This window comes from Bombus affinis, unplaced genomic scaffold (assembly GCF_024516045.1).
Source record: "Bombus affinis isolate iyBomAffi1 unplaced genomic scaffold, iyBomAffi1.2 ctg00000173.1, whole genome shotgun sequence".
NCBI lineage: Eukaryota > Metazoa > Arthropoda > Insecta > Hymenoptera > Apidae > Bombus > Bombus affinis.
Window position 1 is genome coordinate 160,693 of NW_026108886.1, and position 72,089 is coordinate 232,781.

The following is a 72,089-nucleotide window of genomic DNA, read 5'->3' on the forward strand; positions in this document are numbered from 1 at the left end:
CCAACTCACTAATCTCAAACCAAAAAAGATACAGCATGCTAACCCTAATTAAGAAAGAAACCTCCGACATAGTATTTATCTCAGAAATCAAACTGAACTATAGACATAAAGTTTTTTTTTTCTTTTTATTTATTAGAATATTTACAATCAATTCTCGTTGAGAATTTTCAGTAACATAATTTGGCGTGATACAATGACATGGATTATAATAGCTTTATATTGTTGATTCTAGTAGGACTAAGGATTTAATCTAGTGGGTATTTTCTTTTTAGTCTACGGATCTGGTCCGTCGTGTCCAGTAGTTGGGTGACTAGTGGGTTGTGGTGGTTGTTGACTCTTGTGTTATATCTGCTTCTGGACTTGTGTATTTCATCTTTGACTGTAGGTATCTTGAGGTCTCGGTGGATTGTTTCGCTGGTAACATACCAGGGTGCATTTAATAGGGATCTTAGCGTTTTCGATTGGAAGCGTTGGAGTATTTCAATGTTGGAGTTACTTGCTGTTCCCCATAGTTGGATTCCGTAGGTCCAGACAGGTTTTATTACGGCCTTGTAGAGGGTTATTTTGTTCTGTATGTTTAGTTTGGAGCGTCGGCCCGTGAGCCAATAGAATTTTCTTAGTTTTTCCTTTAGTTGCTTTGTTTTTTCCGAGATATGTTTTTTCCAAGTTAGCCTCCTGTCCAGGGTCATGCCCAGGTATCTAACGGAGTCCTTGCTTGGGATTATTGTGTTGTTAATGGTGACCTGGGGGCAGGTTTGTTTTCGGAGCGTGAAGGTTACATGGGAGGATTTTTTTTCGTTTATTTTAAAACCCCATTTTTGGAACCACTTTTCCATGGAGTCGAGACTTCGCTGGAGAGTGGATGAGGCAATTTCCGGGTCTGCGTGGGTAGCTAATAGTGCTGTGTCGTCGGCAAATGTTGCTATTGTTACCTCGTTTGACATAGATAAGTCGGCAGTGTAGATGGAGAATAGTAGGGGTCCGAGGATACTACCTTGCGGTATGTCGGATTCTATTGGGAATGTTGCGGAAGTGGCGCCTAGACATTTAACTATGAATTGTCTGTTGGTAAGGTAGGATTTTAAGATGGAGTAGTATGGGTGGGGTAGGATTTTTTTAAGCTTGTAGAGTAGCCCTTCATGCCATACTTTATCGAATGCCGGTTGGATGTCTAGGAATACGGCTGAACAGTATTTTTTCTTTTCAAGGGTTTGGCTGATCATCTGGGTTATGCGGTGGATTTGCTCTACAGTTGAGTGTTGTTTTCGGAAGCCGAATTGGTGATCTGGGAGAGTTTTCAATTCTTCTAGGAGTGGAAGGAGACGATTCGTGAGCATCCTCTCGAATAGTTTAGACAGGGTAGGTAAGAGACTGATTGGGCGATAGGAGCTGGCTTCATATATTGGTTTACCGGGTTTAGGGATGAGGGTGATCAGTGAGATTTTCCAAGCCTTGGGAAAGTGTTGAAGGCGGAGGATAGCGTTAAAGATTGATGCGATGAGTGCAATCCCTTTTATCGGAAGTTCCTTGATTGCTTTATTTCCTATTAGGTCGTGACCTGCTGCTTTCTTGGGGTTTAGGCGACTGATTGCTTCTATGATCTCTAAAGAAGTGAAGGGTTCAATAGGAGGGGACATTTGGAAGGGAGTGTGCAGATATTCGGTAACGTCCGCTGCAGCTATGGAGGAATGGAGTTGGAATACTTCAGTCAAGTGTTTGGCAAATAGGTTGGCTTTTTCTATAGGGCTACGCGCCCATCCACCCTGCGGACGGCGGATTGGAGGTATTATTTGTGGGAGGCGCGTGAGTTTCCTGGAGGCCTTCCATAGTGAGTAGTTGGAGTCGGCTGTGGGGGACAAGCTGGCGAGATATTTGTGAAAACGGTCATTATTGTAGTTTTTTATAGTTTAGGATAGTTTTCTAGTTGCGTTGTTTAGTTTGCGTTTGTCCTCCGGTGTTCTATGGGTCTGCCATATGCTTCTTAGTCTACGTTTTTCTGCTATTTTTTTTAATATGTACTGGGGGTATTCGTGATTGCTGATGGACGTTTTTGCCGGTGTGGAGAAGCGGATAGCGTTTGTTATGCTCGTGTTTAGGTATTCCGTGGCTGCTTCGATGTCTTCATTGGTTTTTAGTGAAGTTGAGGCTGAAGTTGTGTGTGTAAAGACTTCTCTAAAGAGCTGCCAGTTGGTGTGTTGGTTATGTATGGAGCCATTACGTGTATTCTCGATGATAGTTGAACTGACTGTTACTATCACGGGGGAATGATCAGAGGAGAGATCAACCGAGGAATTGATTTGGACGTGTCTTGACGAGATATTTTTAGTTATGAGGAAATCAAGGAGATCGGGTATTTTGTTTGTGTCGGTGGGCCAGTGTGTGGGTTCGTATGTGGTAAGGTAGTTGAGCTTGTTGGTTATTATGCTGTTGAGGAGGTTTTTGCCTCTTACTGTAACCAGTCTGCTGCCCCATTGGGTGTGTTTGGCGTTGTAGTCTCCTCCAGCTATGAATCTATTGCCCAGGGTGTCCAGGATGTCGTCAAAGTCTTCTTTGGCGATGGAGTGTCTGGGAGGGCAGTATACAGCTGAAGTGGTGATTGTACCATGACAGTCTTCTATTGCTACGTTTGTTGCTTGGAGGTAGTCTTTCTGGAATGGTGGAAGTTCGTAGTGCTTAATGTTTGATTTGATTATGATTCCGGTGCCGCCGTGGGCCTTTCCGCTGGGGTGTTGGGTATGGTAGAACTTGTATCCGTTTATGTTCAGGTAGTTTTTATCGGTGAAATGGGTTTCGGATATGAGCATCACATCGATTTGCTGTTGTTTTAAGAATAGTTCTAGTTCAAATTTGTGCTGAGCTAGACCGTTGGCGTTCCGCAAAGCTATTCGCATTGGTTTTATTTTGCTTCTGTGCGTATGAATTTGTCCATGAAGAGTGTGAGTAGTGACAGCAAGTTGTTAATTTGCTCTGTTTGCTTCTCGATAAGTTTTTCGAGTCTGGTGAAGTTGTCTGTGTTTTGTGGGGTGGGAATTCTATTTTCTGTGTGTACACTGTGGGTTTTCGAGTTGTTTACGTTTCCTTGTGTCGCCTGCGCGTAGGATACTGATGGTGAGGTGAGTTTTTGGGGTCTAGGTTCTTGTATGGTTATGTCCTTGGGTCTCAGTTTTGGATACTTAATATTATGTAGTGTTTTATATGCTGAGCATCCTTTGTAGTTCGCAGGATGCTCTCCTTGACAGTGGATGCACTTAGCGGGGGTTTCGGGGGATTTAGTGTATTGGTCAGTGGGGTGATTACCTGCACATTTTACGCACCGGAAGTTATGGTTGCAGTATTTCTGCGTGTGGTCGTACCTTTGGCACCTTTTACATTGTACTATTTCTTTCTCTACAAGAGGTGGTTCGAACTTAACTATGGAGTTTATCAGCCGGTTGACGTTGTAGATTTCTTTGTTGTTCCCTTTTTGTTTTAAATCTATGAAGAATAGTAATAGTGGGTTTTTTGAGATTCTATGTTTAATGTTGCTTATGTTTGTTACCTCATGGCCAAGATTTTGAAGTTCGTACTTTAGTTCATCTAGGTCGACTGAGTGGTGGATGTTGCGTAGCACCACACGAAAAGGTCTTTCTTGTTTGAGCTGATATGTATGGAATTTAGCGTTTAACGTTTTTAGCAACTTAGTTAACTTTCTACAGGCGTCTGGGTGGGTCGGCAGAATTTTCACGTGGTTGTTGTTAATTTTTAACTTGTAGTCCTCTTTGCTGATGTCTTTTTCAATGGTCCTTATCATTGACTGTATGTCGATTACGTCGTCAATGAATATTGGTGGAGGAGGGGGAATTTTTTGAGTATGGAGATTATTTACCTTTTCGGTTGTATTCATGGAGTCTTCCGTAGACTCCAGTATTGAGAATCTATTGAAGGTGGTCACCTGGCTGGCTGGTGGTTTAGTTTGACTCTTATTCACATTTGTCTTGGTTGGTTCCAGCTTGCGTTTTTTCGAGTGATGGTCGTTTACCAGGATAGATGTGTTGCCCCCTTGCCACGGGGGAGGAAAAACGGCGGAGTTATAATTTAGCTCCGGAGAGCCTGTTTGGAATGATAGAGCCATCATCGAGCTAGTTAATTCAGTGTGGAAGAACTAGACGAGAGGCTGTTAACCCTTAGCTAGGTTTGTTGGATTTGCTTTCGACAGATGGGCGTCACGTGGAGTTTTGTGAACTTCACAGGGCACTGGACACACGTCTCGGCACTCAGCAGCAACTGGATGGTCACGTGCTGTTTTGTGGACTTCGCAGGACACTGGACACACGTTTGCACGCCTCGGCACTCACCAGCAAACTGTTCACGGTAACGCTGTCGAGGAAAACTATGATGGGTGTGCCTAAGGGCACGAAATCATCGGATTCGTGGAAAAAAGCCTTCGTTCGGAAAGTGAGGGAAATTGGCGTTACTGTTAATTGGTCAATTTCCATGTTGGTGGTTAGGGAAGGGTGCTAGCCGCCCTTAAGAGAGAGTTCGAGAAGAGGAAGCGTCGTTCGTGAGAAAAATAGATTTCTCCTATTTTCTCGTAGTTGGAACGAGGACTGTTTGTCGGTTTGAAGGACTTTAGTTAAACAAATCTTAAGATTTATAGCGAATTTATATTTATTTATAGATATCCTCGGGCTAGCTGAACATGTACTGTGGAGACGCGTCGACATCTGGTAATCATCTTACTCAAAAAATAGAGTCTGCGTGTGGCGAGGCACGGGACAGAAATCGTTGAAATGCTTACCATCGTGCCCCGTCCCAAGTATTTCTTTTAAGGAGAGCTATAGAGTTACTTCATGCCTTTGTTAGACAAAACGTTCATCCCTTGACCGCGATTACGTTCGGCGACTGGTTGTCGCCTCGAGCCCGAGCTCACTATCATAAATCTCAAATAAGTACAGTCGGATCGAATGACAACAGTTTCTTAATTCGGCTATGGTGAAATCTAAATTACAGTACTGGGGGTATTCCCAAAGTTCCGAAGGGAAGGTTCCGGTGTTCTTTCATCTCCGACATATATATGTCGGAGATGGAAAAACACCGGAACCTCTCCTTGGATTCTCGGGAATACCGTAATGTCGTAATTTAGATTAAACAAATGTCGCTCCGATTGTTCGAGGTTTATGATAGTGAGCTTGGGCTCGAGGCGACAACCAGTCGCCGAACGTAGCCGCGGTCAAGGGATGAACGTTTTATCTAACAAAGGCACAGAGTAACTCTATACCTCTCCTTTAAAGAAATAGCCGTAGCGACACGTGGCAGTAAATATTTCAAAGGTTTCTGTTCCGTGGCTCGCCACACGCAGATCCTATCCTTCGGGTAAGATGATCTCCAGATGTCAATATACCTCCGCAGTATGTTTAGCTAACTTGAGGACCCGCAATAAATCTTAAGATTTAGTCAAGCAAAGTTCTTCATTTAGACAAACAGTCCTTGTTGCAACTACGGGACGATAGGAGAAGCCTATCTTCCACGAACGATGCCCCCGTCAACAACCTCCCCTCAAGGGCGGCCAGCATCTCTTTCAAAACGCCGATATGGAGATCGACCAATTAGCAACAGCGCTAATTTCCCTCACCTTTGGAACGAAAGCTTTCTTTGACGAATCCGAGGATCTCATGTCCTTAGACCCACCCATTATAGTTTTCCTCGACGGCATCGTCGAGACGGAGAGTGACTATCCGGTACGATCTCGACGACGATTCAAGTAACTCTCGGATACGTAGTGATGGCCCCATGCATTAACATTGAGTACAACTTAGACGCTAAAGAAGAGTAGAGTTCGTCATCCCGTTGACCGTGGATTCGTTATTGAGCCTAAGATCATTGTCATTAGCTTCTCGAGTATCAAATTATCGCGATTACTTGTCCAATTCCAACATGGTCATGTTTGCACTAGTAAATATCTCCTCTATTGCATAGTGATCACGTCTAGTGTCAATAGGGATTCGTTTACGCCCTTAACCCTAACTCTAATCGTAACGCCAACCCGACATCAGAAGTGGGATCAGTGCCGATTATAACAGTGCTAGAACTTACGACCATCGTGCGCGAGTAACCCAGTCGCTAGTGCAAAATCGAGTGTGAAACCTAACAAGTTTTCGCTACCACGTTTTAACCCTTAAAATCGCACGTTCCGACCCCGCTGCACGGGGCGTAACTGTTAACCTGATTATGAAAGAAAACCATAATTTCAATAACGAGTGGCGAGTCGACTTCTACGTACTGGAAGCATCATCGGGTAGATCAAGTCATCTGGGTGAGTCGTTTCCATTTTTACTCCGATTCGGGAGCCGAGCGTTCACTAATTAAAGAGTCCGTGACCTCGAGATTTCTGGCAAAAGAATGACTGACATATTAGTAATGCGAGGAGCAGGAAATACTTGTATTAAACATACGCCTCCCATTTGTTCATCGTGTGTATTAATGATTTTTACATCGAAGATAATTTCTCATGTCCTTGCTGATAGTTATCTAAAATATGATATCGCGATTAGTTGTGGAACTCTAAGTCTGGGTTTTGACGTAACATTACACAAAATAGCCTCGCTATGTGTAAAACAAAAATAATTAATGTCTGTAAGGAAACCACTGCAAACGAGATCGTCGTTAATGAAGCTGACATTGATGTACATGGTAATAATAAAAGTCGATCAATTTCTCTTCTCGACAAATTCAAAGATTCATTCGTTACGGATTCCCTACGTATTCGCGTAAATACAGGCCGGTTAGAAATACGATTAATTGATCCTAACATCACCGTACGAGGAAGTCCTTATAGATTTAGCGAGGAGGACCGAAGAGCGGTACGTGAGAAAATAAGCGTTTTAATTAAAGCAAAGATCATAAGGCCTAGTAATTCGCCATTCGCGAGCCCTACGTAACTCGTGAAGAAGAACACGGCTCAGATAGATTATGAGTGGATCCCCGAGAACTAAATCAAAGTACCGTCGCGGATCGGTACCCTTTACTCCTTATTGCGGATCAAGTCGCGAGATTGCAAGAGGCGAGATATTTTATTAGCCTGGATATGGCCAGCGGGTTTCACCAAATTCCTACTTATCCTAATTCAGCGGAGTATACAGCGTTCGTTACTCCCGACAGACAATATGAGTAGATAACGATGCCGTTTGAACTGAAAAATTGCGCCGTCCGTCTTTCGGAGGGCCATTCGCAAGGCCCTAGGCGACCTCGCTCATTCGTACGTTGTTATTTATTTCGATAACGTTCTAATTATTGCCGACTCGATAGATCAAGCTTTAGGAAGATTGAACACCGTATTAGATACCCTCGTAAAAGCAGGATTCTCTGTTAACATTGCGAACTGTTCTTTTCTAAAGACATCGGTGCTCTGTTTGAGATATGTAATTCATAACGAAGAAGTTCGTCCGAACCCGGGTAAAATACACACCTTAAGCTTTTTCCTGTGCCAACAGCCGTCACACAGTTCAGGCAGTTCATAGGGTTAGCTTCGTACTTCCGAAAGTTCATCCCTAAATTCTCACAGGTAATGAAACCCCTGTATGCGCTCATCTCGAATAACAGAAATATAACTTGGACAGATAGGCACGAGAAAATAAGACAACAGGCAGTTTCCGCCCTGACCGACGCGCCGGTGTTAATGATATTCGATCCCAATTACCCGATAGAACTACATACTGACGCTAGCTCGGAGAGAGTTACGGGGCGATTTTGACGCATCAAGTCGAAGGTAAAGGCAAAGTAATAGAGTATTACAGTAAAAGAACTACCCTCGCAGAATCTAGGTATAATTCCTACGAACTAGAGACGTTAGCAGTCGTAAACGCAGTCGAGCGTTTCCGTCACTATCTACATGGGCGGGAATTTCTTGTCGTCACGGATTGCGACTCGTCGAAAGCGTCGAGTAACAAAGTACATTTAAATGACAGGGACCATCGGTGATGGGCCTACTTGCAGACTTTTGTTTTTTTGACATTATGTATCTGGAAAGTAAACGGACAGCCCACGTAGATTTCTTCTCGCGAAACCCCGTAGATTTAGACCACCGTAAAATTGATAAAATTGCGGAGAAAGAAATCAATCTGGCCGAAATATCGGAATACTGGCGATTAGCCGAACAACGTCGTGATTCTCAAACCTTGGGAATCGTCAAGAAATTGCAAAACGATGAGCTCGCGGAAGACATCGCGAATACATACGAATTACGGTCCGGTACTCTTTACCGTAGGATACAAAGAAAAGGCAGGACTCTCTGTTTACCTATAGTCCTAAGAGGTTTTAGATAGTCTGTTATTAACTATGTGCACCAGTCAATTATGCACTTAGGTTGGGAGAAAACGCTCGAGAGACTGTACGAGTATTACTGGTTCGAAGGGATGGCGAAGTACGTTCGCCGATTCATTGAGAACTGTCATGCTTGTCAAGTTTCGAAAGCTAGTTCAGGTAAGATACAAGCCGAACTACATCCTATACCTAAGACCAGCATACCCTGGCATACGGTCCACATGGACATAACAGGCAAGTTGAGTGGTAAAAGCGATTCAAAGGAGTACGTCATTGTTTTGATCGATGTGTTCACTAAATTCGTGTACCTGCATCGTACTCGTAAGATAGATTTCCGTAACACCATTAAAGCGCTTAAACCCGCTATATTTTATTCGGAAGTCCCTGCCGGATAATAGCAGATCAGGAAAGATGTTCTAAAGGTAATGAATTTCGAGAATTCTGCGAAAGCAAACGAATTAAAGTTCACCCGACAGCGACCGATGATAGAGCCAATAGACAGGTAGAGCGTGTTATGCGTACATTGAAAATACGTTCACGACAGTAGAAACGACCGGGCGGCCGTGGCAAGACGCGATTGGGGAAATACAGCTAGCGTTGAACTGCACCACCAACCGCGTGACTAATTCGAGCCCTTTACAACTACTAATCGGTAGAACAGCGAGACCGTACGACCTATTACTACCTGACAATATCGAAGAAAAGGAAGTCGATATCCCTGATGTAAGACAGCAGGCTGTATAGAACATAGAGAGTAAAGCCCAGTACAACAAAGAAAGTTTTGATAGAAACAAAGCTAAAGTGGTTAGGTTTAACCTCGGCGATTTCGTACTACGCAAAAAATGAGAAAAGAAACCAAACCAAGCTAGAGCCAAAATTCAAGGGTCCATTCGTAATAACCGAGATTTTGGAACGAGATAGATATATTTTAAAAACGCTAGACGGCAAACGATCGTATAAAAACAGTCACGACAGATTAAGAAAAATGCCGGACAGTCGCGTTCCCGCTGAGTTGGACGTCGGTAGTGACGGCAATAACAGTGACCACGACGACATGAGCACCTCGATCTCGGAAGATCCTTAGCACAAAGACCGTAGCACCTTACGGAGTACGTTATGAAGCTTGGTAAATGGGCAAGTGATGTGTTCACGCGCACCATGAGCTATAGAGTTATGAAGTTTGGTAAATGGGCAAGTGATGTGTTCACGCGCACCATGAGCTATAGAGTTATGAAGCTTGGTAAATGGGCAAGTGATGTGTTCACGCGCACCATGAGCTATAGAGTTATGAAGCTTGGTAAAGGGGCAAGTGATGTGTTCACGCGCACCATGAGCTATAGTGTTATGAAGCTCGACTAAGGGGCAAGTGATGTGTTCACGCGCACCATGAGCTATAGTGTTACGAAGTTTGGTGCGGTCGTGCGATCTAGAAAAACGAGATCCATTGGGGTGCGAAATCGAGACTGGTCCATTTCGCCGTTATGACCCGACTGATAACCCACAGGATGCAACTAGCACTTCCAATACTAATTACAACGTTACTAATTCATGTGCTCTTCTATTCCTTTTGTTGTCAAACCTCCGAACAAAATTTTGTTGTTACACCGGACCCTCAGCTTATTTAGACATTAAGTTAAATTGTAGACATGCTAATTGTACCGAACCTAATGTTAGAAAGACTCAATCTTGTAGCTGCACCCGAGGACGTGTGATAGTCAGAATGGCCGTGTCGGAGATGGAAAAACACCGGAACCTCTCCTTGGATTCTCGGGAATACCGTAATGTCGTAATTTAGATTAAACAAATGTCGCTCCGATTGTTCGAGGTTTATGATAGTGAGCTTGGGCTCGAGGCGACAACCAGTCGCCGAACGTAGCCGCGGTCAAGGGATGAACGTTTTATCTAACAAAGGCACAGAGTAACTCTATACCTCTCCTTTAAAGAAATAGCCGTAGCGACACGTGGCAGTAAATATTTCAAAGGTTTCTGTTCCGTGGCTCGCCACACGCAGATCCTATCCTTCGGGTAAGATGATCTCCAGATGTCAATATACCTCCGCAGTATGTTTAGCTAACTTGAGGACCCGCAATAAATCTTAAGATTTAGTCAAGCAAAGTTCTTCATTTAGACAAACAGTCCTTGTTGCAACTACGGGACGATAGGAGAAGCCTATCTTCCACGAACGATGCCCCCGTCAACAACCTCCCCTCAAGGGCGGCCAGCATCTCTTTCAAAACGCCGATATGGAGATCGACCAATTAGCAACAGCGCTAATTTCCCTCACCTTTGGAACGAAAGCTTTCTTTGACGAATCCGAGGATCTCATGTCCTTAGACCCACCCATTATAGTTTTCCTCGACGGCATCGTCGAGACGGAGAGTGACTATCCGGTACGATCTCGACGACGATTCAAGTAACTCTCGGATACGTAGTGATGGCCCCATGCATTAACATTGAGTACAACTTAGACGCTAAAGAAGAGTAGAGTTCGTCATCCCGTTGACCGTGGATTCGTTATTGAGCCTAAGATCATTGTCATTAGCTTCTCGAGTATCAAATTATCGCGATTACTTGTCCAATTCCAACATGGTCATGTTTGCACTAGTAAATATCTCCTCTATTGCATAGTGATCACGTCTAGTGTCAATAGGGATTCGTTTACGCCCTTAACCCTAACTCTAATCGTAACGCCAACCCGACATATATATATAATTCTATATTATGCCTACTGATTGATATGAATTTCTTTCGGTCTCGAATGCGTTAAAACGGAGCGCAAAGAAGTCGAAATTACTTATTGTAATTGGTAAAACATCGTGAAAGGCAGACAGATACAAGAAAGAAGTTAAACTATAAATTATATTTGCGACATTGTTATGTTTTTGCTTTCTTTAAGCCTTTCATCGAGACAGCCGATCTATAAATATTAATCGACCAATTTCTCTAAGCTTGTAACTTCAAATTAATGTTTATATATATAAAGAGTTACGTATTAATCTATCTAAATATTTAAAAAGATGTTTAATGTTATAAATGATGGATATTAAAGATGTTCAAAAGAATGTAGTCTTCGCGTGTTCTTTATCATATCCCTGATCAAAGACATTCCAATATTATTACAATATCCAATTACATATTGATACACAAGATATACAGATTATTATTTATAACATTTTGGTTTTCTTAATTGAGTTATTCATTTAGTACAAATGATAAGTAATTAGTAATAATTCATAAAAAAACGGTATTGTAGTAGAAATATTATAAGAAAACATATTCTGTTTCAGTGTAGAGTTACTCCTTTTTATAGACAGTGTCGTACAAATCCGTACGTCTTTGAGAAAATGTAAAAACATACGAAGTAATAAGTAATGCTTGCTAATAAATTCAGCAAATACAGAGGGAGCTGGCAAAATCGATGAACCAACGAGACTAAAAGTTAATTACATCATGGATTTCTCGCTTTTAATGTTAAGCTGGAAATTACCGATATCGGTGACCACCATATTTTCCTGAGTTTCCAAATCATAAAGGATTTTCCCCCAGGGATTTGTCAACTGTGTATGTCCCCATGCGACATAACTTGCTGAAGGAACACGAGCCGGTGATATACAGGCGACGTATAATTGATTGTCATTCGCTCTGGAACAGTTCGCTGTTGAGTGTCGAAGCGTGCAGACGTGTCTCTAGTGCCCAGTGAAGTTCGAAAGTAACACGTGTCACCCAACCGTCGAAAGTGAACACAGCGTGCTCTTACCCTCCCAAGTGTTTCCTATCCGCCAGGCAGAAGAAAAGCCTACGCACCTAACCCCAACCCGAACCTTGCCTCATAGCCTCACGACTAGTTATTCATATTGAAATAGCTAGCTCAATGATGGCCCAGCAAACACGACCAGGCTCGCCTGTGCAAACTCACAACTACCCCGCGCTACTCCCCCCCCCCCGTGGCAGAAGTGCAGCAGATCCCACCGTGCCAACGACGCCAATAAGGCGAAAAAACGCAAAATTGAACCAAACTCGAACGAACAGCCAACAACACAAATTAACACTCATAATAGGTTCGCAATATTGGAATCCTCAAACGACGCCATGGAAATCGCAGGCCCGCCAACAAACCACCACGCACGGAGAAGCCCCCCTCCCCCACCAATATTTGTTAATGATGTCATTGACACCCAGACTATGATCAAGTCCTTAGAGAGAGATATCTCCAAGGAGGACTACAACCTGAAGATAACCAACAATCGAGTCAAAATCCTGCCGACGAACCCAGAAGCCTACAGGAGGCTTACCAAGATACTTAGGGCCCTGAACGCCAATTTCCACACCTATCAACTCAAAGAAGAAAGACCTTTCCGGGTGGTGCTACGAAACATCCACCACTCTGCAGACATCGACGAGCTAAAAATAGAACTATCGAAACTCGGCCACGAAGTCATCAATGTCAGCAACATAAGGCATAAAGTCTCGAAAAACCCGTTATCCCTATTTTTTATCGGTTTAAAACAGAAACCCAACAATAAGGAATCTACATCAGTCGCCTAATGAACGCTATAGTAAAATTCGAACCACCGCAAATCAAAAAGGAGATAGTGCAATGCAAAAGGTGCCAAAGATACGGGCACACGCAGAAATACTGCAACCATACCTTCCGCTGCGTCAAATGTGCAGGTACACACCCCACCGACCAGTGCAGTAAATCACCGGAAACCCCAGCGAAGTGCATCCACTGTCAAGGTGACCATCCTGCCAACTACAAAGGCTGCTCAGCCTACAAAACACTGTACTCAAACAAGTACCCCAAACTTAGAACAAAAGAGGTAACCTACCAAACACCCAGCGCACCGAAATTCATCTTTACCCCAATCCCCCCAACCAATCAAACACCCAGCCCTACCAAATTCACCACTCCCTCAACCTCCTATGCCCAAGCGGTACAAGGCACTCAAAATATACCAAATAGCCATAGGGATCCTCCTCAAAATAGTGCCCCCAACTCACCTGATACAGACAACGTCTCTAGGCTTGAAAAGCTAATAGAGAAACAATCAGAGCAAATAAACAATTTGCTATCGCTACTAACACTCATTATGGATAAATTAATACGCCCCGACGCAAAATAAAACCAAGACGCATAGCTCTGTGGAATGCCAACGGTCTAGCGCAACGCAAACTTGAACTAGAACTCTTCCTAAAACACCAGCAAATCGACATAATGCTCATATCTGAAACCCACTTCACCGACAAAAACTACCTGAACATAAACGGATACAAGTTCTACCATACCCAACACACTAGCGGAAAGGCCCACGGCGGCACCGGAATCATAATCAAATCAAACATTAAGCACTACGAACTTCCACCATTCCAGAAAGACTACCTCCAAGCATGGTCTTGAAGACTGTCATGGTACAATCACCACTTCAGCAGTATACTGCCCTCCCAGACACTCCATCGCCAAAGAAGACTTTGACGACATCCTGGACACCCTGGGCAATAGATTCATAGCTGGAGGAGACTACAACGCCAAACACACCCAATGGGGCAGCAGACTGGTTACAGTAAGAGGCAAAAACCTCCTCAACAGCATAATAACCAACAAGCTCAACTACCTTACCACATACGAACCCACAAACTGGCCCACCGACACAAACAAAATACCCGATCTCCTTGATTTCCTCATAACTAAAAATATCTCGTCAAGACACGTCCAAATCAATTCCTCGGTTGATCTCTCCTCTGATCATTCCCCCGTGATAGTAACAGTCAGTTCAACTATCATCGAGAATACACGTAATGGCTCCATACATAACCAACACACCAACTGGCAGCTCTTTAGAGAAGTCTTTACACACACAACTTCAGCCTCAACTTCACTAAAAACCAATGAAGACATCGAAGCAGCCACGGAATACCTAAACACGAGCATAACAAACGCTATCCGCTTCTCCACACCGGCAAAAACGCCCATCAGCAACCACGAATACCCCCAGTACATATTTAAAAAAATAGCAGAAAAACGTAGACTAAGAAGCATATGGCAGACCCATAGAACACCGGAGGACAAACGCAAACTAAACAACGCAACTAGAAAAATATCCAAAACTATAAAAAACTACAATAATGACCGTTTTCACAAATATCTCGTCAGCTTGTCCCCCACAGCCGACTCCAACTACTCACTATGGAAAGCCTCCAGGAAACTCACGCGCCTCCCACAAATAATACCTCCAATCCGCCGTCCGCAGGGTGGATGGGCGCGTAGCCCTATAGAAAAAGCCAACCTATTTGCCAAACACTTGACTGAAGTATTCCAACCCCATTCCTCCATAGCTGCAGCGGACGTTACCGAATATCTGCACACTCCCTTCCAAATGTCCCCTCCTATTGAACCCTTCACTTCTTCAGAGATCATACAAGCAATCAATCGCCTAAACCCCAAGAAAGCAGCAGGTTACGACCTAATAGGCAATAAAGCAATCAAGGAACTTCCCATAAAAGGGATTGCACTCATCGCATCAATCTTTAACGCTATCCTCCGCATTGAACACTTTCCTCAGGCGTGGAAAATCTCACTGATCACCCTCATCCCTAAACTCGGTAAACCAATATATGAAACCAGCTCCTATCGCCCAATCAGTCTTTTACCTACCTTGTCTAAATTATTCGAGAGGATGCTCACGAATCGTCTCCTTCCACTCCTAGAAGAATTGAAAACACTCCCAGATCACCAATTCGGCTTCCGAAAACAACACTCAACAGTAGAGCAAATCCAGCGCATAACCCACATGATCAGCCAAATCCTTGAAAAGAAAAAATACTGCTCAGCGGTATTCCTAGACATCCAACAGGCATTCGACAAAGTATGGCATCAAGGGCTACTCTACAAGCTCAAAAAGATCCTACCCCATCCATACTACTCCATCTTAAAATCCTACCTAACCAACAGACAATTCATAGTTAAATGTCTAGGCGCCACTTCCGCAACATTCCCAATAGAATCCGGCATACCCCAAGGTAGTGTCCTCGGACCCCTACTGTTCTCCATCTACACTGCCGACTTACCTATATCAAACGAGGTAACAATAGCAACATTTGCCGACGACACAGCACTATTAGCTACCCACGCAGACCCGGAAATTGCCTCATCCACTCTCCAGCGAAGTCTCGACTCCATGGAAAAGTGGTTCCAAAAATGGGGTTTTAAAATAAACGAAAAAAAATCCTCCCATGTAACCTTCACGCTCCGAAAACAAACCTGCCCCCAGGTCACCATTAACAACACAATAATCCCAAGCAAGGACTCCGTTAGATACCTGGGCATGACCCTGGACAGGAGGCTAACTTGGAAAAAACATATCTCGGAAAAAACAAAGCAACTAAAGGAAAAACTAAGAAAATTCTATTGGCTCACGGGCCGACGCTCCAAACTAAACATACAGAACAAAATAACCCTCTACAAGGCCGTAATAAAACCTGTCTGGACCTACGGAATCCAACTATGGGGAACAGCAAGTAACTCCAACATTGAAATACTCCAACGCTTCCAATCGAAAACGCTAAGATCCCTATCAAATGCACCCTGGTATGTTACCAACGAAACAATCCACCGTGACCTCAAGATACCTACAGTCAAAGATGAAATACACAAGTCCAGAAGCAGATATAACACAAGAGTCAACAACCACCACAACCCACTAGTCACCCAACTACTGGACACGACGGACCAGATCCGCAGACTAAAAAGAAAATACCCTCTAGTTTAAATCCTTAGTTTCTACTAGAACCAACAATATAAAACTATTATGGTCCATGTCATTGTATCACGCCAAATTAAATTAATTACTGAAAATTCTCAACGAGAACTGATTGTAAATATTCTAATAAAAAAAAAAATCTCAAAAAAATTCGATGAAAATTCTCATGAAACATCAATTGAAGCAATTAAACGCAACAGAGAATGGGTATAATCATATAATTCCTCCCCATTTCAAAATTCATTCATATACATCGATTTTTGTTTTCATATTTGTTTTATATGTGAAGAATACGTATTTATTGGCATAAAAGTATTTCTGTTTCAATTCCTGATCATTTTAGATCGAAACTTCCAAATATCGTTGATTAAAAATTTTTTAATTTTTAAAATGAAAGGCACTAATTATAGGACAAAAAGTTGTTTCAATTATTTGAACATTCTGCTTCCTTCCTACAATAACATATTTTATTTTAAATTAAAACAAGAATCAATACTATTGTGTATAAGTTTAATGGAGTGACACAGGTGATTTGTAACTAACACTGTAGCTAACATAGTTTCTGCAATATACCCTTTAATCGAGTAGAAACAAGGGGATTTTAGAAATTTCTATTAACCGACAGTATTGTCAACAAGTTTTAACAATGACTGAAGGTTGCAAAATTAAATATAAAATGATTTATTAATAGCATATGCAGTGTTAAATTTGTAAATAAGCAGTTTATCTTTTAAGGATAACAAAGACACCAGAAAATAAAGATAATATTCTAATTATATTGCAAACTAACGAATAATGTAAAGAATTTATTTTTGTTATCTATATCACAGATTTTAGGTAAAATATTAATTTACTTATTACTAGGAGATTGAATTTGAAATATAATTATAATTTATAAGGGACACCTTTAAACTAGCAGATATTTGGTAGCAGTTCTCTAGCCTTTGTACAATATAACACAGTTCAGTTTAATTGAGTTTAATACCTTTGACCAGCCAGTTTCCAATTTCATTTATGACATAATCTCCTGACAATTTCATACCCTTCTAAAGAAACACGACTTTCTATTATTGTTTTACAATCGCGGAATATGATCAGTGTTTCAATTAAGCTCCACTGTTTTAATTTCCCGTCTACGCACGATGTGGGTACACCGTTTTTTTGTTGTTTTTAGATACAAGTGACGAGAAATTATGAAATGATATTTTAAATTTAAACTGATTTCATTCATTGATTTATTGTAGCGACAATGGTAACTTGTTTAAATAAAGAATTTATAAATAAAATATTTAAGGTCTAAAATAATAAATAAACACATGTGAAAACATTAAAGCTGTTATCCTTATTCATGGTCTTGTTGGAACGTGTTTAACGAGCGTAACGTAGGCGTGAAAACGAAAACGTTGAGACTCTTGTGGCGTAAAAAGACTGAATTCCTCATAAAAATACAAGAAACGAATACAAGAAACGTGCACATAGTTTATTCTCGACCTTGGATACATAAAACCAAAAAAAAAAAAAGAAAAGAAAAAGAAAAAGGAACAAAAATTTTTATTGGTTATTTACCGAAACTCATTGTATCATTTTTATTACTCTATATAAAACGGAGAATCATATACTGACGAATGTTATTTCGAATTTCTAACTTCAGAACGATAATTACATATTTGAAATTACCAATAAGTGGTAGTAGCATTAAAAATATTGAATATTCAACGAGATGAAATATAGGTAAGGTAGTTAAAAGAAAAAAGATTGAAACGTTCGATGTAAAACGATGAAATTAAATGATTGGATTTGAAAACTTGATTCGGTTTAATAATTCGATGAAAAAAGTATTCATCCTATGAAAAAAGAATTCATGTTCCTGTCGATATATCAACGACGTGCGCCGTTACTTCCCACTGCTCTGCAATTCAAATGCAATACTCGAATATACATGGCGAAAGAAATGGAAATTGAGCAATTTAAGGGAACGAATTACTCTCGCATCCACGTAACTTCAAAATGTATCACGTGTCGGTGTTTGCGAAACGAAATTCGTCGTTGTCCAACTAACACGCTTGCAGATGCTACGTTCACTTTGTTGCATATAGGGCTTAAATATATGAACAAATAGAACGACGCAACTGTCACTAGCGTAATTTTTAAAGTGAATTAATGCATAATCTCGTCATCTACGTTTGACCATGATTATGGCAGTGATCATTGTTATATACGAATCTTCGTGCAATATATGTGAAAATTCGTGGTTGTCCAATTAACACGCTTGCTGATGCTACGTTCACTTTGTTGCATATAGGGCTTAAATATATGAACAAATAGTACTGCGCAAGTGTCACTAGCGTAATCTGAAAGTGTTAAAGTGAATCAATACATAACTTCGTCATCTATGTTTGACCATGACTACGGTAGTGGTCATTGATATATGTGAAGCTTCGTGGAGTAGATGTGAAAATTCGTCGTTGTCCAGTTAACACGCTTGCAGATGCTCCGTTCACTTTGTTCCATATAAGGCTCAAATATGTGAACAAATTGAATGGAGCAACTGTCATTAGCGTAATTTTAACGCGTTAAAATAAATTAATGTATAATTTCGTCATTTACGTTTGATCTACGTTTTTTCATCTACGTCATCTACGGCACCTACGCGAATCTTATCGATTACGTCTTTGGCAGTGTTCGTTGCTATAAATGAAACTTAATAGTTGTTGAAACCGCTCGAAAGTCGTGTTCCTAAATCATTCCCTCGTCTCGTATCGTGTTTATCAAATGGAAAAGGAGATTGTGTTTTAATGAAATCGCTTGTTACTATCAATCTTGCTGTGTCACTCGCATAGGAGAAGAAAGTGAGGAAGGAGAAAAAAATTAAGGTAAGGTCATCAATGAGCAAAATGTTTAATGTACATTAAAATTGAGTCCGCTGCAACCCTCGTGACTTTTAAAATTCCATACGTATATTGTTATACGTAACATTGCCATATTAAATATATTCGATCAAATATTCAATCTCGTTCCCTGAAAGCTGTTCCTGGATATCTGGTTGGATACTTTACGCACGGAAATAGAGAGTGTTAACAGTAACAAACCCTCTATGTAGTGTTTTTGCTTTGCTCTTTTGAACAGGTAGATGACATTTTGCTTCGAAAAACGGATATATATACCACGGATATGCACATACAGAGTATGTGTATCGATATACACATTGATATACACCTTTGTACAAAGTGTCAAAAAAGTATTTATCGCGGTATTTTTTTCAAGCCATTCTACACCTTCGATTTGATGAAAATTGGTTAAATAAGTGTAGCGCAAAATTGATCTTGACCACAATTTTCAGTGTCAAATTGTTTTTCTATTGCATCATATAGTGCTCATTAGAAAGGAAAGTTCCGTTGTTTTAGAAAAAATGTTTGAAATTTCATTAATACTTAGACTGATTTTATTCATATTTTAAGGTCAAATATGGAATACAATAACATCAATACTAATATCTACTTTTTTGTGCGAATTACTTTACATTTCAATCTTCCTTGATACGCCGTGACAAGCAAAAGTGTAAACACAGCCCGTTGATTTTATGTAGAAAGCGAATGTCGAAGGTATAATGAGAAAATAGCATTATTTGACCATTCCACAAAATAATTTACCTAAATAGTAGTTAATTCTATTGGATATAATAAACGTGAAGTAGTACTAGTGGACGAAATACCTATGTTGAAACCTTGATTCGACGAGTATAATTAATGTGCAAAACTGTAAACATGGTTTGAGATGTCCATTTTTGTAAAATGTTTTGTACATTATTAATGCTAATGAAAATTAACTATTACATTTCGTTAATAATAACTTGTAGTTACTGTTACCTAATCTTTACCGATCACTTGAAAAATTAGTCTTTTACATTTATGTGTTTACTTTTTTCGCTCGTCGCAGTACATGTTTAAGTCAGATATGAAATATTTGGCGTATTCCAGCGGCTTTGATTAAATCTAAGATGTTGGACCATTGTCAAAATGAAATTACTTAGCATCATATATAGCCTGGCAAGGCTCGAACGTTTTATCTTCCTGTAGATTTTCTTTGCTTTTAGACTTTCCTTCCATTTCTCTGAATTGGTATCTTCTGTACACTATTTATAAAAGAAGAATAAATTACATGTTACATCCAAGTTACCAATCCAAATAATTTTAAGTAAGAAAAGAGATCTAATGCAGCAGTTTCCACTTAAATATAGATCCGACGATTATTTACGAACAAATAGTATAAATCTTTTAGCAATATGAAATTCGCAATATTTATTCAAATATTTATATTTATAGTACGCCATTAGCAAAGAAGACATGTTTGCGTGCGTTATCGATTTTACGCTTTTGCCACGCAAACATGGAAATTGCGATTCGAAATTGAATTTGCACTGGAAACGGTTGACGTTACGACATCAATAACATATTTCAAAAACACTGACGATATCATACGGAATCAGAGAGATTCTATGAGAAGTTAAACGCATAATCATCCTATTGTAAATAATAGGAACAGAAAGTACACAAGGAATAATACAGAATCATCCTATCATCCTATCCTATTATACAGGATTGCTTTGATTCGAGCTCAAACATAGGGAAATCTGAAAGAATTTTTCGCAGAATTTCCTTCCCCTTTGAATTAGCTTTTATACAGAACGACTTTAACCTTTTCAAGGAAATACCTATAGAGTGTGACGATCTATGATTTTAAATAGAGAGGTGTATCTGAAAAGAGGTGGATGTAAAACGTTGCATATAAAACGTAGATCAAATCTTTATTCAAGGTGTGGCGGCACTCGACAAGCCGAAAAATCAGCAGTACCCCGGCAGCAGTTCGTTCGTGAGCGCCGAGGCGTGCAGACGTGCCCGGCAAAGTCCACAAAATAGCAAGTACCATCCAGTTGCTGCTGAGTGCCGAGACGTGCAGACGTGTGTCCAGTGCCCTGTGAAGTTCACAAAACTCCACGTGACGCCCAGCTGACGAAAGCAAATCCAACTAACCTAGCCAGGGGTTAACAGCCTCTCGACTAGTTCTTTCACACTGAACTAACTAGCTCGATGATGGCTCTATCATTTCCAACAGGCTCCCCGGAGCAAAATTATAACACCGCCATGTTTCCTCCCCCGTGGCAAGAGGGCAACGCAACTATCCTGGTAAATGACCACCACACGAAAAAACGAAAGCTCGAACCGACCAAGACAAATGTAAACAAGATTCAAACCAAACCATCAGCCAGCCAAGTGACTACCTACAATAGATTCTCAATTCTGGAGTCCACGGAAGACTCCATGATTACAACCGAAGAGGTAAATAATCTCCATACTCAAAGAATTCCCCCTCCCCCACCGATATTCATTAACGACGTAATCGACATACAGTCAATGATTAAAACTATCGAAAAAGACATCAGCAAAGAAGACTACAAGCTAAAGATTAACAACAACCAAGTGAAAATACTGCCGTCCCACCCAGACGCCTATAGAAAGTTAACCAAGCTATTAAAAACGTTAAACGCCAAATTCCACACATACCAGCTCAAGCAAGAAAGACCATTTCGAGTGGTGCTACGCAATATCCATCACTCAGTCGATCTAGACGAACTAAAATGCGAACTGTCAAATCACGGCCACGAAGTAACTAACATCAGTAACATTAGGCATAGAATCACAAAAAACCCACTATCCTTATTTTTTATAGACCTAAAACAAAAAACAAACAATAAAGAAATCTACAATATCAATCGGCTGATGAACTCCATAGTTAAGTTCGAGCCACCTCTTGTAAAGAAAGAAATAATACAATGCAAGAGGTGCCAAAGGTACGGCCACACGCAGAAATACTGCAATCACAACTTCCGGTGCGTAAAATGTGCAGGTAATCACCCCACTGACCAATGCACTAAATCCCCGGAAACCCCCGCCAAGTGTATCCACTGTCAAGGAGAGCATCCTGCGAACTACAAAGGATGCTCAGCCTACAAATCGCTACATAATATAAAGTATCCAAAACTGAGACCCAAGGACATAAACATACAAGAACCTAAACCCCAAAAACTCACCACACCAACAGTATCCTATGCGCAGGCAACGCAAGGAAACGCATACAACTCGAAAACACACAGTGTACACACAGAAAATAGAATTCCCACCCCACCAAGCACTGACAACTTTACCAGACTCGAAAAACTTATCGAGAAGCAAACTGAGCAAATTAACAACTTGCTGTCACTACTCACACGCTTCATGGACAAATTCATAAGCACAGAAGCAAAATAAAACCAATGCGAATAGCTCTGTGGAACGCCAACGGTCTAGCTCAGCACAAAGCCGAACTAGAACTATTCTTAAAACAACAGCAAATCGATGTGATGCTCATATCCGAAACCCACTTCACCGACAAAAACTACCTCAAAATACACGGCTACAACTTCTACCACACCCAACACCCCAGCGGAAAGGCTCACGGCGGCACCGGAATCATAATCAAGTCAAACATCAAGCACTACGAACTTCAACCATTCCAGAAAGACTACCTCCAAGCAACAAACGTAGCAATAGAAGACTGTCATGGTACAATCACCACCTCAGCTGTATACTGCCCTCCCAGACACTCCATCGCCAAAGAAGACTTTGACCACTTCCTGGACACCCTGGGCAGCAAATTCATAGCCGGAGGAGACTACAACGCTAAACACACCCAATGGGGCAGCAGACTGGTTACAGTAAGAGGCAAAAACCTCCTCAACAGCATATTAACCAACAACCTCAACTACCTTACCACGTACGAACCCACACACTGGCCCACCGACACAAACAAAATACCCGATCTCCTTGATTTCTTCATAACTAAAAATATCTCGTCAAGACACGTCCAAATCAATTCCTCGGCTGATCTCTCCTCTGATCATTCCCCCGTGATAGTAACAGTCAGTTCAACTATCATCGAGAATACACCTAATGGCTCCATTCATAACGAACACACCAACTGGCAGCTCTTTAGAGAAGTCTTTACCCACACAACTTCAGCCTCAACCTCACTAAAAACCAATGATGAAATCGAAGTAGCCACGGAATACCTAAATGCGAGCATAATAAACGCTATCCGCGTCTCCACACCGGCAAAAACGTCCACCAGCAACCACGAATACCCCCAGTACATACTAAAAAAAATAGCAGAAAAACGTAGACTAAGAAGGATATGGCAGACCCATAGAACACCGGAGGACAAACGCAAACTAAACAACGCAACTAGAAAACTATCCAAAACCATAAAGAACTACAATAATGACCGTTTTCACAAATATCTCGCCAGCTTGTCCCCCACAGCCGACTCAAACTACTCACTATGGAAAGCCTCCAGGAAACTCACGCGCCCCCCACAAATAATACCTCCAATCCGCCGCCCGCAGGGTGGATGGGCGCGTAGCCCTATAGAAAAAGCCAACCTATTTGCCAAACATTTGACTGAAGTATTCCAACCCCATTCCTCCATAGCCGCAGCGGACGTCACCGAATACCTGCACACTCCCTTCCAAATGTCCCCTCCTATTCGACCTTTCACTTCTGCAGAGATCATAGAAGCAATCAGTCGCCTAAACCCCAAGAAAGCAGCAGGTCACGACCAAATAGGAAATAAAGCAATCAAGGAACTTCCCATAAAAGGGATTGCACTCATCGCATCAATCTTTAACGCCATCCTCCGCCTTGAACACTTTCCTAAGGCGTGGAAAATCTCACTAATCACCCTCATCCCCAAACCCGGTAAACCAATATATGAAACCAGCTCCTATCGCCCAATCAGTCTCTTACCTACCCTGTCTAAACTATTCGAGAGGATGCTCACGAATCGTCTCCTTCCACTCTTAGAAGAATTGAAGACTCTCCCAGATCACCAATTCGGCTTCCGAAAACAACACTCAACAGTAGAGCAAATCCACCGCATAACCCACATAATCAGCCAAACCCTTGAAAAGAAAAAATACTGCTCAGCCGTATTCCTAGACATCCAACAGGCATTCGATAAAGTATGGCATGAAGGGCTACTCTACAAGCTTAAAAAAATCCTACCCCACCCATACTACTCCATCTTAAAATCCTACCTAACCAACAGACAATTCATAGTTAAATGTCTAGGCGCCACTTCCGCAACATTCCCAATAAAATCCGGCATACCGCAAGGTAGTGTCCTCGGACCCCTACTATTCTCCATCTACACTGCCGACTTACCCATATCAAACGAGGTAACAATAGCAACATTTGCCGACGACACAGCACTATTAGCTACCCACGCAGACCCAGCAATTGCCTCATCCACTCTCCAGCGAAGTCTCGACTCCATGGAAAAGTGGTTCCAAAAATGGGGTTTTAAAATAAACGAAAAAAAATCCTCCCATGTAACCTTCACGCTCCGAAAACAAACCTGTCCCCAGGTCACCATTAACAACACAATAATCCCAAGCAAGGACTCCGTAAGATACCTGGGCATGACCCTGGACAGGAGGCTAACTTGGGAAAAACATATCTCCGAAAAAACAAAGCAACTAAAGGAAAAACTAAGAAAATTCTATTGGCTCACGGGCCGACGCTCCAAACTAAACATACAGAACAAAATAACCCTCTACAAGGCCGTAATAAAACCTGTCTGGACCTACGGAATCCAACTATGGGGAACAGCAAGTAACTCCAACATTGAAATACTCCAACGCTTCCAATCGAAAACGCTAAGATCCCTATTAAATGCACCCTGGTATGTTACGAACGAAACAATCCACCGAGACCTCAAGATACCTACAGTCAAAGATGAAATACACAAGTTCAGAAGCAGATATAGCACAAGAGTCAACAACCACCACAACCCACTAGTCACCCAACTACTGGACACGACGGACCAGATCCGCAGACTAAAAAGAAAATACCCACTAGATTAAACCATTAGTCCTACTAAAATCAACAATATAAAACTATTATAATCCATGTCATTGTATCACGCCAAACTAAGTTACTGAAAATTCTCAACGAGAATTGATTGTAAATATTCTACTAAATAAAAAAAAAAAAAAAAAAAAAGTACCCCGGCAGCGACATCTACAGCCCCCAGTGACAATTACAGCGGAACAGGCCTACTAACTACTACAAGTATAACTCACAACACGGCCACCTCAAACGATTTTTCTCTTCGCAGAGAATCAGGATTTCAAGATCGATCGAATATGTATGCACTTGATTTACACGTGAAGTTGTCATTAAAAATATTGTTGCGTTTAAAAAGATAAATATTCATTTAAATTTAATGAAATTGTTAGTCCAATTGTTTTAAGCTTAAAGATATGTAGGTGTCACATTTATATATTGAAAACCTGGGAGCGGCATTAATTAACAAACCTAGTCACGCGCACACGTACTTTAAAACCATGCTTGAAAATCGATATTCCCTGAAACAATGCATCGTTCTGCGCTTCCAATTTATTTTCGCACGAAGAATCAGTCCATTCATCGTTGCCGTCACCATCGCTACTGTAATCTATATTACTCGAATAAATTCTATATCTTGATTGGAAAATCGCATATTTTAACGAACTTTCTGTGTTTTTTTTTTTCTATGATTTTAATTGGCAATTTCCGAAATTGAACTATAGCTTGAGAATAATCCGATAATATTTGAGGGTATATATACATACATCATGTTTTTGATGGGTTTTGTAGTAAAATAATTGTAGAAAAAGCAAACTTTTTAAGAAAAAATTACCATATTCGAGTAATAAATTATAGAAAATTACCAATGTAATTTAAAACTTCAAAAGAAGAATCTATTACATGTAATAAAGAGAAGGACTTGTTCACGAACGGTAATTCAACAAATACATGCGTTGCAGAAACATAGTTTTGCAAGGGAGAAGAATCTCTCTAGGAACTCGACGATGTCACGTCAAGAGAAAATTCAATAAAGTGATTACTAACCGTATTACCAGCGGCAATTGTGTGTCGGCAATTCGTAAATAAGTTAGTCGTCTATTTGGAGAAACGTCGCTGGCAATATCGTCACATTTTAATTACGTCAGCGCTATCAATTGGTCTTGGAAGAAAATTTACCATTATGTACTTTTGCCCACGGCGTCGTTCCAACAAATGAATCCGAGTTTTGAATCGCTTACTCTTATATCACGAATTTGTAACGGTGTTTCTTCAAACTTTAAACGATTGTAATGAATGCCTTTGCGTACAAAGACTGATACCAGGTTTGACTAGAAGCTTCAGCTAATTAGTGCCCCAGTTAATTTGGATGTTCACTACCACGCCACTTATGAAGTGGCTTCGTGTCCGAGCGGATTTCCTCCACGTAAAAAAAAAAGAAAAAGAAAAAGGAAAAAAAAAGAAAAAGAGATAGGAAAAAGAGAAAAAGAAAAAGGAAAAAAAGAAAAAGAGAAAGGAAAAAAGAAAAAGAAAAAGAAAAAGAAAAAGAAAAAAAAAGTTAATTTGGATGTTCACTACCACGCCACTTAAGAAGTGGCTTCGTGTTCGAGCGGATTTCCCCCACGTAAAAAAAACAAGAAAAAGAAAAAGAAAAAAAAAGAAAAAGAGAAAGGAAAAAAAGAAAAAGAAAAAGAAAAAAAACTGTTAATTTGGATGTCCACTACCACGCCACTTAAGAAGTGGCTTCGTGTCCCAGCGAGTTTTCCCCACGTAAAAAAAAAAAAAAGAAAAAGAAAAAGAGAAAGGGAAAAGAGAAAAAGAAAATGGAAAAAAATAGAAAAAGAGAAAGGAAAAAAAAGAAAAAGAAAAAAACAGTTAATTTGGATGTTCACTACTACGCCACTTAAGAAGTGGCTTCGTGTCCGAGCGAATTTTCCCCACGTAAAAAAAAAGAAAAAGAAAAAGGAAAAAAAAAGAAAAAGAAAAAGGGAAAAAAAGAAAAAGAGAAAGCAAAAAAAAGAAAAAGAAAAAGGGAAAAAAAGAAAAAGAAAAAAAAAGTTAATAAATAATAAATACATTTGTTAAACTGAGCAGGTTTTATTTGAACTTGCCTATAATTATTCGCCTACAATTATTTTTATCGACGAGATTGACTGAATAGGCACAAATAAAGGAGTAAACTGTACATTGTCTGAACCTGCAAAGAGATTCAGATCAGAACTTCTTTCTAGATTGGATGGATTAGTATCTAACGAAAATTCTAATGTAGTTCTTTTGGCTGCAACTAATTGCCCTTGCTATGTATATCACGCTATTTCAATGTTTTCTAAGTAGAAAATATCTTAATATCATAATTATTCATTATCTTAATCTTAATTATTGTGTTGTGCGGAATATTCCTTTGTTATTATTAATATAACAGAACAATAATATTTATTGTAAATATATTATTAGGGACATTGATGCAGCTTTACGCAGATGCCTTGAAAAGAAAATATACGTATCATTACCAAATGAAGTTACTCGACTTGGTATGTTCAAATTATACCTTAGCAACCAGTTATTAGAGAATATGGATGTTGTAAACCACATAATAAAATCTACTGAAAAATATTCTTGCGTGGATATAAAATTGCTTTGTAAGCAAGCATGGCTGCTCGAAATAAGTCCAATATGGGAAAAACTTGAAAAAAAAAAAAAAAAAAAGAAACATCTGTTACGACTTTGAAATATGAATTAAAGAATTATGAAATAATAGCAAAATTGTTAAAAAACAATGTCACCTACAGTTACGGATGTGGATAGATATGAAGCGTGGAATAAATATGTATGCCATAAGAACATATTTTAAAAAATATAAATGCTTATCATATAAAAATATAAAAATATAAAAATATAAAAATATAAAAATATAAAAATATAAAAATATAAATGGTTATAAATTATTAATATAATTATCGTTCGAAAAATTGTTCGTGTGCGTGCATTTATGTGTTCGCACGGGCTATAAACAAGTTTGAAATGTTCGTTCTACATATATACGTGGTATACATCTTCCCTTATAATATATAATATGTGTAATCTGAGTGGTAATATCTCCACGTATTACATATGTGTTAGTGTATTTTATCGATAATCTGTCTTTTATTTCCTCTTATCTTATTAACGCATGTATGGGCGCGTATATGCGCCGGGCGAAAGCTATGGTTATATATGGGATTGTTAACAAATAAAAATTAATCTAGGTGTTATTAAAGAAATTTGTTTCACCTTCTAAACTTTTTGATGATTGGTTTACTTTGAATATTTTGCATATTTTTGCATATCATGAGCATTTTGTACATTTCTATACATTCAAACTTTCTATGAATATAAAATGATCCGCACTACTATCTACTTCATAGTATACTCTATACGTTTAAAATGCTCCATTAGAAGCTTAAATCTATCAAAATACAGCTCCTAGGGAAATGTGAATTTTCACATGAACACATAATATCGATTTTCTCATTGAAACGTATAGGCAGGTATATACTAGCATAAGCCACTTTCGGCATTTGGCCGTATGATGCAGCACTAGCTCTGTAACATAGAAAACCATAGGCGTCAGTTCTTCTTATTTCCTCTTTGATATATGTTTACTTTAATGTCACTTATTCAGACGCTTGATACATTGTCGGAATGAAATTTTAGTAATGTGCAAGTAATTTTGAGTAGATTAATAAAGTATAATAAGATATCAGATTCATGTACGTAGATTCAAGTGACATCAATCTTTATGTCTAGTATATACATGTGTATTGATCTATAAGTCAGTGTTAAAATAACAAATAAATGGCAGAAGAAGGAAAGAAGATTTCCTTCGGTTTTGCGAAATCTATTAAGAAACCTGTGTTAAAAAATGCTATTCCACAAGAAAAAAAGAAAGTTGATTACATTGAATGCCTTGATGAGAAAGGTATTAAAGTAATAGGGTGAGTTCAAAAAGTAAAATTTATAATCAAGAAACATATAACCTCAACCTAACCTATAAAAATCACCAATAGCGGAATATATATATTTGAAAACAATTTTTTTATTTCAATGAGGAAGAAAAAAAAGATGAACCTCTAATTATTCCATTACTAGGTTCAAAAACCTGGCATGATAGAATTCTTAATAAAATAGATGCAGACATTTTCCTTCCGAAGGCAGATAAGGAAAAGGTAGGAGACGCTAGTGTTAACGAGGCAAAATCAAAGCTATCTAATGGAAAAACATCGCCAATAATATCAATAAAGAAAGAGCCAGTTGAAGATAGTGAAAATAAAGTTGTTACTTTAGAAGAGCAAGCGACTAAAGAAATCATTGGGGAACTTAAGTCAAAGAATAAATATGAAACTAAAACAAATGATTTAACTTTACCTTTAGTAGAAGATGAATCATTAAGAGGCAAAGAACAGGTACGTTATCAACATATTGATGTGCAATGCACAGATGTATTACATTTGCATATTATAAATATCGTTTTGTATTTTTCAGTCTACGTTAGAAGATTATGAAAAAATTCCTATTGATGCTTTTGGTGTAGCAATGTTAAGGGGAATGGGATGGCAACCAGGAAAGGGAATTGGTTGAAATGAAAAGTATGAATTTTACTCTGGATTAAATTAATTATATGTATTTAATACATCACTTATTGGAAAGTAAACAGAGAACATCATTTTTTATTTCACAATCGTTTATTCTAACTATTACAGATTAGTAGCAGCTGTCATACCAGAATTACGACCAAAAGGTATGGGTCTTGGAGCAGACAAAGTAGCATTGCAGAAGAAAAATACAGATTTCAAAAAAGAAGAGGAAGAAGTTAAAATCGAGAAAGGAACATTTGTGAAAATTATAGCTGGAGAACAAAGTAATAATTATGGTCAAATAGAAGGATTCGATGATGATGCAGGAAGGCTCATAATAAAACTAGCTCTTGGTGGAAATATAATATCTGTAAATGAATTTATGGTACAGCCAGTGACTAAATCAGAATATTCTAAGAACTCAAAAGTTCAAAGTTAATATGAAGTGTTAGTTTTTCATTAAGGGACATTTAAGAAAATAAATTTGAATTGACATATACATATAAAGACATAATCGGACATGTAGAAAAACTAATTCAAGAGTACCTGTAAGTGTGTTGTTGCATGCAATTTTTTAAAGGTCCCTTCTATCTTTATATAAAATATGATAAATGTAGAGGTTTTAGATTTCAGTATTTTATGGGGTTAATTTCAGATACAAAAAAGTATGAGGAATATAAGGACAAGGAATCCAAGGGACTCAAGCAAAAGATGGATAGAAAAAGATCAATGTCCCCTGACCCCGAAGACGGTGAAGAACAAAAGTAGTAATAAAAGAAAGAAAATCGGAAGTACGATGCACAATAAGAACAAGTATGATAAAGTGGGGGATAAAAAATCAGAAAGACGAAAAAGACGCTCCGAATCTAATGATGACAGCGATAGTGATTCTGAAAAGAAGAGACGGAGAGAAAGAAGTAACTCTAATAGTAATGATTCTTATAAATTAAAAAGATTGAAGAAGTCAAAGAAACGTAAGAAGTACGATTGCTCGTCTGAAAGATCAAGTAAAAAACGAGACGACGAGAAAGATCAAGATCTCGATCATTTAGTAGGCAGTAATATTTTCCAGGAACGTATTCGGTCATTTTACTTTCAAGATAAATTGTACAATTTTATTTATACAGATTTTATAATAAAGTGTATTTTTACAAAAGTATATTTCTTTTCTTACCCTTAACTGAAAATTACATTTAATTATAATATGTAATAATGTTTACAATTACATCAAAGTTAATGTCCTAAACTTTATCAATAATTATTAAAAATCCCCGCGTATTGCTTACGTAATGTTGATATCGAGTAATACCATACATAACCTCAAAGAACATTATGATACTTACGAACATCGTTAAACAAGTAGTGCGAACGATGTCGAGTAAGTATTCACTATGTATAAAGTATTTATAAATAAAAAGTATGGGAAATATATAACCGAGTGTATTTAACTTTTCCAACATTTTAGCATTTCGCTTGGCGTTGGTACAACTTCAAGTAAATGAAGTAAAAAGCAAAAATGTAGAGCGGGCAGTTTCCTACATTTCAAGCGCGAAAGAGCATAATGCTGATATTATCGCTCTTCCTGAATGCTTTAATTCACCATATGGAATACGTAATAATTTGTTTCTTTTTCTAATAATTTATTATATGTATAACAACTATATAGAAAAAAGTAAAAGTAGACAAATTACCTTAACGTTCATACTTCCATAAAGATTGTGAATTGACTCGAGAATATAGAATTTCCCCATTTTTATGATTATCGTGATTTTTGTATAAATATATTTTTTAAGATACTAATAATTAGGTACTTATAAACTAGTATTATCAATTATTTTGTATTTATAATTCCACCTATAATAGTTAAAAATTAAAGTTAGTTAAAATCTAACTTTATGTTTCAAAAAGTACTAGCAAAGTCGTTAAGTAACAAGTCACTGGTACTGACCCAAATAGCATGATTGTAATTAAACATTTCTAAATATTCATTTTTCATCTTGAACCTGTAGAAACAATTTATTATATGTACTATTATCTAAGTAATTATATATTTAAGTAAATCTAAATATAAAATTTAGTTATTTTAATAATTTAAAAAATAAAAAATTGACAAACATTTCAACCTAATTTATGGTTGGAACAAAGGACAGTTATTTTTCATTAATTGAAATATTGCAATGCAGAATAGTTTCCAAAATACGCCGAGAGTATTCCTGATGAAACGGTGAAACGAGCGTTGCTTTATCGAAGGCAGCTAAGGAAAACAGCATTTATGTAGTTGGTGGTACGATACCTGAAATAGAGGGCGATAAATTGTACAATACCTGTACTATTTGGGGTCCCGATGGAACTTTGATAGCAAAACACCGGAAGGTAAATAATATACCTCCATGTGGCTTTGAAATTGAAAATATTGGGGTGGAGAAAGTGACTCTATCTAGGAATAATTTAGGAATATGCATATGTACATACGTGTACTATAACCAATTCTATAATTTAAAAAATATGTTATAGGTTTATAAAATACGTTTTGATACGAGAAACATACATTTTTGTCGTAATATAATATATAAATTTTTGTACAATATATTTGTTTTGTAATATAAATTTTTCACATAGGAAAAAACTTAGTTTTTCTTAAAAAATATTCCTTCTCAAATATTATTAAATGATAAAACTTTTTAATAAAAGAAAGTGATAAAAACGCTGTCAGTTATTAAATAAAAAACAATTAAAGTTTAGAAGTTCGTAACATTGATGTTAAATTACAAAAGTTACAGCAATAGAGTTAGCAACTATATTTTTATGTTATTAGGTACATCTATTCGACATCGACATTCCCAACAAGATTACTTTCCGAGAGAGTGATTCACTCAGTCCTGGTAATTCCCTAACAATGTTTGATGTGAAGGGCTGCAAAATAGGTATTGGCATTTGCTATGATATCAGATTCGAGGAAATGGCACGCATTTATCGGAACAAAGGTACAGTAGCTTAATCGAACAATACTTAACTAGCATGAAAGTAACTATCTTTCTTAAATATATTCTATATAAAATATAATCAATATAATCTGTAACTCTGTATAAAAAGGAGCTTAATTTAAAAAACCAGTATATTCGCTGAAAATGAAATAAATAAAAGAATTAGAAGCACGACAAGAGGACTGTTCTCGCATATTCATAAATTATGGAATATGGACTGTGCAGCTACAAAGTTAACTAAAATTCAGTGGTCTCGTATTTCCCGTTTCTCTGTGTTAGGTTGCCAAATGCTGATATATCCGGCGGCATTCAATATGACCACTGGACCACTGCACTGGTCATTACTTCAGCGTTCCAGAGCGAATGACAATCAATTATACGTCGCCTGTATATCACCGGCTCGTGTTCCTTCAGCAAGTTATGTCGCATGGGGACATACACAGTTGACAAATCCCTGGGGGAAAATCCTTTATGATTTGGAAACTCAGGAAAATATGGTGGTCACCGATATCGGTAATTTCCAGCTTAACATTAAAAGCGAGAAATCCATGATGTAATTAACTTTTAGTCTCGTTGGTTCATCGATTTTGCCGGCTCCCTCTGTATTTGCTGAATTTATTAGCAAGCATTACTTATTACTTCGTATGTTTTTCTTTTCTCTCAGATTTGAAAGTTGTTGAGGAAGTAAGGGCTCAGATACCTACATTTTCTCAAAGACGTACGGATTTGTACGACACTGTCTATAAAAAGGAGTAACTCTACACTGAAACAGAAAATGTTTTCTTATAATATTTCTACTACAATACCGTTTTTTTTTTTTTTTTTTTTTTTTTTATGACTTATTACTAATTACTTATCATTTGTACTAAATGAATAACTCAATTAAGAAAACCAAAATGTTATAAATAATAATCTGTATATCTTGTGTATCAATATGTAATTGGATATTGTAATAATATTGGAATGTCTTTGATCAGGGATATGATAAAGAACACGCGAAGACTACGTTCTTTTGAACATCTTTAATATCCATCATTTATAACATTAAACATCTTTTTAAATATTTAGATAGATTAATACGTAACTCTTTATATATATAAACATTAATTTGAAGTTACAAGCTTAGAGAAATTGGTCGATTAATATTTATAGATCGGCTGTCTTGATGAAAGGCTTAAAGAAAGCAAAAACATAACAATGTCGCAAATATAATTTATAGTTTAACTTCTTTCTTGTATCTGTCTGCCTTTCACGATGTTTTACCAATTACAATAAGTAATTTCGACTTCTTTGCGCTCCGTTTTAACGCATTCGAGACCGAAAGAAATTCATATCAATCAGTAGGCATAATATATATAACTGTACATAATATATTATAGTATAACATAGTATATAATTTTATATTTTAAAAACATGAGGCATAAAATTTAAGATTGTCATCGACTTAAAATTAAAATATGAAAAGAATATTCCAGAGAGAGAAAAGCACAGTATCATTCTAACAAAACATTCAGATCGTACTGACACCCAGGAATCGTATTACAATAAAATCTCGGTCTCGAATGAATTAACACGAACGATTAACATGAAACACACTTGCGGCTTAAACACCTTCGATATCGAGGAAATTCAAACTTTACAAATAAAAGCAGCCTGTTCCTCTTTCCACCACAGACTCTCATACCATATCCGCTCTTATCCAGGCTTTTACTTGAAATCTCTGTCTATTTACAATTTAAATTTACCCGGACCACTCGTTGAGTCGGCAGCCCTTTATAAATATATAATGAACCCAGAACATATACCTGTGCCCCTAGCTGGTATCAGCTCTAGTAACGTTCATACCGGAACTTTCATACGACGCCAATTTGTCACGCGTGAACATCGATTCTTTCAGGGGTCACGGCTTTATGGGATTATATCCTTTAAAGTAATTAAAGTGATACTAATGATACAGAATTTTTTACAAATATTTAATATGTCCATAAAATAGGAAGTTTCGTGCTCTCTTATTTTATATTAATTATAAATTAGTAAGTTTTACATTTGTTATCTATAGATTTAATAAATTATTAAAATTCCATGAAGACATATTCTGGAACACATTAGAAGATTTTGCTGTAATTTACAACGGATGCTCCGAGTACGAACAGGCAGTAAACGAACAAATAGAAATTCAGGCTATTGTGGTAGTATAGCTCACGTGGGATTTTAAGCTCGAATTGGACTTAAACGTTACGATCGTCGTGAATAATTACGATATATACCCTGTACGACGAGCAGAGAATCTTAAATTATTAACGGCAATTCCTTTGTGCAACGTGCAATTTTATTAACGGCCTGTAACGAATGAACGGCTCGTTTTGAATAAAGTTTACATTTAGAAAGTAAACACAGAAACACATTTTAAGAAACTAAGATATCGAGTTCTACTTGTAAACATCAAGTGCTCTTCGTTTGAGAAGATTACGAGTCTCTTCTTCGATAACGACATTAATTAAGAAGTTTCGATACCGTTTATGACATTAAGATCTCATTAGTAAAGTTATATCATTAAAATCTTACTGTTCCTAGAGAATATAATATAGTTAAAACTTCCAGAGGATCAACAGGTAAAGAAATTGTTGATAAAAGCATTGTTAGTGACAACTGACTGTAATCGATATCTGCTGGGTGAAGTTGTGTGTTCTGAGAATCTGTGTTAATGCAAGGATTCTGTTACAAATCATCAACTAAAGAGCCAGCGGGCACGTCCGACCGATCGATCGATACCACGAACCTCGAATGAATTAACGCTCAAGGTGGAACGGATTTAATAGATCGAGTGTTAGTGTAATTTGACACTTTGTTTACACTTGCTTTATGCAAACAAAGTTTGATGTTCTGAACTCGATGGTTATAAGATCTTATTGAAACTCCAGTATTTCACCCGCACGGTACGACACTTTGTTGATGATTGTCCTTGTATGTTGTTGATACTCCCCATCAGCCGTTAAATTTTGTTCGTCTATCGTACTTTTCTAGCCAGAGGTTTTCCCTGATGTTTTTCCCTACTGTCTAAGTCATCAGGTTTGCAGCTCGGGGAGGACAGATAATTCGGAATTTCCCAAAGGAAGGAGAGGTGCCGTCCGAGCCATAAAGGGACGGTCACTCAAAATGCCGAATAGATTCATTTAAATAATTATGAGAAACAAGTAAGTTTTGTAAGCACAAGTTTTCAAATGTTATAGTTTGAATCTGTTCTTATAATTTTAAAAAGACCTTACAGCCAGGATCTCTAAAAAATTCGATGAAAATTCTCATGAGACATCAATTGAAACAATTAAACGCAACAGAGAATGGGTATAATCATATAATTCCTCCCCATTTCAAAATTCATTCATATACATCGATTTTTGTTTTCATATTTGTTTTATGTGTGAAGAATATGTATTTATTGGCATCAAAATATTTTCTGTTTCAATTCCTGGTCATTTTAGATCGAAACTTCCAAATATCGTTGATTAAAAATTTTTTAATTTTTAAAATGAAAGGCACTAGTTATAGGACAAAAAGTTGTTTCAATTATTTGAACATTCTGCTTCATTCCTACAATAACATATTTTATTTTCAATGAAAACAAGAAACAATACTATTGTGTATAAGTTTAACGGAGTGACACAGGTGATTTGTAGCTAACACTGTAGCTAACATAGTTTCTGCAATATACCCTTTAATCGAATAGAAACAAGGGGATTTTAGAAATTTCTATTAACCGACAGTATTGTCAACAAGTTTTAACAATGACTGAAGGTTGCAAAATTAAATATAAAATGATTTATTAATAGCATATGCAGTGTTAAATTTGTAAATAAGCAGTTTATCTTTTAAGAATAACAAAGACACCAGAAAATAAAAATAAAGAATATTCTAATTATATTGCAAACTAACGAATAATGTAAAGAATTTATTTTTGTTATCTATATCACAGATTTTAGGTAAAATATTAATTTACTTATTATTAGGAGATTGAATTTGAAATATAATTATAATTTATAAGGGACACCTTTAAACTAGCAGATATTTGGTAGCAGTTCTCTAGCCTTTGTACAATATAACACAGTTCAGTTTAATTGAGTTTAATACCTTTGACCAGCCAGTTTCCAATTTCATTTATGGCATAATCTCCTGACAATTTCATACCCTTCGAAAGAAACACGATTTTCTATTATTGTTTTACAATCGCGGAATATGATCAGTGTTTCAATTAAGCTCCACTGTTTTAATTTCCCGTCTACGCACGATGTGGGTACACCGTTTTTTTGTTGTTTTTAGATACAAGTGACGAGAAATTATGAAATGATATTTTAAATTTAAACTGATTTCATTCATTGATTTATTGTAGCGACAATGGTAACTTGTTTAAATAAAGATTTTATAAATAAAATATTTAAGGTCTAAAATAATAAATTAACACATGTGAAAACATTAAAGCTGTTACCCTTATTCATGGTCTTGTTGGAACGTGTTTAACGAGCGTAACGTAGGCGTGAAAACGAAAACGTTGAGACTCTTGTGGCGTAAAAAGACTGAATTCCTCATAAAAATACAAGAAACGAATACAAGAAACGTGCACATAGTTTATTCTCGACCTTGGATACATAGAACCAAAAAAAAAAAAAAGAAAAAAAAAATGGGTTTTCTGAAACTTTCGTTTCTCGTGATGAGTACTTTATGATGCAATAAAAAATTTTGTCTGAAAATTATACTCAAGATCAATTTCATGATCCATTTTCTCTAACAGATCTCCATCTTCCACAGCTATAACAAATAATTTTTTCACACTCTATACATTTAACATCGATTATAATTCTGATAATTGAAACACCGAACATCAATGTGTTTATTCACTACGCTAACACAGATAACAATTAACAACTTTGACAACTTCCTGGACACCCTGGGCAATAGATTCATAGCTGGATTCCTCGGCTGATCTCTCCTCTGATCATTCCCCCGTGATAGTAACATAAATGTCCCCTCCTATTGAACCCTTCACTTGTGCAGAGATCATAGAAGCAATCAGTCGCCTAAACCCCAAGAAAGCAGCAGGTCACCACCTAATAGGAAATAAAGCAATCAAGTAACTTCCGATAAAAGGGATTGCACTGGAAAAAAACAAGAGATTAAGAAAAAATTCTGAAAGAGACACAAATCAGTAGTATTATTTTATATTACGTTGCGAATTACTTTTCAAAGTAATTCGCAAGTAAGTAATTTCAAAGTATTTCAAAATATAGAATAAAAAAAATTAAAATATTACAATTACCATCAATAAGCTCAGCGTCCACATATGACTATGTGACACATAGTGATTGACGCTTCCAGATATGGGACTATGGTTCTGAAGTGAACCATTTCTGGGTGAGTCATCGACGGTAGTGACATTAAATTCGATCGGATCTTCTGTGGGGTTTAGGCATTCGATGTTGCAACATCTGCGTTCAAAGCGGAACTTCTTGCACTTCTGTAATAAAAAGAAATCGATTAATTGTACGGATCAATCGTCACTAGACTATTTGAAAATTCAGGTTATTCAAAGAATGAAAGAAGAAGGAATTGCTCCAATTCCACCATTGCTTTAGCAAAACTAGTATTTGAGAACCATTAGTCAAATATATTATAACACTAATACTAATACTAACGGTTTCACCGTCGAAAAGTGGATCTTTCTAGCATGTCTACGCAAATGAAGGTTGGAGGGGGGAGGGGGAGGGGGGAACTGTACATGCGCCAAACACCTTTACGTTCGTAATTTTTCACACAAATTTACAACTGTAGGGAAAAAATTATCTCTGATGTTTCAGATGTTAGAAATTGACAATATCGCATAACGGAATGCTGTGTTCTAGATATTCTATTTTTGTTACGAAAGTGGTACAAACGAAGTCCACTTAAGAATAGTACAACAAAATCGGTTGACGTTAGGTTATCATGCAGATATCGCGGCTTTTGCTTTGGAAAGCACGCAACTGCCAGTCTCGTCGTCCCTTGTAAACGAGAGAAAGATATTGTAATTGGTCGGGATTAACATAAAACTCGTCGCATGCGATCAGATGGCCTGAATGTTTAAAAAACGAGAGTAGAGTGCGTGCTACGTGGTTCTAACAGTTTAGGCGGAAACTAATTATTGTAACCGGAGCCGAGATATGTAGCGATATTACTTTCCTCGACAAAGCGTATAAGGTGAGGAAAGAATCGCGATAAGGTAGAACAAGAGACAGGAATTCTTTACGTAAAGCAGATCTGTCAACTAGATAGAGATCCTACAGCTATAACTACAGTGAATCCGTACTCTGGCGAATTGTCGTTTCACAAATAAAGCTTCTGAAAAACGGAATTCATAGAATATAACTGCTATTGTAAGAATCTATATATCTGATTTTGCTGCCGTATTTGTCAGAACGTTTGTTTATCAAAAAAACGCATCCTCTGTAATCTTCTGTAGTTTAACAAGGCACAGTTAATAAAAGAGATAGAGCGTTAAACGGTGACGATTTAATCACAGTTAAATAGATATTGGTCTCTTTAGTTAAAATGCCCTATGATTTATTTGCATCATTTTTTTTCCATGCAATTTAAAATATTTAAATAAACAATATTTACCAAATATTCAAATATTTAAAGAAACAGTAGTCCATACAATATAATTTTATTTGATGGTTATTTGATATTTAATATTTTGGTTTACATACAAAATTGAAATTATACTTTGCTTGAGGACAAAAATTCTAATTGCATTCCTAACATATACCAATAATTATTGATCGAAATAGAAAGAACTGCAGGACTAGGAAGATTACTTAGCATCTTATATAGCCTGGCAAGGCTCGAACGTTTCATCTTCCTGTAGATTTTCTTTGCTTTTAGACTTTCCTTCCATTTCTCTGAATTGGTATCTTCTGTACACTATTTATAAAAGAAGAATAAATTACATGTTACATCCAAGTTACCAATCCAAATAATTTTAAGTAAGAAAAGAGATCTAATGCAGCAGTTTCCACTTAAATATAGATCCGACGATTATTTACGAACAAATAGTATAAATCTTTTAGCAATATGAAATTCGCAATATTTATTCAAATATTTATATTTATAGTACGCCATTAGCAAAGAAGACATGTTTGCGTGCGTTATCGATTTTACGCTTTTGCCACGCAAACATGGAAATTGCGATTCGAAATTGAATTTGCACTGGAAACGGTTGACGTTACGACATCAATAACATATTTCAAAAACACTGACGATATCATACGGAATCAGAGAGATTCTATGAGAAGTTAAACGCATAATCATCCTATTGTAAATAACAGGAACAGAAAGTACACAAGGAATAATACAGAATCATCCTATCATCCTATCCTATTATACAGGATTGCTTTGATTCGAGCTCAAACATAGGGAAATCTGAAAGAATTTTTCGCAGAATTTCCTTCCCCTTTGAATTAGCTTTTATACAGAACGACTTTAACCTTTTCAAGGAAATACCTATAGAGTGTGACGATCTATGATTTTAAATAGAGAGGTATATCTGAAAAGAGGTGGATGTAAAACGTAGCATATAAAACGTAGATCAAATCTTTATTCAAGGATTTTTTCTCTTCGCAGAGAATCAGGTTTTCAAGAACGATCGAATATGTATGCACTTGATTTACACGTGAAGTTGTCATTAAAAATATTGTTGCGTTTAAAAAGATAAATATTCATTTAAATTTAATGAAATTGTTAGTCCAATTGTTTTAAGCTTAAAGATATGTAGGTGTCACATTTATATATTGAAAACCTGGGAGCGGCATTAATTAACAAACCTAGTCACGCGCACACGTACTTTAAAACCATGCTTGAAAATCGATATTCCCTGAAACAATGCATCGTTCTGCGCTTCCAATTTATTTTCGCACGAAGAATCAGTCCATTCATCGTTGCCGTCACCATCGCTACTGTAATCTATATTACTCGAATAAATTCTATATCTTGATTGGAAAATCGCATATTTTAACGAACTTTCTGTGTTTTTTTTTTTTTTCTATGATTTTAATTGGCAATTTCCGAAATTGAACTATAGCTTGAGAATAAACCGATAATATTTGAGGGTATATATACATACATCATGTTTTTGATGGGTTTTGTAGTAAAATAATTGTAGAAAAAGCAAACTTTTTAAGAAAAAATTACCATATTCGAGTAATAAATTATAGAAAATTACCAATGTAATTCAGCTAATTAGTGCCCCAGTTAATTTCGATGTTCACTACCACGCCACTTAAGAAGTGGTTTCGTGTCCGAGCGGATTTCCCCCACGTAAAGAAAAAAAGAAAAAGAAAAAGGAAAAAAAAAAGAAAAAGAGAAAGGAAGAAAAAGAAAAAGAAAAAGGAAAAAAAAAGAAAAAGAGAAAGAAAAAGAAAACGAAAAAGAAAAAAAAAGTTAATTTGGATGTTATAAAATGTTATATAACCAAGAACTTATCTTCTACTTGGTAGTCGCATAAGAGAAGACCGAGCCATTGAATCGCTCAAATAGATTAGCTGATTCGCTTAACGTAATTTTACTTCCGATGACGTAAACAAGAGCAGAAAGTACACAAGTAATAATACAGAAATGTCAAATGTACAGAAGAATAAATTTCGTTAAATCATTAGCACGTAACATTTCCTTATAATTCCATTTGTGTATAGCAAAATAGCTTGTGTGCTTTCATGAATTATAATTGATATTTAGAAGCTTTCATGTAGGTAGATATATAACTCGTGTTAATTAGTAATTTAACAATACATCATGACAACATATCATTTTCGTTTCTTCGTTTATCTCGTTATGCGCGTAAACGAATGTGTAAATAAAGACATATAATCAACGATAACATGTAGTGGCAAACATGATAATTATCGACAAAGGAGAATATTGGTGAAATGATTGTGGGTGATTTCACTCGGTGTATCGGTACATAAACTTTGATAGACATTGCCGGTGGATTCGCTGTCGGTGAAATCGTGTCGATGAAATAATTGTCAGTGATTTAAAGATAACCCAATTTATTGATCTCCCCTTCATAGAGTTGTACGTCTCTCTATAAAACATATTCTACCTGGAAGGGCTGAAACATTTAGCTTAGTCACACTAAACTGGACTGGACTGCAAGTAAGAAGATTGAAATGCAAAATTCACGTGTGAGCGCAACGATTTAGATGGAAAGTTCGATAAGGCGATTATGTATATTAACCCGAAAGAAAGCTCATGGCTTTGCAACGCGTTACACGCAACACGGAATTTCCCTCGCTGAAATAATCCTATTACAACGATACGATTTTCCTTAACAGATCTCGCAATGTAATTCTCCCTCTACAACTTTTTATTAGGTTTGAAACACGAGAGTTTCGAAGCTCTGCAAAGTCTCGCGAATCTAGAAGTCGAGTTTCAACGTATTTTCGCTTCTTATTTTATAGCTGTTAATAGTTATTATCTCACTCTGCACGTACATCAAACGAGTACTTATGTAAATCCAAAGGAAACGGAAACAACCGAGAATAATTGAGGATAATTCGAATACGTACCGATTAGTAAAGTGTTTGGCAAAGAAAAAAAAAGGAAAATTGTATCGGAGAAATAGGGGAAAAACGGTGGCGTACATCAAGCAATCTTTATGGCTGTAATACATTTATTATTCATTTATGTTCATTTTCTATCGCGTAACAGACGTTGAAATAACGAGCATATAAATCTTGTATCGCTCGACCTGACTTTTCCCGATGGAAAAATATTCACCAGCCTGGGATCGTGCATCGCTAATTACTCCGTTCTACTTTTCGAACGCGTTTCCATCCATACAGGAAAGCAAGAAGGCAAACCCTATCGCACAGTCATGAAGAGATGCAAAAGCAAGAAACCAACCAACGACATGCCGATCGACATGGTGGAAGCAGTCCTACAGAGGCTATTCACCATGGGACACGGACCCTCCCATTACGAGGGCCGCGAAGAGGCAGAGACCGAAGAAGAAGGAGACATCAGCTTCAGCGTCGTCATCGGCGAAGGCGATGTCGTCGATGCCGCCGGAAGAATGAACACCAAGAAGGCTGCAGGAGTCGATGGAAGACTCCTGGACTGCTGGAAGCAGGAGCTGGAAGCAAGCTGGAACCAGACTGCTGGAAGACGGCCAGAGTAATACTGCTAAGGAAGCCGGGAAAGGATCCCAGTCTCCCTAACGCGTACCGGCCGATAAGCATACTCCCAGCCATGAGCAAGATCTGGGAAAAATGCTTTAAGAAGATCATCGAGAGATGCATCGGAACGGACCCGTTCCATCGGAGGCGGTATGGGTTCAGAAAGAAGAATTAGCTTAGCGAATACCGATAAGAACAGGAAGAAGCTGAAACGGGCACAACGAACGGCCCTGTGCATAACAACGACGGCATATCGTACCGTCTCCCACGCGGCACTTTGCGTGTTGACCGGAAATCTCCCGATCTACATAAAGATAAAGATGCTCGGAGAGACTTACGAGTGGAACAAGATCCATAAGACCAAGATCGGCGCGAATGACGGCAACGAGCTGAAGGGGGAACTGGAGGCGCAAGGAAATTAATACCGAGTGCGCTGCTATTTACCAAAAAGAAGATGGACATCGATCATCACAGCATGCAGCTGTTAACCGGGCATGGGAGTGTGGCGGCACTCGACACTAACTAGTGTCGGACGACGGCAGCGACATCTACAGCCCCCAGTGACAATTACAGCGGACCAGGCCCAACTACCACAGCTATCACGCACGTCCAATAAATATATAACGCACACACGGCCACCTCTACAGGAGTTTCGGTGTCTATAGAAAGAGGATTGGCAAGAGCAGCGACAGCAACTGTCTCGACTGTGGAGACCCTAACGACGATGCAGAGCACGCCCTCTTCACGTGCCCGAGGTGAACGGACAGAAGGATTGAGCTGGAGAACGCTCTTGGCGAGAAGATAGACGTGGACAATCTGATCGCCACGGTGACCGCCAAGAACGAGAGCTGGGATAAATTCAGGCAATTTCGCAAGACCGTCATGTCTCACAGGAGGGTGACAGCGAAGGCCTTGAAGGAGACAAGGAGGAGAACGAGAGCAACAACAACTACGCGGAGCAGTGAAGGCAGAGATACAAGACAACAAAGAACCACAGAAGGAGATCAGCCCAGTATTCTGAACTAGCTGAGAAGATGACGAGAGCAATACTGAATATACAGAATAGCTGCCCGACGAAGAAGATACAACGGGGCATGAAAGGACAACCCTGATGACTGCCGACAGGTTTTACCGGGGTTGTCTGTCCTCAAAGCAAAGGAAAAAGGAGGAGGGGTTTTTAGTGGGTATGGCAACAACATCCGCCCGAGTCCCACATAACCCAGTGATGCGGATCACTGGGTATGCGTAACAGCATTTTCCCCTCCTCACGCAAAAAAAAAAAAAAAGAAAAAAAACTATACACTCTATCAATTTTAAGTTGATAATTTCGTTATTATATAATTTTTCTTAGTCTAAACTGAATCCAGGAAGAAGAACTTTCATCCAATTACATACTTCATTAATTCATGAATTGTATTCGTTACCGTACGTACAAAAAGAAAGTTGACTGATATAAAAATTCAAAGGATAGAACTTCTAAGCTCGCGATTGGAAACAGATTCAGTTCAATGGTTTAATTTGCCATTTAATTGAATTCTCTGGCAATTTCAGCGAACTGTGGGCTTTAAAAGTGTCCCGCATTCAAACGCAAGACTTCTCCTCCACCTTTCTCTTTCTTTCAATTCCAACCTCAAGTAATTGACCTATTAATTCGACGATATATTTACATGCTCGCAAGGGATTCAAACAACTTCGTTGCGTTAAATTCGCAATTATAACCAACAGGAATGTCTCAATCAATGTGCAGCTCGAAACAAATAATAGATAATTAACTTTTCAATATAACGATTGATATGTTTGATGAAGAAAAATGTATGAATTTTTAAAAACGTCTCCTAGTACATTTAGCATTTTTATAGTAAAAACTTAGAACACACACGCACACATATACTATTCCATGAAATGATTTACACAGCTATGAGTCTAATCCTATCATATTATAAAGGGATGAACGAACTTTTCCTAATAAATATAACTTTATACAAAATCTTGTTTAAAAAAATTAGTTTTTTATTCTCATTAAATTAATTTAATATCAGAATATATAATTTTAGTCGTTATCAAAATTTTATGTCAAATGCGTTCATAGATATATATATAAATAAATGTCTAATCCTATGTATTTATTTCAACTGAAATCTTAACTTAAATATTTATTAACAATATTCTGACGAATATGCAATGAAAGATAAAAACAAGTTTATTTTTCCTATAGAATGTCTCATGCTTCTTACTCATTTTATGTTTCTCGTTGTCAGTGCGTAACTACTTATCAGCCGCATGAATGCTAAGTTTTACTACTGAGAAACGAAGAGACATATAGATGCAAATATACGCTATCTCGCGTGAAAAAACATCAGATACATTAACCAGAAGGAATATCCGATACATATAAAATTCATAGCGTAGTTATTTATACATACGGAATATTTCTTTCTGTATGAAATATTCTTTCTTCTGAATTCTTATTATAAATGTATGTCCATTTCCTACCTTAAAATGTCTCTCCTTTGAAAAACTCCATTTAAATATAACGATCAACAAAATATTACCAATAAAAATATTGAAACGAGATGCTGAAAGAACCTTTTAATGAAGTACAAATGATTATTTCAACTTTAATTCTGTTAAATTTGAATTGAATCATTTATAAACCGAACAGGTGTATAAAATTTTATTGCGTAAAAATCGTGAAGCTGAAAATTAGGAACGAATAACGAATGAGTAACCTAGTTTCATTAAAAGGTACGTGTACGCCGATCCGTGTAACAACTTCGACACTCCAATTATTATAAAGCATGTATCCTTCAGAGATTTTTTGCGCGAACGCAAGATACCTTTTACACGTGCAACTGAATAAGTGGAACGTGATTTTCGATATTTCTTCTTGTAGAACTTGTAACAACGTAACTGTTTCACGAATATTTTCCCTGACACTTTTACAACGATGCGTAGAAATCTCCTTTTATAATTAATAATTTCAGCATTTCTCTGAACAGTTTCGTTGCGATTAAAAAATATACAAAGCTTACGACGTGCTTGTTTAAAAATATTTATATGGAACAAGATTTCGAATTTGTCGCATCAATCGCGATCTCAGCAGGTGTAAATTAATTCGTTCTAATGAACGAATAAATTAAACGACTCGTGACAAAAATTATCCCTGTCCATGTTTGTCTTTCTAAAACTAATTCAAGGCGAGTTAAATGAATCGCTGTGTACCCTATTCGCGCAGCATGTGTTTTAACGACCAGCATGCAAGCGTTAACGGTGTACTTTAGTTTCTCATGGTTGTGTTAAGCTGGTTGCTCTTAGAATGAGCATATACTTACCGCAGGAATTGAACAGCGGAGACGCCCGCAAGATGTTGACTTCGAATTGTAACATATGCAGTGTATGCAAATCCAAGGTCCCGGCACATACATCTGTCCATGTAAGACAGATCGTCCTTCGAAATCAGTACAGTTTCCTCCTAAATGCACTGAAAACGATTACCAGCGTCAATATCTTTGTCACTCGACAATCGTACGCGCAGTTACGCTAACCGTTTTAACGCCACGCAGCGTGATCACTCTATTCGCGTACCGTGGTAAATTGTGCCACGATGTATGGTCACGATCATTAATTCGCAACGCGCTCAAGCGTGCTCGTCGCGAGTCATATCAGAGTTTCCTCTCGTAATTACTCGTTTTTCAAATAATCATAAACCAAATAAAAAAAAAAACCAATATAAAAAATTACCTCTTGAATCGGAAAACCAAATCCTGCATTATAGAATGTTATCACACAAACGAAACGCAGAGCATAAATATTTCGCAAACTTTTGAGTGTTTGTTGTAACGCTTCCAGTATAACCGATGAAATGAAGCGCGAGCACGTCGAACGGTATATTTCGATGAAAAAAACAGGATGAAAAAGGGCAGCGCGATCGCGTCGATCGGTACTACTCGCAAATAAATAAACGAAGCGCTATCGCGCTGCACAGCACAAACCGATACGGAGTCTTGAAACATCCGACACTAAAACGGTTAATAACATTACGAAAACGACCGTACCAGGAAATTTTTGTTCAACGGATCCGCATTGCGGCTATCACGATGCTCCTTCGTTGCATCGATGCTTCATCGATGAGATTAAAGCACCGTTGAAATAGGTTATTCGATTTCTTACATGGGCAAAAAGTTTTTATATCGTGTTTGCTGTTTTACTTCGCAAGTGTGCTTTACAGTATACGTTAGAACTCCAAGTCGAGCTATCCGAGTTAAAGTCTCTTGAAACTTAAAACGGCACTTAAAGGATATAGGTATAATAGAAGGTTCGTTTAAAATTCAAAAGTGTATATACGTACATATACATTTGAATAAAAATAGCGGATAATCTCAAGTAAAAAAGTAGGTTCGTGTTAGTAAAATGGTTTCAAAATACTTGTCAAAAGTCAAACGACTTGACTAATTAAGAATGGATGTAAGAGATTGAAAGCAAAGGGCATCTAAGAGTATCAATTAAGTAACAAACTCACGGTGACAAAGAGGTTTTCACTCGCTCGAATTCAAATAAATCGGTTAATTTGAGCGAAACTTTAGGTGCACGAGAAGCGACACGCGTCCTCAAGGACTACGAAGGTTCTACTCGAACGAATGAAAACTTTTCTCTGGCCCGGTGTGTATACACAAGACGTGCGAATTTAAAGTGCAGATTGTATTAATTGAAATAATTGGTTGGTTTGATCAAATTAATCGTTTTAAGCTGAAATGACGAAGGTCATCCAAGTAATTGATGTCCACTGTAATTATTTGTTAATCGCGCGTGGAATCGGAACGATTCGACCTCGTTCCAACGCGAATCGTTACTAAGGCAGAGACGGCAATTAATAATTGTCGCGTCATTTGTTCGATCGTGTTCACAAATTCAAATACGGCTGAGTGGCGAAAACCATTTATAACACGTCCCGTACCGCGTAGGTCGTATACATATCTCAGGATGAATTTTTCGTACTTCGCCGCATATATTCTCCATGTCAGACATACCATAAAATATTTCGTGCAATCGCGTATTCCTGTCTAATGTCAGGAATTCTCTTTCCATAGGTCTGCGTTTTCCATATTATCTATTTTGCTTATCAGTAAACATTCTTACAATTTGTGATTAATACTGTACGTACAAGAACGTTAAGTTTTTGACGTTGTAATATTTCACATGAAATAATAATGGCTGTATATCGACTAACTTATTAATTAATTAAATTCGTGTATATCAAGTTTCCTATCATTTAATACTTTCGTGTAACTACAGAGATTTGATACTATGAAATGAAATATAAAACTTGGTAAAAAAACGCGCTTCGTTAGGAAATGAGGGTAATGATGCAAATATTTTTTGTAGCCATTATATAGAATTTCGATGGTATAATTAATCAGTATCAACTTACCAGCCCCTGACGGGAAGAAAGTGACGAAAATAACCTGCAAGCAGATGAGAATTGCAAGTATTTTCGAGTACAGGTCCTTCATGGTTGTAAAAGATCAGGGGATGTTGTCGCTCTAGAATAGGCGAAAATCAGCTGTTTCAATAACTGCTTTGTGGGCACTGGAGTGCGTAGACCAGAAATATCTGCGACAAAAATCAGAATACATTTGTTTTCACATGATTCGATCAATTTTGTGTAGGACTAAGCTGATTGAACCTAACACGGGATAATTGTCCAACTTACGACCTTAACAAGCCCGCTTGATTCTCTATAAGTGCTTGAAATTGATGCTTGTATTCTTTCCAGATTAACAAGCTTTGCCCCCCCCCCAACCCCCTCCCTCTCTATTTCCTTAGATCGAGTTAGACTGCCACAACATATTATCTTTCTTCTTTTCTTTTCTTTTTTTTCGATCTTTTAAAGCCTTAAATCGCTGGTTATTATAGTGTATACATTCAATTACTCTGTAAGTCGTAAGTACATGTTTTACGTTATTTTTTATTTTCCAGCTAAATTCCACAAAAACAAGAAATATACTTCCAACGTGTTTTCACGTGTCTCTAGCAAAGATCTGAAAAACAAGTTGCGGCGCAATTTAAAACGACAAATAGCACCGTGTGTCTCGTTGTGGCAACGCACGCTTCGTCAGCTTTTTAAAAGCGCTCTCTGTCTGCTTTTTTCTCTCTTCACCGCCTATTCGTTTTTTCTTAACGAGTGAAACCGTTTTTACGAGGACGGGAGCACAGAAATGACGTACTGGCAATTCTGTTTCGTGATGACACAAGCAGCCCGGTTTCAGTGAATTAAACCTGGCCCCAAGCTTCCAATTATCTCTCCCTTCCTTTCCTTTATTTTTCCCTTCTATATCGAGTTTCAGGTTTTCTAAATTTCCATTACAATCAACTATGGCTTTTCTCTATTTTATATGTTAGCCGATGATTCATGGCAAAAACGTCGGCTGTAAAAATATTTGGAGTTGCAACAGCAACAAGTGTGTTTTCTCAAACAGAAAATATTGGAAGCGTACTCGTTGGCAAAACAGTTCACGCATAGTTCGTCCTCTGCTTGTTATTTGTTTCAATACCGTTAGCAAATAAATTCATGAAACATAGTGGTGTCGCATAAATTGAAAATAAAAGCTTTGCGTATACTTGGCAGTTGAACTTTGGCTATTATACGTATGTTATATATGTAGTATCGTGGACAAAAGGCCTAAGATATCTGCCGAACCATAAACAATGCCGCGAGAGCCGCGGCATCGTCGGGTACATCAATGTGTCGTCGGTTCTTTTTAAGTGGATAGTTTCGTGGAAAGGGCCTGCGTGACTCTGGCCACGGGCGTTTCGGGACACGTGTCCGATAGGACGGGAAAAGACAAAGAGACGCTAAAGGCAGTGTTAGTTGAGAAGCCGGAGAAGACGGATGCAAAAGGTGTGCAGAGTGTGACTTGAGAAGCGAGAGCGAGCGAGTGTAGAAGCGGAAGAGTGTGAATCGGGAAGTCGGAAGCCGTCTATGAGAATAAGACGTACGACAGCATCGTAATCATTTCGTTGCTTCGAACATTATTTATTAAATCAAAACATCATTACTTGTCCTTTCCTCTAAGACCCATTAAGATACTACATATATATATATATATATATATAGAAGATTGCTTAGAATTTGGAGCTTAATAACATATGTCAAAATCATTGACATTAAAGAAGGTGAACCTTACTTACGAAATTTCCTTCCGTCAAATGATACATAAAAATTGAAAAAAATAATATACATAGTTTTGACTTTCTTCCGCATTATAATTTGAATCACTCGATTTATTCGACTAAAGATAATCAAGCAATAACCTCACTTTACACGTATTCTCATCACGTGAAATAGATCACATCAGGGATTTTCAAAAGTCGATGGAATATTAATGGCGATTAATTATTTATGGATGTATTCTGCACGGTTAAAGCAATCGCCTAGTGAATTATCGAGTTCCAGGAATATGAGCGGTAAACAGGATTGCAGCTATAAATGACTCTCTAACGTGTATATTAGAGATGAATTTGATCATTTATCCTCATAATATGAAATACGCTTTCAAGTGGAAATCATAATTAACAATTTCTGGCAGCGAAAAGTAAATAAATCGATACGTTTAAATCAATATTAGAATTTCTTAATATTTTTATCAAATATTTTTATCAAATATTTTAACATCGTAGAAGTGTCGTTGGAGAGAAATATTAGGTTGTTCCAAAAGTTTCTTTCGGTTTATAAAGAAATGATAGATGTACGATATTTTTTGCATTATATTATTTTATTCAATTATGTGCGATCCACCTTTCTCCAATTTAATATAAAATAACATAAAACAAAAAATGCTGTGTATCTATCATTTCTCTATAAAACGAAAGAAAATTTTGCGAAAATATAATAGAAATTTAGCTTTAACACAATATAAAAATGGATTGTTATGCCCCTAGGAGATAAGAACAATATGATTAATATTAATAATGAATACGTTAACGTAACGAAAAGCAGCTTTTGCAGAAGGCTATAACCTGAAAATGTTTACTAAAGAATGATAACATGAATTTTCTTAAGTACCCCATTTGATACTTAATCTGCTTTGTAAATACTGTACGTCCTAACTTTGAAAGAATGCAATTTTAGCCAGAATGTTTCAAATTACCTAGCCGTATTGTTTCCTTGTAATGTAATTTATATTTACATTATCTCGCGTAATTCTTTCCACTTTATTGACTTCTAAACGTTAATGTAATATAATTTTTATAATATAATTTTAATCGAAGTTATTTAAAATTTGTAGTATCTCATCCCTACTAGAATAATATTAACAAATGTGCAGAGCTCAAGTCGAATAACACCGGCTCAGATAAATGATCATCAAACTTACTTTTGTTATCGTCGATGTCAGTGATTTTGAACCAGCCAACGTCCATGGCAATCAATATTATTTAGCCGGTCTTAACGCAATGTAAAAAGCAAAAAAAAGAGGAAGGAAGGAACAGGGAAGCAAAGAGATAAAACGAATTTTTCATTTTCTCGAAACTAGATCGAGTTTCAAGCTGCTCGTAAAAGAGTCTGTAGCCAATCCGACTAAATTCGACGAACCGCGCTTGAAAATTCCCAGAGAACTGTGATAACCATCGAAATCTGTACAATTTGTCGATTCATCGCTTGATTAAAAAATGGAACAAAATGAGGCTGATCAGCCGGCCTTTCAACTTCTAATGATCCCTATCGTTTTACCCTAGGTTGAATGCTACGATATAAGCCGAAACAGCTATAAGTAGGGTTCACGTGATTGCCGCCATCTATTATTCACGCGTTACACATTCGCCAGACAGACGCGTCTAACGGTTGACATTGTTTTCTACCCTCAGTTCCAACGCAATTACGTTGCTACGTGCAATCAAGTCTCGAGTGAAGCTAATGATAAGTTGTTGTTCGATCCTACACAATTACTAAAATTATTCAAATTAAACTAATTTAGTCTAAAAAAACAAGTAATTTCGTTATATATTTCCTTTCATAATAAGCCATGGTTGGAATATAGTAGCTGACGAAAATATTCGTATATTTGTAGAAACATTTTAGGGCTGTATTATGCATAACGGCACTATAGAATTAATACTGTAACAGAATTCTACTATCATGGTTATGCTGGTAATATTCGAAACAAATCTGAAAATCTATGTAGATGTTGTAAGATATTCAGTACGAGTACTGTGCATTACTGGTATGTACATAATCACGACGAGATAAGGAAGGTACTGTTCTCTATTGCTCATCGCTACCCGTTGCTAGTAGCAACGTACTATGCATATATATCTCGTAAAGATTTTAAATGTAGCCAACGAGACCATTTTTAATATTTGACTATCGTGACCCATTACAGTTTCATCACTTTCGATTAATTGAACACGACCCGCACCTTAAGACTAAAATACACAATATAAGTATGGCACAGAAAATCTTTTAAAATTTACGGACGACTATTTATGGTATTTAAAGGCAGCAAAGATAATAATTAGCTGCGGATTTTCCTCGAATCGTAGCATACAATATGGAATCTGATTATTAAAAATTACAGTGGAAATACAGTGGATTTCCATAAGATATTCGTGCTTGTGGCATTTTGGAAATAAATTCTTAACCCAAATGGACGACCTCGATACTCGAGAAATTTTGTGAAGCTGACGTCAATGGCGATATGTACTGTTGTTGTGCTATCATTTCATAGTAAGCTGTATTGATTGCACTTCTATTCACGGAATTGATTTATTCCACACAAAAGTTGACAACAATAATCGAAAAAAGAAAAATATATTACCGCCTTTCACATCAGCATACACAAGCACATAGGATTTCACACGAATATACACACTTGTAAATTCGACGAAACGATCAAATTTAATTATTTTTCGATTTTTCGGGCATCAAGTACTACATCAAACGTTACACATCAAACGTTAAAATACGGCGAGCATACAAAATGTACAAACCACTCTAAATTAATTAACTTTGAACGTTATTGATTAATTAAAACAAACCACTGTTGCGTTGAGTTTTACATTTTAAAAAGTTGTTATCCGTTTTTGCTTTGTTTAAAACTAAAAACAGGACTACGTTCATTGTAAGTCGTAAATATCCCTTTTATTTATTTAAACAAACAGATATTTAAACAAACAACTTATAAATATATAATTTATTTACGTATATTTGTAATATCTGTTTTATAAATTTGTACAACCATTTATCCATTTATCTATTTTATTTGCATATAATTTTTATAGACTTTTTTTTCCTTTTTCTTATTTTTTTTTTTTTTTTTATTTAAGAACGAAAAATTGTGATTCTATTTTAAGACATGTCAGACTGAAGCGATACGCGATATATATTTCTATTCGGATTTCACCGTCGTCGTAATCGATGCTATTGGAAACGTTTCACGATAGACGTCTTACAAGCGCTTGCAATGTCCGTCATGTGTAAGGCTCTACCACTGAATCGCGGCTGCCATTTAGTGATTAAGGTCGATCACTTAGAGACGTTAATCCGCCATAATGGTGAGCAATACATCGAAGCCATTATTGAAAGCATAGTTACGCGTTAATTTCATCGATCTTATTCACAAATAGAAGTGTACAAATTATAGGATTTCCAAATATTTAGTTTAGTTAAAAGGAGATATGAAAATGACAGGTATATTCAAAGGATAAAACAGAACCGTACGATTGTAAAGTTTCAAATCATTATAACTATTTAAATTTGAAAAATCTTACTATATTTATACAATATATTTTTATTAAGAATGGAAGAAATTTCGAAAAATCCGCCAACACTTTTTACTATCGTCTTGAAGCACACCATATGTTAAGCTTCTTCGTCGTTACAAATTTTATCGCGGATGTAACGAACGTTTCGTACATGTAGCACGCACGCGTCAACGCCTACATTTGGATTTTAAATATATGTTTTATGCATTAAATGTATTTGTACTTTCTTGCGCAATTTCTTTTAATTTGTTACGATATGGAGGGTTTAATTACGTTTAAGATATCTATCTGAATCCTTTAAATTCAATGTTCTTTAAAACATTACGTTACGTAAAATAATCGTTTTTCCACTTTATTGTATCATAAAATAGTTACTTAAATTCATATTACTTAAAGAATCTTCCTACAGAAAGAATAAAAAAGAATAAAATCCTATATGTTAAATTTTACGTGGTTGATGGAATACATAGCGATGACGAGAACTAACTACAGACAACAAGAAACTATTAGCGAAGGCAACTGGTGACTATGAATGTCGTCTTTATAATATGTGGCGACTAAGGAGAACAACTACCAACTACGGATAACAAGTAACAACCAACTGTCTCGTTTCTAAGGGGCAACTAACTTGCAATTATCCTCCTTTGATGGTTCCTGTAGCGTGATATACGTCTTGAACGTAGTTAAAGAATATGGTCGCTGCTGAATGGCGATTTGACAGCAAGGCGATCCCGCCAGTTCAAAGCTTGACATTGCAAGCTACCGAAGACCATTAATCTTGTTATCGAATATCTAGCTTTCAGAAGAACCCTTGTGATATGATATGACGTCATGACATTTTTATGACGAAGATGAACAAACACCGACCTCTAACGAAACAAATTTTTATTAAGTGCCGTATGTGGGTTGCAGGCCGGCCAACCAAGGAAATTTATCGAATGTATAAAGTAAAATATATACGAATATATTGGATATATCATAAAATGCCCGCGTTATATCGTCTAAAGAAAGCTAAATTTAAGGAATTAAAAAATTGAAATACCAATTATAAGAGAGTTAATTAAATTCAAACCTATCGATGGTCTCATAAAGACCTATATTTCCTGGAAATTGATATCTTTCGAATTCTAAATTCTCCTTAGAAAGTATCATAGAGAAAATATGAAACTTGAAAAGTACATCACGCTGATGCCTCGATAAACCGTCGTGTCGATAAATCCATGTGTCCGAGCGATGAATTTTCCCCAAACAACAAAAAACTGAAGGGAAATCTTCTTTGAAGGACGTGACAAAAGGTAGGGGAAGCGGGAACAATGATCACGCGATAAACTGATGGTGTACGTATAGAACGTGTACGTATAGAACGTTGCGAGAGAATTATCGAGAAACAAAAAAAGAAAAAAATAATCGTTGGCCGGCGCGACTATACGCTGTCGACGGGCAAACAGCGACTGAGACTAACTGAAACGAACTCTGTCGCAGTACGAGCACGGGCTGCGTTCGCGGGTCGATCGAACACGTTCTGCGCCTCTCCTCGGCACCGGCGTCAAAGCCACCCCCGATGGCTGCAACGCACTGGTGCACTTGGTGGTCCTTCCTTTTTCGTGTGATATTATACCAGCATCTGTGATGCCATTTCAAAGACCGCAATCAAAGCATTAAATGCCAGATTAAAGCGACGCGATAATATTACCCCAATATTCGTCCGTAAATGTTACCGTATAGATGTTTAATGCTTTATTATGCTTCGATAAAGCAATAACACAGAAATAATTGCATTATTATGCTTCGAATAATTTACTATCACATGAATCGTTCCACAAGAAAACATATGTTTCACTTTTCCCCGTAGTATGATTGTAATTTATAACAAATATTTATAATTTATAATTTAAAATATTTATAATTCACTGAAAGTATCTTCCTGTCACGATTATAGGCGTAAAATGTCAAATTAAAAGTACCAAATTAAAAACATATGGTATCCCGAAACCAAACGTACGACATGGCGAATCACGATGATACGATAAAAATTGATCTATGTCTTGATTTATTCAAACAGAACGAACTTACTCGAACTTTTCCAGAATAAACGATTTATCCGATAATATCCGTCACTAGCTTCTCTTCCTTCAACGGTAACAACTGACACCGAAAGCTCGAGAGACCCGAACGGTGAGACGTACCCAGAAGCAATGCAGTTACCTGGGCAAAGAGTCCCAAAGACCAAGGACGTAGGAAATTTCGAGAAACGGAAATGGAAACTGGAGTGGCGCGTCAATCAGCACTGACGGAAACTAATAAAAATGGAAAAAACCAAACTAATTCGTTTCACAAATTATTAAAACGATATTATTGAAAATTTCACTCGATTTTCTCACTGCACACGTCAATATTTGTCGAAATATCAATATTAAAAAGTTAATAAAAAAAAATATCCTCTTTCTTCATACCTGTCTTTCTCCCGGGCGGCGAAGGAATACTAGAATGTTCGAGAACAACGGATACTTTTTGATTTTATCTCAATATCAATTTCAATCTTTTTAAACGAAATATAATCTGAACGATGAAACGTTTGATCAAATAATGTTCTTCGTTCGATGCTAAAGGAAATTGAGAAGAAACATCGAAAATTCGTTAATAAAACGAATTTCTTTGTTTCTGTTAAATAATAAACTTGATATACGTATTGGTTTTTAAAATCAATATAGCTAACCAATGGGCACACTTTTAACAAGGGTGATGGAACATACCAAAAATCTTTCAAGATGGTCTTGGCAACGGAAGAGTCGAAAATATGACAATTATGAATGAAAAATTCTAATATTTTACAGCTGGCAACGATAAACAACTCCAGATATTCTCCTAATTAATTTACAACAAATTCGCGTATATGATCGATAGCTGACGTCACTGTGTCCCACAGCCCTTGTAAAACGATAAGAATTTCCTGGAAAAACTTGTAGCCACGAAATGAAAAAGATGATAAAACTTCTAACAAGAGTACTGAGACGAGCAACTTTGTACTTACCCCTTCGGAGTAGGGAACGTGATTAAACGTCCGCGAGTTCGAAACTTTTGTAAGTCACTGCACGGCCGCTGCTTATGGTGGAAATGTAATAGATATAAGTACAGAGCGCGTGAGCGAACTAAAAACGCGATATAGGGGTAAAGAGAGAGACCGTTCCGTCCTTCTCTAATGCCCGCGTACTTGTACCGGAAATGTGTAACAACGGTAAACGAGCGCCGTCAGTGTCCACTAGTGTGCATGCCTGATTAAACAAGGACAGAAAATGCTTATATACAGCCTTCTCTTTCTATTTCCATGTCGCATCCATCTTACTATACAGTAGACAGGATTCGACTATTCCATCATTATATTCGCACCCTGCTTACGTGTGAACTAACATTGCCATGACAACAAATCGTTCGTCTCCTGTTTGATGCTCAGTTTTCAACGGAGTTGAAGGGAAACTTTATAAGAGAAAGGAAGTGACGGATTGTCTCAAAGTAATAAACGAAAATTCTCGTAACTATCGAAAAACGATAGTCAATACAAGGATATCATTATCACATTTAAAACTATTACAATGAACGGTGATTTATCGCTGCAAGGTACCACAAATAAGATATCTCATAATTTGCGAAAAGACTTTGGAACTTCCATGACAGTCATGAGTGTGTTTTGTCATTGATTTGCCATATTGCGTTTTTCACAATTGTTGTTCATTTTTTGTGATATTTTACACTCGCACATAGTATCTATGATTTTTTCTTTCGATAATTCTTATAATTATTGTCAATAATTAATTATTTATAACCATTTACGCTGTATTATATATCATTAAGATTTATCTTTGCACGTATCAAGATAGTAGATAACAAAATTATGTTTATATATTTATATTATGTGTATATATTTAGATATCTTCTTAGTTGCAATTTTTTCGAATAATATCGGCGACCAATCGAAATAGAAATTAGTGCGGAAAGAGGGGAAGGAACCAAAATTTGAAAATCGACATCGGTAACTCAGTAGTTATAGAGTAACTCAATCGATAACGTAGATTAACTAGTTATAAATGAAAATATATTTAAATTCAAACTTTAAAAATTAGAAATTAAAAGGCAGAAGGCAAAAAATTATCGCCGAGGATTTATATAATAATAAATAGACAGTACATTCTTTTTGTCTGTCTTACCTAGAAATAAAACAGTTAATTGATGATTATCGTATAGTGTGTACTCATAGCATAAAATTTGTTCAATGAATTAAAAATTATATTTTTTAGATATGTAGACATTAGCGATGTATTAATCCGGGAAGCTCGTCTACCTCGGAAATATCGAGTCTGCGACAACGTCGATTTGGAAATTATTCTTACAGAATATGAAAATTATTACAAGATGAAATTCCAAAAATATCCTATATTGTGCAAGAAAATAACTGAAAAGGAAATAAAGACGAGGGAAATGACAAATGCGAACAAAGTGTAAGAATTTAAATTATTTAACACTATTCAACGTTCTCAACGTATTCAACGTATCGATTACAATATCATTCAATCTTTGAAGAAGTAGTAAAACGTGTCAAATCTGTTAGCAAACAAACGAGAAGTGAGTCTGTATCTGGGTCTGTGAAAGGGAGGAATGCACAACAGAAGATGAGGGGTGATGCTACGGATGATATTAATCTCGCAATGACAGTGACATCAATTTTCGCCAATGAAAGCGATGAATCTTCATCAGAAGAGGAGAGCTATTTAACATCTTAATGGAACAATCCACGCAATCAAAGATATCAAAATAGGCTCAGAAGCTTTATATAGACAATCTGGAATTATGGAAGATTATTGAAGACATTTCATGCGTAAGTTATTTTCGATTAATATACGTATTGTAAATACTGATTTCAGTAAAGCTTTAAATAACGAATTACATAACACTTACGGAAATTAATACGGAGATTATGCGCCATTTCATCTTTGTATTGTCGTAGGAAATCATACTGACAAAATTAAATGTATATTGGGACAACATCGTAGGCCTAGAGGAATGTAAATCTGCTATTAAGGAGGCCATTGTGTATCTCCTCAAGTACCTTATCTTTTTTAAAGGCCCATTTTCTCCCTGGAATGTCAATGCACCTTTTTTAACATAACGGCCAGCTCATTGGTGAGCAAATGGAGAGGTGATTCCGAGAAGTATATCCGTGTAAGTTGATTTCCTTTGTCTATGAAGAAGAGATTCTGGAATATATCATATATAATAATAATCATATATAAATAGAATAGTTACATTAATACATTTGTTAAACTGAACAGGTTTTATTTGAACTTGCCTATAATTTTTCGCCTACAATTATTTTTATCGACGAGATTGACTGGATAGGCACAAATAAAGGAGTAAACTGTACATTGTCTGAACCTGCAAAGAGATTCAGATCAGAACTTCTTTCTAGATTGGATGGATTAGTATCTAACGAAAATTCTAATGTAGTTCTTTTGGCTGCAACTAATTGCCCTTGCTATGTATATCACGCTATTTCAATGTTTTCTAAGTAGAAAATATCTTAATATCATAATTATTCATTATCTTAATCTTAATTATTGTGTTGTGCGGAATATTCCTTTGTTATTATTAATATAACAGAACAATAATATTTATTGTAAATATATTATTAGGGACATTGATGCAGCTTTACGCAGATGCCTTGAAAAGAAAATATACGTATCATTACCAAATGAAGTTACTCGACTTGGTATGTTCAAATTATACCTTAGCAACCAGTTATTAGAGAATATGGATATTGTAAACCACATAATAAAATCTACTGAAAAATATTCTTGCGTGGATATAAAATTGCTTTGTAAGCAAGCATGGCTGCTCGAAATAAGTCCAATATGGGAAAAACTTGAAAAAAAAAAAAAAGAAAAAAGAAACATCTGTTACGACTTTGAAATATGAATTAAAGAATTATGAAATAATAGCAAAATTGTTAAAAAACAATGTCACCTACAGTTACGGATGTGGATAGATATGAAGCGTGGAATAAATATGTATGCCATAAGAACATATTTTAAAAAATATAAATGCTTATCATATAAAAATATAAAAATATAAAAATATAAAAATATAAAAATATAAAAATATAAATGGTTATAAATTATTAATATAATTATCGTTCGAAAAATTGTTCGTGTGCGTGCATGTATGTGTGCGCACGCGTTATAAACAAGTTTGAAATGTTCGTTCTACATATATGTATACGTGGTATACATCTTCCCTTATAATATATAATATGTGTAATCTGAGTGGTAATATCTCCACGTATTACATATGTGTTAGTGTATTTTATCGATAATCTGTCTTTTATTTCCTCTTATCTTATTAACGCATGTATGGGCGCGTATATGCGCCGGGCGAAAGCTATGGTTATATATGGGATTGTTAACAAATAAAAATTAATCTAGGTGTTATTAAAGAAATTTGTTTCACCTTCTAAACTTTTTGATGATTGGTTTACTTTGAATATTTTGCATATTTTTGCATATCATGAGCATTTTGTACATTTCTATACATTCAAACTTTCTATGAATATAAAATGATCCGCACTACTATCTACTTCATAGTATACTCTATACGTTTAAAATGCTCCATTAGAAGCTTAAATCTATCAAAATACAGCTCCTAGGGAAATGTGAATTTTCACATGAACACATAATATCGATTTTCTCATTGAAACGTATAGGCAGGTATATACTAGCATAAGCCACCTTCGGCATTTGGCCGTATGATGCAGCACTAGCTCTGTAACATAGAAAACCATAGGCGTCAGTTCTTCTTATTTCCTCTTTGATATATGTTTACTTTAATGTCACTTATTCAGACGCTTGATACATTGTCGGAATGAAATTTTAGTAATGTGCAAGTAATTTTGAGTAGATTAATAAAGTATAATAAGATATCAGATTCATGTACGTAGATTCAAGTGACATCAATCTTTATGTCTAGTATATACATGTGTATTGATCTATAAGTCAGTGTTAAAATAACAAATAAATGGCAGAAGAAGGAAAGAAGATTTCCTTCGGTTTTGCGAAATCTATTAAGAAACCTGTGTTAAAAAATGCTATTCCACAAGAAAAAAAGAAAGTTGATTACATTGAATGCCTTGATGAGAAAGGTATTAAAGTAATAGGGTGAGTTCAAAAAGTAAAATTTATAATCAAGAAACATATAACCTCAACCTAACCTATAAAAATCACCAATAGCGGAATATATATATTTGAAAACAATTTTTTTATTTCAATGAGGAAGAAAAAAAAGATGAATCTCTAATTATTCCATTACTAGGTTCAAAAACCTGGCATGATAGAATTCTTAATAAAATAGATGCAGACATTTTCCTTCCGAAGGCAGATAAGGAAAAGGTAGGAGACGCTAGTGTTAACGAGGCAAAATCAAAGCTATCTAATGGAAAAACATCGCCAATAATATCAATAAAGAAAGAGCCAGTTGAAGATAGTGAAAATAAAGTTGTTACTTTAGAAGAGCAAGCGACTAAAGAAATCATTGGGGAACTTAAGTCAAAGAATAAATATGAAACTAAAACAAATGATTTAACTTTACCTTTAGTAGAAGATGAATCATTAAGAGGCAAAGAACAGGTACGTTATCAACATATTGATGTGCAATGCACAGATGTATTACATTTGCATATTATAAATATCGTTTTGTATTTTTCAGTCTACGTTAGAAGATTATGAAAAAATTCCTATTGATGCTTTTGGTGTAGCAATGTTAAGGGGAATGGGATGGCAACCAGGAAAGGGAATTGGTTGAAATGAAAAGTATGAATTTTACTCTGGATTAAATTAATTATATGTATTTAATACATCACTTATTGGAAAGTAAACAGAGAACATCATTTTTTATTTCACAATCGTTTATTCTAACTATTACAGATTAGTAGCAGCTGTCATACCAGAATTACGACCAAAAGGTATGGGTCTTGGAGCAGACAAAGTAGCATTGCAGAAGAAAAATACAGATTTCAAAAAAGAAGAGGAAGAAGTTAAAATCGAGAAAGGAACATTTGTGAAAATTATAGCTGGAGAACAAAGTAATAATTATGGTCAAATAGAAGGATTCGATGATGATGCAGGAAGGCTCATAATAAAACTAGCTCTTGGTGGAAATATAATATCTGTAAATGAATTTATGGTACAGCCAGTGACTAAATCAGAATATTCTAAGAACTCAAAAGTTCAAAGTTAATATGAAGTGTTAGTTTTTCATTAAGGGACATTTAAGAAAATAAATTTGAATTGACATATACATATAAAGACATAATCGGACATGTAGAAAAACTAATTTAAGAGTACCTGTAAGTGTGTTGTTGCATGCAATTTTTTAAAAGTCCCTTCTAATTTTATATAAAATATGATAAATGTAGATCGGTCCGTCGTGTCCAGTAGTTGGGTGACTAGTGGGTTGTGGTGGTTGTTGGCTCTTGTGTTATATCTGCTTCTGGACTTGTGTATTTCATCTTTGACTGTAGGTATCTTGATGTCACGGTGGATTGTTTCGTTGGTAACATACCAGGGTGCATTTGATAGGGATCTTAGCGTTTTCGATTGGAAGCGTTGGAGTATTTCAATGTTGGAATTACTTGCTGTTCCCCATAGTTGGATTCCATAGGTCCAGACAGGTTTTATTACGGCCTTGTAGAGGATTATTTTGTTCTGTATGTTTAGTTTGGAGCGTCGGCCCGTGAACCAATAGAATTTTCTTAATTTTTCCTTTAGTTGCTTTGTTTTTTCTGAGATATGTTTTTTCCAAGTTAGCCTCCTGTCCAGGGTCATGCCCATGTATCTTACGGAGTCCTTGCTTGGGATTATTGTGTTGTTAATGGTGACCTGGGGGCAGGTTTGTTTTCGGAGCGTGAAGGTTACATGAGAGGATTTTTTTTCGTTTATTTTGAAACCCCATTTTTGGAACCACTTTTCCATGGTGTCGATACTTCGCTGGAGAGTGGATGAGGCAATTGCCGGGTCTGCGTGGGTAGCTAATAGTGCTATGTCGTCGGCAAATGTTGCTATTGTTACCTCGTTTGCTATAGGTAAGTCGGCAGTGTAGATGGAAAACAGTAGGGGTCCGAGGACACTACCTTGGGGTATGCCGGATTCTATTGGGAATGTTGCGGAAGTGGCGCCTAGACATTTAACTATGAATTGTCTGTTGGTTAGGTAGGATTTTAAGATGGAGTAGTATGGATGAGGTAGGATCTTTTTGAGCTTGTAGAGTAGCCCTTTATGCCATACTTTGTCGAATGCCTGTTGGATGTCTAGGAATACCGCTGAGCAGTATTTTTTCTTTTCAAGGGTTTGGCTGATCATGTGGGTTATGCGGTGGATTTGCTCTACTGTTGAGTGTTGTTTTCGGAAGCCGAATTGGTGGTCTGGGAGTGTTTTCAATTCTTCTAGGAGTGGAAGGAGACGATTCGTGAGCATCCTCTCGAATAGTTTAGACAGGGTAGGTAAAAGACTGATTGGGCGATAGGAGCTGGTTTCATATATTGGTTTACCGGGTTTAGGGATGAGGGTGATCAGTGAGATTTTCCAAGCCTAGGGAAAGTGTTGAAGGCGGAGGATAGCGTTAAAGATTGATGCGATGAGTGCAATCCCTTTTATCGGAAGTTCCTTGATTGCTTTATTTCCTATTAGGTCGTGACCTGCTGCTTTCTTGGGGTTTAGGCGACTGATTGCTTCTATGATCTCTGAAGAAGTGAAGGGTTCAATAGGAGGGGACATTTGGAAGGGAGTGTGCAGATATTCGGTAACGTCCGCTGCAGCTATGGAGGAATGGAGTTGGAATACTTCAGTCAAGTGTTTGGCAAATAGGTTGGCTTTTTCTATAGGGCTACGCGCCCATCCACCCTGCGGACGGCGGATTGGAGGTATTATTTGTGGGAGGCGCGTGAGTTTCCTGGAGGCCTTCCATAGTGAGTAGTTGGAGTCGGCTGTGGGGGACAAGCTGGCGAGATATTTGTGAAAACGGTCATTATTGTAGTTTTTTATAGTTTAGGATAGTTTTCTAGTTGCGTTGTTTAGTTTGCGTTTGTCCTCCGGTGTTCTATGGGTCTGCCATATGCTTCTTAGTCTACGTTTTTCTGCTATTTTTTTTAATATGTACTGGGGGTATTCGTGATTGCTGATGGACGTTTTTGCCGGTGTGGAGAAGCGGATAGCGTTTGTTATGCTCGTGTTTAGGTATTCCGTGGCTGCTTCGATTTCTTCATTGGTTTTTAGTGAAGTTGAGGCTGAAGTTGTGTGTGTAAAGACTTCTCTAAAGAGCTGCCAGTTGGTGTGTTGGTTATGTATGGAGCCATTACGTGTATTCTCGATGATAGTTGAACTGACTGTTACTATCACGGGGGAATGATCAGAGGAGAGATCAACCGAGGAATTGATTTGGACGTGTCTTGACGAGATATTTTTAGTTATGAGGAAATCAAGGAGATCGGGTATTTTGTTTGTGTCGGTGGGCCAGTTTGTGGGTTCGTATGTGGTAAGGTAGTTGAGCTTGTTGGTTATTATGCTGTTGAGGAGGTTTTTGCCTCTTACTGTAACCAGTCTGCTGCCCCATTGGGTGTGTTTGGCGTTGTAGTCTCCTCCAGCTATGAATCTATTGCCCAGGGTGTCCAGGATGTCGTCAAAGTCTTCTTTGGCGATGGAGTGTCTGGGAGGGCAGTATACAGCTGAAGTGGTGATTGTACCATGACAGTCTTCTATTGCTACGTTTGTTGCTTGGAGGTAGTCTTTCTGGAATGGTGGAAGTTCGTAGTGCTTAATGTTTGATTTGATTATGATTCCGGTGCCGCCGTGGGCCTTTCCGCTGGGGTGTTGGGTATGGTAGAACTTGTATCCGTTTATGTTCAGGTAGTTTTTATCGGTGAAATGGGTTTCGGATATGAGCATCACATCGATTTGCTGTTGTTTTAAGAATAGTTCTAGTTCAAATTTGTGCTGAGCTAGACCGTTGGCGTTCCGCAAAGCTATTCGCATTGGTTTTATTTTGCTTCTGTGCGTATGAATTTGTCCATGAAGAGTGTGAGTAGTGACAGCAAGTTGTTAATTTGCTCTGTTTGCTTCTCGATAAGTTTTTCGAGTCTGGTGAAGTTGTCTGTGTTTTGTGGGGTGGGAATTCTATTTTCTGTGTGTACACTGTGGGTTTTCGAGTTGTTTACGTTTCCTTGTGTTGCCTGCGCGTAGGATACTGATGGTGAGGTGAGTTTTTGGGGTCTAGGTTCTTGTATGGTTATGTCCTTGGGTCTCAGTTTTGGATACTTAATATTATGTAGTGTTTTATATGCTGAGCATCCTTTGTAGTTCGCAGGATGCTCTCCTTGACAGTGGATGCACTTAGCGGGGGTTTCGGGGGATTTAGTGTATTGGTTAGTGGGGTGATTACCTGCACATTTTACGCACCGGAAGTTATGGTTGCAGTATTTCTGCGTGTGGTCGTACCTTTGGCACCTTTTACATTGTACTATTTCTTTCTCTACAAGAGGTGGTTCGAACTTAACTATGGAGTTTATCAGCCGGTTGACGTTGTAGATTTCTTTGTTGTTCCCTTTTTGTTTTAAATCTATGAAGAATAGTAATAGTGGGTTTTTTGAGATTCTATGTTTAATGTTGCTTATGTTTGTTACCTCATGGCCAAGATTTTGAAGTTCGTACTTTAGTTCATCTAGGTCGACTGAGTGGTGGATGTTGCGTAGCACCACACGAAAAGGTCTTTCTTGTTTGAGCTGATATGTGTGGAATTTAGCGTTTAACGTTTTTAGCAACTTAGTTAACTTTCTACAGGCGTCTGGGTGGGTCGGCAGAATTTTCACGTGGTTGTTGTTAATTTTTAACTTGTAGTCCTCTTTGCTGATGTCTTTTTCAATGGTCCTTGTCATTGACTGTATGTCGATTACGTCGTCAATGAATATTGGTGGAGGAGGGGGAATTTTTTGAGTATGGAGATTATTTACCTTTTCGGTTGTATTCATGGAGTCTTCCGTAGACTCCAGTATTGAGAATCTATTGAAGGTGGTCACCTGGCTGGCTGGTGGTTTAGTTTGACTCTTATTCACATTTGTCTTGGTTGGTTCCAGCTTGCGTTTTTTCGAGTGATGGTCGTTTACCAGGATAGATGTGTTGCCCCCTTGCCACGGGGGAGGAAAAACGGCGGAGTTATAATTTAGCTCCGGAGAGCCTGTTTGGAATGATAGAGCCATCATCGAGCTAGTTAATTCAGTGTGGAAGAACTAGTCGAGAGGCTGTTAACCCTTAGCTAGGTTTGTTGGATTTGCTTTCGACAGATGGGCGTCACGTGGAGTTTTGTGAACTTCACAGGGCACTGGACACACGTCTCGGCACTCAGCAGCAACTGGATGGTCACGTGCTGTTTTGTGGACTTCGCAGGACACTGGACACACGTTTGCACGCCTCGGCACTCACCAGCAAACTGTTCACGGTAACGCTATCGAGGAAAACTATGATGGGTGTGCCTAAGGGCACGAAATCATCGGATTCGTGGAAAAAAGCCTTCGTTCGGAAAGTGAGGGAAATTGGCGTTACTGTTAATTGGTCAATTTCCATGTTGGTGGTTAGGGAAGGGTGCTAGCCGCCCTTAAGAGAGAGTTCGAGAAGAGGAAGCGTCGTTCGTGAGAAAAATAGATTTCTCCTATTTTCTCGTAGTTGGAACGAGGACTGTTTGTCGGTTTGAAGGACTTTAGTTAAACAAATCTTAAGATTTATAGCGAATTTATATTTATTTATAGATATCCTCGGGCTAGCTGAACATGTACTGTGGAGACGCGTCGACATCTGGTAATCATCTTACTCAAAGAATAGAGTCTGCGTGTGGCGAGGCACGGGACAGAAATCGTTGAAATGCTTACCATCGTGCCCCGTCCCAAGTATTTCTTTTAAGGAGAGCTATAGAGTTACTTCATGCCTTTGTTAGACAAAACGTTCATCCCTTGACGGCGATTACGTTCGGCGACTGGTTGTCGCCTCGAGCCCGAGCTCACTATCATAAATCTCAAATAAGTACAGTCGGATCGAATGACAACAGTTTCTTAATTCGGCTATGGTGAAATCTAAATTACAGTACTGGGGGTATTCCCAAAGTTCCGAAGGGAAGGTTCCGGTGTTCTTTCATCTCCGACATATATATATATATAATTCTATATTATGCCTACTGATTGATATGAATTTCTTTCGGTCTCGAATGCGTTAAAACGGAGCGCAAAGAAGTCGAAATTACTTATTGTAATTGGTAAAACATCGTGAAAGGCAGACAGATACAAGAAAGAAGTTAAACTATAAATTATATTTGCGACATTGTTATGTTTTTGCTTTCTTTAAGCCTTTCATCGAGACAGCCGATCTATAAATATTAATCGACCAATTTCTCTAAGCTTGTAACTTCAAATTAATGTTTATATATATAAAGAGTTACGTATTAATCTATCTAAATATTTAAAAAGATGTTTAATGTTATAAATGATGGATATTAAAGATGTTCAAAAGAATGTAGTCTTCGCGTGTTCTTTATCATATCCCTGATCAAAGACATTCCAATATTATTACAATATCCAATTACATATTGATACACAAGATATACAGATTATTATTTATAACATTTTGGTTTTCTTAATTGAGTTATTCATTTAGTACAAATGATAAGTAATTAGTAATAATTCATAAAAAAACGGTATTGTAGTAGAAATATTATAAGAAAACATATTCTGTTTCAGTGTAGAGTTACTCCTTTTTATAGACAGTGTCGTACAAATCCGTACGTCTTTGAGAAAATGTAAAAACATACGAAGTAATAAGTAATGCTTGCTAATAAATTCAGCAAATACAGAGGGAGCTGGCAAAATCGATGAACCAACGAGACTAAAAGTTAATTACATCATGGATTTCTCGCTTTTAATGTTAAGCTGGAAATTACCGATATCGGTGACCACCATATTTTCCTGAGTTTCCAAATCATAAAGGATTTTCCCCCAGGGATTTGTCAACTGTGTATGTCCCCATGCGACATAACTTGCTGAAGGAACACGAGCCGGTGATATACAGGCGACGTATAATTGATTGTCATTCGCTCTGGAACAGTTCGCTGTTGAGTGTCGAAGCGTGCAGACGTGTCTCTAGTGCCCAGTGAAGTTCGAAAGTAACACGTGTCACCCAACCGTCGAAAGTGAACACAGCGTGCTCTTACCCTCCCAAGTGTTTCCTATCCGCCAGGCAGAAGAAAAGCCTACGCGCCTAACCCCAACCCGAACCTTGCCTCATAGCCTCACGACTAGTTATTCATATTGAAATAGCTAGCTCAATGATGGCCCAGCAAACACGACCAGGCTCGCCTGTGCAAACTCACAACTACCCCGCGCTACTACCCCCCCCCCCGTGGCAGAAGTGCAGCAGATCCCACCGTGCCAACGACGCCAATAAGGCGAAAAAACGCAAAATTGAACCAAACTCGAACGAACAGCCAACAACACAAATTAACACTCATAATAGGTTCGCAATATTGGAATACTCAAACGACGCCATGGAAATCGCAGGCCCGCCAACAAACCACCACGCACGGAGAAGGCCCCCTCCCCCACCAATATTTGTTAATGATGTCATTGACACCCAGACTATGATCAAGTCCTTAGAGAGAGATATCTCCAAGGAGGACTACAACCTGAAGATAACCAACAATCGAGTCAAAATCCTGCCGACGAACCCAGAAGCCTACAGGAGGCTTACCAAGATACTTAGGGCCCTGAACGCCAATTTCCACACCTATCAACTCAAAGAAGAAAGACCTTTCCGGGTGGTGCTACGAAACATCCACCACTCTGCAGACATCGACGAGCTAAAAATAGAACTATCGAAACTCGGCCACGAAGTCATCAATGTCAGCAACATAAGGCATAAAGTCTCGAAAAACCCGTTATCCCTATTTTTTATCGGTTTAAAACAGAAACCCAACAATAAGGAATCTACAACATCAGTCGCCTAATGAACGCTATAGTAAAATTCGAACCACCGCAAATCAAAAAGGAGATAGTGCAATGCAAAAGGTGCCAAAGATACGGGCACACGCAGAAATACTGCAACCATACCTTCCGCTGCGTCAAATGTGCAGGTACACACCCCACCGACCAGTGCAGTAAATCACCGGAAACCCCAGCGAAGTGCATCCACTGTCAAGGTGACCATCCTGCCAACTACAAAGGCTGCTCAGCCTACAAAACACTGTACTCAAACAAGTACCCCAAACTTAGAACAAAAGAGGTAACCTACCAAACACCCAGCGCACCGAAATTCATCTTTACCCCAATCCCCCCAACCAATCAAACACCCAGCCCTACCAAATTCACCACTCCCTCAACCTCCTATGCCCAAGCGGTACAAGGCACTCAAAATATACCAAATAGCCATAGGGATCCTCCTCAAAATAGTGCCCCCAACTCACCTGATACAGACAACGTCTCTAGGCTTGAAAAGCTAATAGAGAAACAATCAGAGCAAATAAACAATTTGCTATCGCTACTAACACTCATTATGGATAAATTAATACGCCCCGACGCAAAATAAAACCAAGACGCATAGCTCTGTGGAATGCCAACGGTCTAGCGCAACGCAAACTTGAACTAGAACTCTTCCTAAAACACCAGCAAATCGACATAATGCTCATATCTGAAACCCACTTCACCGACAAAAACTACCTGAACATAAACGGATACAAGTTCTACCATACCCAACACACTAGCGGAAAGGCCCACGGCGGCACCGGAATCATAATCAAATCAAACATTAAGCACTACGAACTTCCACCATTCCAGAAAGACTACCTCCAAGCATGGTCTTGAAGACTGTCATGGTACAATCACCACTTCAGCAGTATACTGCCCTCCCAGACACTCCATCGCCAAAGAAGACTTTGACGACATCCTGGACACCCTGGGCAATAGATTCATAGCTGGAGGAGACTACAACGCCAAACACACCCAATGGGGCAGCAGACTGGTTACAGTAAGAGGCAAAAACCTCCTCAACAGCATAATAACCAACAAGCTCAACTACCTTACCACATACGAACCCACAAACTGGCCCACCGACACAAACAAAATACCCGATCTCCTTGATTTCCTCATAACTAAAAATATCTCGTCAAGACACGTCCAAATCAATTCCTCGGTTGATCTCTCCTCTGATCATTCCCCCGTGATAGTAACAGTCAGTTCAACTATCATCGAGAATACACGTAATGGCTCCATACATTGGCCTCAACTTCACTAAAAACCAATGAAGACATCGAAGCAGCCACGGAATACCTAAACACGAGCATAACAAACGCTATCCGCTTCTCCACACCGGCAAAAACGCCCATCAGCAACCACGAATACCCCCAGTACATATTAAAAAAAATAGCAGAAAAACGTAGACTAAGAAGCATATGGCAGACCCATAGAACACCGGAGGACAAACGCAAACTAAACAACGCAACTAGAAAACTATCCAAAACTATAAAAAACTACAATAATGACCGTTTTCACAAATATCTCGTCAGCTTGTCCCCCACAGCCGACTCCAACCACTCACTATGGAAAGCCTCCAGGAAACTCACGCGCCTCCCACAAATAATACCTCCAATCCGCCGTCCGCAGGGTGGATGGGCGCGTAGCCCTATAGAAAAAGCCAACCTATTTGCCAAACACTTGACTGAAGTATTCCAACCCCATTCCTCCATAGCTGCAGCGGACGTTACCGAATATCTGCACACTCCCTTCCAAATGTCCCCTCCTACTGAACCCTTCACTTCTTCAGAGATCATACAAGCAATCAGTCGCCTAAACCCCAAGAAAGCAGCAGGTTACGACCTAATAGGCAATAAAGCAATCAAGGAACTTCCCATAAAAGGGATTGCACTCATCGCATCAATCTTTAACGCTATCCTCCGCCTTCAACACTTTCCTCAGGCGTGGAAAATCTCACTGATCACCCTCATCCCTAAACCCGGTAAACCAATATATGAAACCAGCTCCTATCGCCCAATCAGTCTTTTACCTACCCTGTCTAAATTATTCCAGAGGATGCTCACGAATCGTCTCCTTCCACTCCTAGAAGAATTGAAAACACTCCCAGATCACCAATTCGGCTTCCGAAAACAACACTCAACAGTAGAGCAAATCCAGCGCATAACCCACATGATCAGCCAAATCCTTGAAAAGAAAAAATACTGCTCAGCGGTATTCCTAGACATCCAACAGGCATTCGACAAAGTATGGCATCAAGGGCTACTCTACAAGCTCAAAAAGATCCTACCCCATCCATACTACTCCATCTTAAAATCCTACCTAACCAACAGACAATTCATAGTTAAATGTCTAGGCGCCACTTCCGCAACATTCCCAATAGAATCCGGCATACCCCAAGGTAGTGTCCTCGGACCCCTACTGTTCTCCATCTACACTGCCGACTTACCTATATCAAACGACGTAACAATAGCAACATTTGCCGACGACACAGCACCATTAGCTACCCACGCAGACCCGGCAATTGCCTCATCCACTCTCCAGCGAAGTATCGACACCATGGAAAAGTGGTTCCAAAAATGGGGTTTCAAAATAAACGAAAAAAAATCCTCTCATGTAACCTTCACGCTCCGAAAACAAACCTTCCCCCAGGTCACCATTAACAACACAATAATCCCAAGCAAGGACTCCGTAAGATACCTGGGCATGACCCTGGACAGGAGGCTAACTTGGAAGAAACAAAGCAACTAAAGGAAAAACTAAGAAAATTCTATTGGCTCACGGGCCGACGCTCCAAACTAAACATACAGAACAAAATAACCCTCTACAAGGCCGTAATAAAACCTGTCTGGACCTACGGAATCCAACTATGGGGAACAGCAAGTAATTCCAACATTGAAATACTCCAACGCTTCCAATCGAAAACGCTAAGATCCCTATCAAATGCACCCTGGTATGTTACCAACGAAACAATCCACCGTGACCTCAAGATACCTACAGTCAAAGATGAAATACACAAGTCCAGAAGCAGATATAACACAAGAGTCAACAACCACCACAACCCACTAGTCACCCAACTACTGGACACGACGGACCAGATCCGCAGACTAAAAAGAAAATACCCTCTAGTTTAAATCCTTAGTTTCTACTAGAACCAACAATATAAAACTATTATGGTCCATGTCATTGTATCACGCCAAATTAAATTAATTACTGAAAATTCTCAACGAGAACTGATTGTAAATATTCTAATAAAAAAAAAATCTCTAAAAAATTCGATGAAAATTCTCATGAAACATCAATTGAAGCAATTAAACGCAACAGAGAATGGGTATAATCATATAATTCCTCCCCATTTCAAAATTCATTCATATACATCGATTTTTGTTTTCATATTTGTTTTATATGTGAAGAATACGTATTTATTGGCATAAAAGTATTTCT

At 37.6% G+C, this 72,089-nt stretch overlaps 2 long non-coding RNA genes and 1 pseudogene across 2 annotated transcripts; all 3 read left to right on the forward strand.

The window, feature by feature from the left end:
- The first annotated feature begins 29,908 nt into the window (after window positions 1–29,908).
- Window positions 29,909–34,259, forward strand: LOC126927629 (omega-amidase NIT2-like; annotated as a pseudogene).
- A 23,898-nt stretch (window positions 34,260–58,157) lies between these two features.
- On the forward strand, window positions 58,158–59,490 carry LOC126927642 (uncharacterized). Its single transcript, XR_007715718.1, has 2 exons — window positions 58,158–58,762; window positions 58,873–59,490. It is a non-coding gene; the product is annotated as an uncharacterized LOC126927642 (long non-coding RNA).
- Window positions 59,491–60,538: 1,048 nt separating this feature from the next.
- Window positions 60,539–63,081, forward strand: LOC126927633 (uncharacterized). Its single transcript, XR_007715709.1, has 4 exons — window positions 60,539–60,754; window positions 60,865–61,218; window positions 61,298–61,401; window positions 61,516–63,081. It is a non-coding gene; the product is annotated as an uncharacterized LOC126927633 (long non-coding RNA).
- The last annotated feature ends 9,008 nt before the right edge of the window (window positions 63,082–72,089 follow it).